This window comes from Drosophila innubila, assembly GCF_004354385.1.
Source record: "Drosophila innubila isolate TH190305 chromosome 3L unlocalized genomic scaffold, UK_Dinn_1.0 0_D_3L, whole genome shotgun sequence".
NCBI classification, from domain to species: Eukaryota; Metazoa; Arthropoda; class Insecta; order Diptera; family Drosophilidae; genus Drosophila; species Drosophila innubila.
The window spans coordinates 4,886,707-4,947,654 of record NW_022995376.1 but is presented as its reverse complement, the minus strand read 5'-3'; the positions used below and the strand labels follow the sequence as shown (position 1 = coordinate 4,947,654).

The following is a 60,948-nucleotide window of genomic DNA, read 5'->3' as shown; positions in this document are numbered from 1 at the left end:
ATATGCAAAGGCGTGCCCAAGTGAACAGATAATCTCTATATACGATGACGACGACGAAGGCAGCTTTAACTTTGACTTTTAATATATGATAATTAATTCATTATCAACGATGCTGTGACGTGGATAGACAGACAGACGGACAGACGGACAGACAGACAGACGGACAGACAGACAGACAGACTGAAAGGCGGACAGGACAACGCTGACAAGGATTTCACTTGCAATTAAAATGAACAAGACACAAAAATTGCAGCCAGAGTTGAGAACAGAGCACAACTTGAAGCTGGCCAACAGCCTAAGCCTTGGCCTTATATTCATTGATTAAAGCCCAAAAGCGCGCTTCCAACTGTGCAACGACATGGACTAAAAACTGATTATCTGCATAAAAGCGACTAAACGAAAGGAAGCAAAAAATAATTGCCCAGAACTGTTTAACATATCAGCTAAAACAGAGAGAGGGAGACACAGATAAAGATAGAGAGAGAGAGAAGGAGAGAGAAGAATGAAGAGTGCAGTGAGACTCGAGTGAGTCTTTTATAAAAATTCACAACATGTCATTGGCAACATCGTCGTGAGGCAAAAAGGCACCCTCTACAGTTGTGTGTGTGTGTGTATTGTGTTGTTTTGTGTGTTTTGTTGTGTCTGTGCGCCTTCCTGTGTGTGACTTTGACTGCACAGGACATGGACGTGGACATGTCAATGTCTGTCCAACTGTCCAACTGTCTCTCTCTCTCTCTCACTGTCTGCCACTGCCTGTGGCGACTTCTCTGATCCATATCGTTAAAAGTTAACGCTTTAGCGGCCTTAACATGGCTTTTAGCGTTAATTAACAACGTATTTTTGTTAACGAAAATGCAAAATGCAACAGCAACAACAACAAGTACACAGAATTTTAAGCGATAAGCTCACAGCAACAACAACAACAACCACCACTACAGACACGATAAGCCAAAGAGTTGAATTCAACGCAAAATTGCAATGAAAAACACCTAACAGCGCTGTTAACAAGCAAAAGCTAACAGCTATAGTAATTAGCAGCAATAACAGTGAAATGTTGTAGTAAGCAATTACAAGAATGTTAAATACGCACACAGAGCTTTAACAGCGGTGTTGTGAGAGTACACATTTCCCTAGAAATCATTTACATAAATCCAATCGGGAGTTTTAACTTTTTTTCATGAGTTCGCTTATTTTTCCCAAGCAAAACTAGAAATAAATATATATCCATTATTTTGAACACTTAAAATTCTGAATAAACTAATTGTTAAGCCTCAGAAAAATTGCTTAAGCTCAATATGTTTGATGAGTTTCGAAAAAAATTGCATATTAATAAAAGTGAATAAAAAAAAATTAGTACATTTTTCGAAATATTTTTATTTCAGATTATCTTTCCACTGAAAACTGAAATTTTCGCTGCTCAGAAGTTGGCAACATCGTTCAACTGTTAACAAGACTAAAATGTAAGTAGATCAATGTTTAGTTTAACAGTTGACAGCTTTAACAGTGTCAATCCCTCTCAAATGCAATCAATGTAAAGCTTAACAGCAATGTTAATAAGCTGAACATTTTCAATAAATTTGCATAACTCAGCGAGCTTGTTTTATTTTTGTATGATTTTTATTCAAGCAAATTAAAAGTTAACAAAAATTTTTTAAACATTGTTTAGCATTTAACTACAAGCTAAAATTACAGTTAAAATACATATAAATATAGAGCATATTTATTAATACATATTATTATATACACACAGTTTAGTTTTATATATGATATTGATATCATTGTTAATTAATTAAAACTGCAACTTAAACATAGACTAGACCATTAATTTAACTAAGGCTTAGCTTCAATGGAAGAGTGTGTCTCTTTGTGTGTAAATCTATAAAAAGGAAGCACTTGGAGAGTGTTGAAAATATTGGAATTGCAAATATCCTTAAGCAATAATATTTATAGTATAATCTTCGATGGTATTTGGAAGGCATGAAGAGAACTATCTATCAGTGTTTAAATCTCTAGGAAGCACAACGTTTGAGTTGAAATTCTATTATATAGTTATTATATACAAAAGAACCAATTGCTTAAATTTTAACATTTGTTTTTACCGATTACTTAATTCTTAAATCACAGTGGTGAGATTTGTTTTTTCCTTATTGGTTTTTTTATGTCCCTTTTATTTCGACGTTTGCCAAATTTGGTTCAGAACCGCGTACGCCTGCAACAGCCAAAACACCCCAAATACCCTAGCTTTATTTTATAAGGGCGGGCAGAAGCTGAAGTAGGGAAAGAGACGACAGTGCAGTGAATAGAATCTCTTGGGATCGGTCTGAAGATCAAAACCAGACACTTTGATAACATTCCATTGATTCTTCATGTGCGCATAGCTGAAGGACACTTGATCCTGGAAGGTCTCGGAGCGTATGAGTTCCATAGGCTCCAAATGTGAATGGAAATTGTCGACAACTGTGAGTGGCACCTTCAACAAATGCTCTGCAAAAGAAAAGAGCAAAAAGAGAAGAGAGTTAAAGAGTTAGTTGAGGATGCAAAAGTATCTTTTGATAGGAGTTGGGCACTCACCTATGATAAAACCCATTGTGACATCATCCGGAAAGCGTATCTTGTCGCCGATGCTAATAAACTTGCCACCACCTGCTATGGGCAGCATCTTGAGGGTCAGAGCACGACTGAGGCAGAAACCAGCGCCGCCTGTGGCAAACCAGAAGGTTATCTTCTTGTTCGTCGTCGCATTCTTCTGCAAAAAGGAGAGAACAGCAAGGAATCAGGTTAACGGAAGAACTGGCAAAGTATAAGACCCAAACTAAAATCAACTTTGGCAAGCAAAAAAAATTTAAGAAACTCTTGATTAATTGACCATGTAAATGGACATGTGCGTTGGGGGAAACTTGAAACCCAAAAACCCAATTTTAAACCACAACGAACCCAACCCAAAGGAGAACTTGTTTTTTTTTTTTTTTTTTTTTGTTTTGATTTTGGCTTGACTTAATGAAGCGTTAAGTTTGGACTTTCAATTAGGGATCAGACGAACTGATTCGCTACGAGTGTTGCGACTGCAACGGCGACTGGCAACACTGTGTGGCATGCCCCAAGAGTCAGCAAGCAAAGCCGACAAAACTGTTGCATGCACATTCATTACGGGATCAGCTGGCAATATTTCAAATGCCTCAACAGCAGCCCGATTGGAATTGGGAACGAGTTCAGAGAGTCGAAGCGAAAAAAGACAGAGCAGATACAGACTCTATAGAGTCTCTATAGAGTCTCTCGTCTGAGCCAGATCATATCGGTTATTAATGATAGCCTACGCTGGCAGCTGGAAGCCAAATGGCGGCATAGACAAATGGCCCAGACCAGGCGCATAAATAATGCAATGCAACAGCGAATCCACAAGGAGAAAGGCGATCGCAGCGTCCAACTGCATGTAATTACCAGTATTGGAAAATATGCAAAAAAAAAAAACCAAAAAAAAATCATAAATACAGGAAAGAAAATTTATCTTTGACAGACCAAAGATTTCATACCCTAGACTGACTAGTGCCGATAAAAAATGTTATTTATGGCAGTTTTTTTAATGTCTAGCACCAGTTTTATTATTTTTTAGATTTAGTGAAATTATCGTAAAAACAAAAATGTTTTTCATGCAAAAATTTAATTTTTGTTGGCTCGATATTCATAAAGTTTGGTCAGAACATATAGAATACTGTTAAAAAGAATTATTTCCAGAAAAACCAAAATTTGTGTAACACAAATTATTATCAAAAAAAAAAAATTTATTTTTTATTTTCACAATAAAAATATAGAAAAATAAACCAGTAAAATCATCATTTGAAAATTTATATTAAAAAAAAAATAAGTTCTATTTTCCGTTCCCTAATCTAAATAAACCCTGAAACTGATTTCTTAATAAATTTATTTCAAAAATAAAGTGCATATATATTTTTTAGATTTTATAATACCCTCTCTAAATAATACTTACATTGTCCAAGTGAATCTCGAGTGGCGATGAAATGCTCGGCTTGCCCAGATACCAATCCACAGTGGGACTGTACTCGTCCAGCAGTTTTACAAGGCGTGGCACATTGACATAGTTGTCATCATCAAAGTGACAGAACCATCTGAAAAATACGAAAATATAAAACAGAATTGTTTAGTTTACAACACAAATTCGACTTCAAAAGACGACAGTTACAATTGAATCTTTAAATAAAAATATTATTTATTATTAAAATATTGCATTTAATTGAAAAGATTTGATTTGTCAAGATGGAATTAACTCTGGAGGAATTAGCACGGATTGCACTCGGTGGACCGGAGTTGAATAATGTGAATGTTGCCGTGTTGCACAGTCTGTTGAATGTCTTGATGAAGAAACTGGATTGTGGCAAGGATCTGGTCACCATTGGAGGATTTGAGGGCAAGTGTTTGGAGCGTTTGTTGGAACGATCAAAGATCTCTCCATTACCCTTTGGTGTGGAGACCATTAAACCAATTTCCAGTGAACTGGAAAAAGTGGAGGCAATGGAGAAACGTATTGCCTGCCTGGAATGTAAATTGGATGCACATTTCCAGCAGATACGTGCTTGCAACAAGGTCAACAGCAAAAAGTATCAGAAACAGATCTGGGAGGAATACGCATCACCCTGTGAGGATCTGTGCACCGTGTGTGATGAGGACAATAAGATTGCCTGTAGTCTGCTGCAGAATATGGACTTTATGAAGAAACTATTGAGGCGTATAGCCTCGCCCATGATGGATCAGATCGAGGACATTCAAAAGGGACTCAATGCATTCTACGAGACATTGAAGAATTTCCTAAAAAAGACGGAGGCACTGTTTGAACGCCTTGAACTTGTCAAGCAGTGTGTCATTGAGATTGAGAACCTAAGGGAATTGGTCAAGGAATATAATCTCACGTTTATTGGCACCATGGAAGAGTTGCAGGATATGCTGGACAGCAAACTGGACAAGGTTCATATGCCGGCTCTTAAGAAATACATACGCGATCACTTTGAGGATATCGAGAATCGATTGGCCAAGATCGAGGACAAGGATACGTGTCCACGTGCCGCAGGATTTGTCAACTCTGGCATACGTTGCATCTCCTGTGGCAACACGCGCATTGGCGTCGATGTTGGCCCATTGAATGTGGGCCCAATGCCGGATGCCACGGCCAAGAATCTGCCACCAATTCTACAGGACAATTGCCACAAAACTTTTGTGTATCGCACCAACGAAAGGGAACCAACTTTGATGGTGCGAGTGAATAATCTGGATCTGGATGTGATAAAGCAACGCTTGAATCGACCCTCGGGCAAGGTATGCAAACTGCCCGATGCCAATGACGCCATTTATGGAGTTCGCAATTCCGTTTACAATGATTAAGTCTCTGCATTTTCCCCCCATTTTATTCAAAGTTGTTGGCACTTACAAAATCGTTTCGTTTACAGCAATAAACTCTTAAAAAAAAAAAGATGCATAAAAAATGCACTCATTTAAATAGTAATTACCAGGAGAGTAAGAGGGGCAAAGAGAGCGGTCGCTTCTCCCCCTCTTACTCTGGCTATCTCTCTCGGTCTGTGCAGCTGCTGCTTGGATTAGTCGCAGTGACAAACGATCAACCATATCCGGTAGCCAATGGCCAACGGCAGGGCCTAATGATGCCATTAAAATGCAGTCGAGGCTATCGAACGGGTTCCCCTCTCTTTCCCAGTCTCCCCTTCTCAATTTCCCCTTACTCTCTATCCCTGACATTGAGCAAGGGGAACCACAACTAGCTCATAAAGTTAAGCAGTCCCAAACGTAGTATCTTATAGATACTCTCGACTAGATCTATTACTACATTGATAAACTGCAACAGGAAACTTAGCTCGTAATAGAATTTAATTAGAATAGAAGCTAAGCCAACACTACCAAACTACAGTTTAGATACTTAAGTATCTAAGAGATAAGCAATTGTAGTTTTAGGCTAATGTATTAACTGCTTGAGTTGTAGATTAGAGAGAAGTACCATAAATACTAAGAAAGCATTGCCAAAGCCATAAAATAAATATAAAAATTAGATAAATAAAAAATATGAAATATAAAATATATTTAAATAAAATAATTAAAGTCTCAAGAATAGGTAAATAAAATCATACATAATCTGAATCTTCATAGAATGTATATTAGTATACTAAAGTTCAACAGTCTCAAGTTTAATACAGCTACTACTAGAAATAGCTTTAAAATCATTTGAAATTTAGATTTAATTTCTTTTATAGAAATATTGAATAACAAATCTTAAAAATATCATTGTCAACAGATGCTTAAGTATTTTTAAGCTTACTAACTTTGTCTCAATGTTGATTTTACGACAATCTATTGACTTTCTTTCTCATTAAATACTTTGCACCTCTTGTCAAGTATCTCACGCCGCTATTCTACAGTTCTACACATATCTGAAGAATCTATCTCGCTGTGCAATTAAATATCTAAGTTAAGGCGCTGAAAACGTATCTCAACAGTTTGAGCAACAACTGAAGACAGTTATCTGCTAAGTTGTTGCTCTATCATTTGCTAAGTCTCTTTCTCTGTACCACTCTGCCTCTCTCTGTCGCTCTCTCTGCCTCCCTGTTGCTGTCTCTATTGAGTATTGAGTTGAGTGCCCCTAACAAACTATTCAATAATATCGAAACGTTTGCCTGGCGTCTGCTGACCGTAATTTAATATTATTTTTATTGCATAAGCTTTAAATGGGCGTTAAGCAGCAGAAAGACTGAGAGAGGGGGACGGGGAGAGGGGTAGGAAGCGAGGCAGGGGCAGGGGGCAAGCAGATTGTTAGGAGGTAAGAGTCTTTTCTAGCCATATTCACAGTCAGAGTTGCAGCTAATCGCAGTTGTGGCATTCATAAATTGCATGTTGCTGCCGTTGTTGTTGTTGTTGTTGCTGTTGTTGCTGTTGTTGCTGTTGTTGTTGCTATTATTGCTGTGGCTGACACATGCGATACTTGTGCGAAACGGCAGCCAAGTTGTTGTTGTCGTTGTTGTTGCCTCTTTTGCCGCTTCGTGTCGCATAAAAATGCGCTTTTAATATCGCTTAATTATGCGTGCTCCCTCTCTCTCTCTCCCTCTCTCCCCCTCTCTCTCGCTGTCTCTGTCTCTTCTCCCTGTGGATTTTTACCAAATTGAAATCTAGCTGACATTTTATGTGCGCTGTCGCTTAATTAACGCGTTCTTGTTTTTCCCCCCATTTTGGCATTTATGAAAATGGAAATGTTTTCATTTTGGTTAGAGGCACAACTTTTAGTTGCTCTATCGTTCGATCGATCTGACTTGGGGATCACAGCTGCAGCTGCAGTTGTTGTTGTTGCTGTGGCAGCAACATGGTCAAGTTGCAGCATTGCTACGTTGGTGGCGCAGCTCAAATGTTGCCCAGTTTTGTTTGTTTGTTTGTTTGTTATATTTTTCATAATTTTTATTTTTCTTTTTTTGGGCTTTGCTGTTTATCTTGCATCGCATTTCTAGACAGTGTGTGTGTATATATATGTGTGCCTGTGTGTGTGTGTGTGTTTGGACATTTGGCCGCGAAAAACGAGACGCCAAAAACGAGTGCAAAACTTTATTTTTTTAGACTCTGTACTGACTAATGCAAAGGGTCCTTTAAGTTTGTTAGGTGCGAAATTCTTAAATAGATAAATATACCAAATGTACAAACATAAAATTTAAGTTATATTATGAGAACTAATTGTAATTGTTATTTGATAATTTTTACTTTGATCAACGAAACAAAATGTTTAAAAATTATTATATGCGACTTTTTTTCCATTATGATAATGATAAAATGATTATATAATGAGTCCGATTTTTTTACTCAAATATAATAAATAATTACAATAATAAAAATCCGGAAAAATCGACACTTTTAAAATCATGATTTAATTTTTTTTGTTTTTTCTTGTATAATCATAATATGTGAAAATAATCATTATATGTGATTCCTGAAATGAAATCATTTTACAAATAAGATTTTTTTCTTGTTTTTTTTAGAACTTTTGGCTGTTAAAGCATTATTTAAGAATTGTGAAAAGGACTATTTTTAAAGATTCGGATTTCAATTTCAAAATCGGTAATTTCAATATGGTAATGAAAAGCTCAGTTCATTTTGATGGCATAGTATTCCAATTCCATTTGAGTTCCATTGCAGAATAAAAAAGTTATTTCAAATAATATTTGCATAAATTTTGTATTTTTAATTTAATTTTTAATTTGGGTTTTTAAAAAATATCTACAGAGTCTGTAACAGTCGGGCTCGCTTGCCTGCAGCCTTTGCCGCTAGTTTAGTTTATTTTCATGGCAGTTTTCCAATTACTCTAGAGGCTGTTGTTGCTGCTGTTGCTGATGTGGGCAGATTTGAGGCCAGCAGCAACATCAGCAGCTGTTGCCTGGGCGTTGGCGTCTTTTAACTGGACTGCAGGCGAAATGAGTTTTTATGTCTGACGTCGCAATAAAAAATGATTGACGGGGCACTTTTCGAAGTTGAGTTAAACTCGAAGTCGAAGTCGAAGTGGAAGTCAAAGTCGAAAGGAGGCAAATGCAGGGCAATCTTAATAGATTTCGCATCAAGACTCAAAAAGCGAACAAACAGACAGTGTGTGTGGAACAGTCAGCGTTAAAAGTATTTTGACAGGCAGCCAGATAAGCGATCGCCAAGTGGCAACAACAAAAAAACACGAGAGAATAAAAAAATCAGGATGACGAACTGATTTTGTTTTCATTTCACAAATCGAAATGTTGTTGTTGTTGTTGTTGTTGCTGCTTTAGCAATTAGCAATAAGTCAGCTGTCAGCTGGGTAAAAAAGAGCTGAAATGGCATGTATCTGGCAGATACAGATACAAAATCAATGTGCCAAACAAGATATTTACATTAAGCTGGCACTGAAATCAACCACAACAAACAACAACATCAGCTCATTAACAACAACAACAACAACAACAGGAGTTGCAGTTGCAACTGCATGAGTCAGAGATTTATGAGCATTTCGATCGCCCGCTGTGTCTGTTGCCTTTGCACGTATCTTTGAGATACAAAAGCGCATTTTGCTTTGACACGCTCACTGAACAATTGCAACAGCGGCGACAATTGAAACGCATTTGTCAGGCAACAACAATAGCAACAGCAACAACAGCAACTACAGCAACTACAACAATTGTAGCTACAAGCAGCAGCAAGTGCAAATGTATCTTGTAGATACACGAATGTCAAATTGACGCCAATTGTTGTCGTTGTTGTTGTCGTGGGCGACTTTAATTGAGATGTAGAACAAGCGATTTGTGGCAAGCTGCAACAGCGACTGCTTTCCGCCGGATGTTGCTAGCAGCGCTACTTGCAACTTGCAACTTGCCACAACTTCATCTGCATATGCTCCATTCCAAAACTATCTCCAATTGTGCGTTTCCGCTTCAAGCGACAACTAAAAAAAATTAATAAAAAAAAAAAGTACGTAATTCTGACTGAAAGATTGCGACAGTATTTTTCTGCCTGCCCCCACCCCTCCTCCTCGCTACTTGCCACTGCCACTGCCACTCAGCATTGCATTCAATTGAATAATTGACATTATGCGCAGTTCTGTGGCTGTTGTTGTCGTTGTTGTTGTTGTTGTTGTTGTTGATGCCACAAGTGGCAAATAAATGAAATTGATGCGTTGCAAGTTGTTGTCTGTGTGTGTGTGTGCTTGTGTGTGTGTGTGCCACAGACTTTCCCCTAAACTACTAAGTGCAACAGACACATACACATACTTAAACAACTGTTGCTGCCGCTTCACACGACGACATGTTGCATGCCCCCGTCTCAAAGAAAATTTTCTCACACAAAGACAGCGACAACATCTGGTTTTTCACACACACACACACACACATAGACACATGTATGCGACAATTGCTTATGAGGTTTTCCTAGCCGCAAAAGAAAAGCAATGCTGCAACCACAACAACAGCAACAGCAACAGCAACTGCAACAGCAACAGCAACAACAACTGCAATTAAAATTGTCACAGCTCTCAGCCTTAGATGGATTTGTCGTTGTTGTTGTTGGCGTTGTGCATAATATGCTTGACGCTGGAAAATATCAAAACCTCCCCCCTCTTCCCTCTCTCACTCTCACACTCCCTTTTCCCTTGATGCATCTCAATGTGGCATTAGCTGCTATCAAAAGGGGGCAAAAGCGACACGCCTGGGAAATAATATTGATGGGGAGCGAATTACAAGTAATGTGCAACAAATTCCCACGCACTTTCACAGCGGCAACATACACTGCAACAACAGCATCACCCACCCAACATGCAACAGTTTGATGCCAAAATAAAAAATAATGATAATAATAATAAGAAAAGAAAATCAACAACATCATTAAGCATATGTAACAACATCATCAGGTAACAACAACAACTACTCATTGTTGTTGCTGTTGTTCCACATGATGTGAATCCTGTTTACTTCGAAGACTCGCTTTCTTTCTTACGTTCAGTTGATGCCGTGAATATTACGCATATTACGTGTTGTAATTACACGAAGAGATCTCCAAAAAAAAAAAAAAAAAAAACTACATAAAAAGGAGCAAAATGTGGGAAGAATGTGGCAAAGAGGTGGGCAAAAAAAAATGATATGTATGTGCCGTTATAACGTCAATAAATGTTGATTACGAAACGTGCCACAATATCAAAAATAAACACACACACAGTGTACTTATGCGTCATGACATCGACTCGCACTGTATTTATGAGATACAAAGATAAAAAGATACAAAGCACAAGTTCGCTATTTGGTTAGTTCGCTTGTTAGGTGTGGCACACAACAACACACAACACAGCACGACAGGCGAAAATCCAAAAACACACCCAAGACAACAAACACACACACAAAACTACAATAAACACACAGTCCAAGTCGAGAAATAAATTAGAACTTGAAACAAATAAATCGAGATATAACAAGAATTACAATTTATCTACGTCACGCTAAACATTTAATACTCTTACATTTTTAATGTAAATTTTAAAACATAAATTATTTATTAAATTTTCAATATTCAGTCAAGTGAGTTTTAAATTTAGTTTAACTAATTTTAGCCACAAGAAAAAATAATTTTTCCGTAAATTAAATTACAGAATTTCAATTTTTTTCAAACTTCTACGGGATGATAACAACAATTTTAAAATTTCCATGTTGTGAATGACTTTGAGATACATATCTCACAAACAACAAAAATGTTGATATAAGAAATATTTATTGATTTTTATCAATTTATAAAAAAGTTGTATTTATTTTCTCTAATTAAAATATAATTTAAGTATTTATTATTTTATTTATAAAAATTAAACCTGCTTAAAAAAAACCTTATTTTTATGATTTTTAAATAAAACTTATGAATATCAGACCTTATTTAACGGTTTAGATTTATCATAAAAAAATAATGCTACGCTTGCCACAAAATCAGAAATGTTGAAAAAGTGAAACAAGAAAATAATTTCAAAGCGTGGAATTTAAAGTGGAATACAAAAACTAATTTATAAAACAAAATGTCGCACAGAGGGAGGGCAACACGAGGGTTAGCAGGGGAGAGAGGAGAGAGGTTAAGACTGGGCTTAGTCTAATAGCAGCCGACACTTGGAGGCGCCTCCGTGTGGCATAGAAAATGCCTGGCAGTTGAATTTCCCTACAACTTCTAATTGATGATTGTTGCTTGTGTTGCTGCTGTTGTTGTTGCTGTTGCTGTTGGCGCTGAGACTGATGCTGGCGACGTCATGCATTAAGCGAGTGAAGGGGAGAAGAGAGGGGAAGAGGGGGAAGAAGGGGGAAATGAGGGATTGAAGTAGAGCTGACTGATTGACGTGCCAGGTCGACTCTAGTCAACAGTTGGCTTTATGACTTGCAATTGTTATTGCTGTTGCTGCTGCTGTTGTTGCTGTTGCTACAGCTACAATAGTATTACAAGCTGCTTTTGTTGTTGTTGTTGCTATTATTATTGTTGTAATTTTTTAATTAAATTGCACTAATTGTTCGGTTTTATAATAGACACTCAACTGCAACAACTGCAATTAGCCAAGCCAAAGCCAAAAGGCGTTGCCCGTCGACGTCGACGTCGCACAGTGGTGCACAAATGCAGCAATAATTTATGGAAATGTAATTAAAAATGTAGCAAAAGAAGAAGGAGAAGAAACAGAGAAGGGAAGAAGAAAAAATAAAGCATTTTCGAGTGCGATATAAACTTGATTTGCATTTAATAGAACGGACATCCCGCTGATGTGAGTTCATTTTTCCCAGCAGCAACATGTTGCTGCTGCAGTTGCTGCGTATCAAGGGGCAATAAATGCACAGCAGCAGCAACAACAACAACTACAGTGAGCGCCATAATTGCCAGTTTCAGTGCACGTTAATTAACCTCTTTCCATATTTTTGCCAGGAATTGTTGTTGTTGCTGTTGCTGCTGTTGTTGTTGCACTTATGCGCAAAAATTTAAGCGTTGCCAATCAGGACAGCAGGGAACAGGAAACTGGCTGTGCCACCTGATACCATTTTGTAGCTGCTTGCAACAACAGGCGGCAGCAGCAACCACAACAACAAAAGCAACAACAGACGGCAGTCGCCTCATCTTGATCATAACTGCACATTTAGCTTGCTGCTGCCATTTATTTTGTTTTATTTTTTATGGACTTGCAGCCGCAACAACAGCAACATGTTGCTGCCTGCCTGCCTGCCTGCCTGCAATTTGTTGGTGCTGCTGCTGCTGTTGTTGTTGTTATTGTTGTTTTTGTATTGATTGCATGCTCAGTGCTTTCATAATGACAGTTTCAAGTTCTAAGCCAAAACGGGCCAACAACAACAATAGCAGCAACACCAACAGCAACAACAACAGCAACATCCTCTGCCACATCATCTAAAGTGGCAGCATGTCCGAGTTGTTCTAGATATTCGCAACTTGCAACACAACAATTTGCTGCTGCTCTGGTTGTTGTTGCTGCTTTTGTTGCTGCTGCTGTTGTTGTTGTTGTTGCTGCTAGTGTAATTACAAACAAGCTCAAGAATTTGTAGGCTCTGCTCCTTTGGGCGCTAGTTGCTGCTGCTGTTGCTGTTGCTGTTGCTGCTGCTGTTGATGTTGCAGTTGCAGTTGAAGTGTCTTTTCAGCTTCAACTTGCACTCTTTTTTCTACTTTTTCTGCTACTTGCGGTTTGCCGGACAAGTTTTGAGTGGCTGCCACAACAACAACAACAACAACAGCAACAACAACAACAAGAGGCAGAGAAGTTGCTATGTTGCCACAGCGTCTTAATTGCGCAAATTAGAACGCATGTGGCAGCTGCAACCGAAGTCCAAACTGGGTGTTTGCCTTGCCACTGAGCTGTGAGGCACAAAGATGGATAGCTGCACCACAAGATGAACTGCAGTTGGGGATGGAAATGGAAATGGAAATGGGAGTTGTGGCATGTTGCTGTTGCTCCCAGCAGTTGCTTATTAAAAGCATTAAAGTCTACAATTACAACAGCAGCAGCAGCAACATCGACAACATCCACAGCGACAGCAATGGAAAGTCATTGCACTGGACACTGTAAACTCGAGCTGTGCCAAGAATTTGACCATTAAAATCTGAGCAAATATAACAGCAACAACAACCACATTTTAGCCACATAATGTTGCTATAAATTGTGAAATTCAAAATGTTTATTAAAGTTGAAAATGCGGCGACTTTGAGGCAAATATTTTATATTGAAAATACCTAACAATTGAGGCTTAATTACTTTAATTAAGATAATATTTAATATATTTAATGAATCATTAAATTATTTAACCACAATTTCAGATTTGAAAACAAAATATGAAATTAGTTGTTGAACTAGAAGAAGCAAAGAAAAAATTAAATTTACAAATTTTAAAATTTAACATTAATTTTAAGAATATATCCTGACTTGTGACCTATAAAACTTTTTAGTTTCACAACTGAGCTCGATTCCCACCAAAATATTATTATAATAAGATAAATTCAATTTTAAAGCAAAGTACTGAACACAGAAGAATCTAACGAAGTTCAGGCTTCACTTCTCGAACCTTTTTCTTTAATATTATAGTATTTTTTTTAAATTAAAATTTTTATAAATATTATAAAATATTAAGAGATATTTTGTTGACAATTTTACTCACTTTTTGCCGCTTTCCAGGAAGATATCCAGCTCTGCGGACATTTTGCAGCACAGAGCCTTGCGAAAATGGCCCTGTGAGCATTTTGTGTTTATAAGATGGCCCTCTGGGGAAGAGAAGAGTGTAGAAGGGAAGAGAATTTGATAAAGATTGGTAATTAAGCAAAATAACAACGCGTCAACAAGCAACTCAAAGGGATATGTAGTGCAGAAAAAGGAGCAGAGGACGAAGAAGAGGAGGTGAAAGGGAGGAGGGAAGCTCGACCACTTCTATGTTAATTAACTAAAAGGCCAAAACGAAGCCAGCTCATATCAGGGCCAAAAACAGTAGCTTGTTAGCCAAGAATGCCGCTCATATCCAGCGGATACGTTTTGTATCTCGTTTGACAGACGCCGCCGATAAAGATAGAAGAGCGCCAATGGAAGGAAGAGAGGGAGGGCAACAAGGGGAGGGAGTGTTGAAATAAAAAGCAGAGCAAAAACTTGTGCGCCTTAATTGGATGAAAATTGTTGAAATATTTAAAGCAAACACACAAAGAAACATGAGGGAGGGAGGGAGGGGAAGAGAGGAGTGTGTAAAGGGAGACAGACTTAAGATTGTTGTTGTTCTTCTTGTTGTTGTATTATCCTTTTGTGTTGCAGCGCAGACAACAACAACAACAACGACAACAACTCGCACATAACTCAAAAATGTTGTATGCGTGTTTGAAGCTAAAGAAGATGAAGAAATCCTTTTTGGTCCAGCCTAATCAAAATGCCTGCCTCATGTGGCAGCAACCAAAAATGCCACGAAACTTGAGACCCTAAAAGAAAGAGAGATAGACAGAGAGGGATCCCAAGAGCAAGGTCTCGAAGCGAGTTTATGCAAAAATGAAATACAAATTTTCGTTAAACTTAAATTGAAATTTGAACTTTTTTCCGTGCGCTTCAATATTGAGTATTTTTTTTTTTAATTAAAAGTCTTGCAGCTGCAACGCGAGGAGGCACGCAAAAATCGAAGTATAAATAAAAAGAAAAGAAAAGAAAAGGCTGCAATTCAATTAAAATGCGGGTGAGCAACAGCAGGTAAATACACACACTCCACACACACACACACACACACACACACACACAACTTATATAAACTTTAATCGGTTTTGTGCTCAGACAGTGGCCAAGATTAGGCGTTCAAATGGGCGTGGTCGGGTCGAAGTTGTGGCTGATGTGAAGCACAAATTGAAGCTGGCTATCAAAAGAGGGAAGAAAGGTAGAGAGGGCTGAAAAGAATTGATAGAGGCCCAGATACAAAGGGTAAGAGGTCGACAGGTAGTTTAACTTCAATTCCAGCTTCTTCTTCTTCATCTCCATCTCCTGTTTCTTCCAATTTTCAATTTGTTTTTTTTTTTTTTTGGGGCAGCGTTGCGAAATTTTAAGTTATGATTTTTCATTTCCTTTTTGGAAATACATTTCGAAATATTCCGAAATACTCAGTAATACTCACTTGTCTTCTCCTGATAATAATGATCGTCGGTGTCTGTGAAGAACCAGGTCTGTAAAAGCCAGAAAGAGACAAAGAATGCGATTAATCACCAAGTCAAAAAGAGAGAGAAAGTCTTAGATTTGCATACTATAAATTCGTTTAGGTTCAGGTCATGGGAACATACTTATAGACCTAGTTTTCTTCATTTCAACTGCTTCTTCTTCATTTAATTTGGTCATTTATTTAGGAGGCGTAGTCTAATCTACATATAAGAAGCGCCCATTCTTACAAGATTTCAAGACAATCAGATAAGAAAATTCCCACACACAACAAGCTGACAACCAACAAAAAAAAATTCATCAAAAGCAAAAGAAAACGAGACAAGAAACTGTAGAAACTGAGGTAAAAACTTAAGAAACAACTGAAGCAAAAAAAAACTTGGAAAGCTTAACTAGAAAATACCCTATAACTAATCCTATAATAATAATTATTACTCTTAAGTTAAGCACTATTCGTTATTTCAAAAGCAAGCAACTTGACATTTATTTATTTATATTTTCTGTATGTACGACTTAAAAAGTCGCTAGGTTGAGCCAACTTCAAACTTCCATAACTTTATTAAAAGTGAACCGATTTTAAAGCGGATTGTCATTTTGATCATGGTTTGGTCTCTAAATTCATTCCGCATTCAAATTTAATTCATTTTGTAAAAAAAATTATTTTCATCTGGATCATGGTTTTGATGCTAAGGGTCCCCCCTTTGATATTTTGAAAATTGAAAATTTTAAATCTCAAGTTTTCACTTTTAATCAACTCCTTATACCGTAATTAGTATAAAACAACCGTTTAAATTTGATTTTGACACCTTTTAATTTTCTGTAAAAAATCATGTGAAATCTAACCAAAATTTTGACTTGTAAAGTTGCTAGTTCAAAAGTTCGACCAACTTCAAGCTTCCATAACTTTGTTAAAACTCAACCGATTTTCAAGCGGAATGTCATTTTGATCATGGTTTGGCCTCTTAATGCATTCTGCATTCAAATATAATTAATTTTGTAAAAAAAATTATTTTTCTCTAGATCATGGGTTCGATGCTAAGGGTCCCCCCTTTGATATTTTGAAAATTGAAAATTTTAAATCTCAAGTTTTCACTTTTAATCAACTCCTTATACCGTAATTAGTATAAAACAACCGTTTAAATTTGATTCTGACACTTTTCATTTTTCTGTAAAAAATCATGGGAAATCGAACAAAATTTTTGACTTGTAAAGTTGCTAGTTCAAAGGTTCGACCAACTTCAAACTTCCATAACTTTGTTAAAACTCAACCGATTTTCAAGCGGAATGTCATTTTGATCATGGTTTGGCCTCTTAATTCAATCTGCATTCAAATTTTATTAAAGCCGTTAAGAAAATATTTTTGGGTTAATTGAAAATTTATATAATTTTCAAATTTTATTAAAGCCGTTAAGAAAATATTTTTGGTTTAATTGAAAATTTATATAATTTGTAGAGTATATAGCATTGCGAATATGTCCAAAATAAAAGCAGTCTACAGTTGGGTTACCAGAGTCTATAATATCTTAGGGTAAGTTATAACTGTTCCTGTTGTTTTTGATTCTTGTTGTATTTACTTTTGCTGTTGGTTCTTTTATGCATCGTTGACTGCGGTAGGGGCCTCTTCTTTTTCGTTCCAACTTACTCTACATGTTCTTTTGCTCTTCCTCAATCTTCCTCTATCTGTGTCTTTTATCTCACTCTTTCACTAACTATCTAACTGACATAACTGAAAACCTAATTGCCCAAATGACAGTTCCTGCGGCTATTTGAAAGTCTTTGGCTCTTTACACTTGTCCCATCTGCTTTCTGCTGCTTTTCTGCTGCTTTTACTATGCTTTTACGATGTCTTCTTCTCTTACATTTTGGCTTCCACAACAACTCAATTGGTTTTGCCTTTAATAACTATTTCTTCGCCTGTGTCAAATCAGGCGAAAATCGTTTTAAAGCATTGACAACAAACACGACAACCAGAAATGGCAAACTGTTGCTGTTGTTGTTGTTGCTGTTGCCCCATGTTGCAGCAACAACAATACAAGCACGCCCGCTCCGCAAGCACATTTTTATAGGGTGGCAGGGGGAAAGGAGAGGGCAGTAAAAACGACGCTTAAACAGTTAGAAAGTCAACGTAGCCAACGCTCGAGTTGTAGTTGTAGTTGTAGTTGTAGTTGCAGTGGTTGTTGTTATTGTTGTAGTTGGAGTCGACTTGACTCGAGTTCTTTATAACACACAACAACAGCAACAACAGCAACAACAACAACAACAACATCTGCAACCACAGCAACAACTGCTGCAACTACGACAACAACAACAACAACAACAGCAACTGTTGCTGCTGCTGCAGCTGAAAACTTTTCGTCGTCTGTTGAATTTTCATGGATTTTTACGAGATTTTTTCCGCTCTCTCTCCCTCTTTTCTTTCTTTCTCCCTTTCGCGCTCTGTCATTTTTGGGCTGCTGCGGGGCGAGAAATGTTAACACCATGTTGCAGCTTCATGTTATTATTGTTGTTGCTGTTGTTGTTGCTGTTGCTGCTGCTGCTGCTGCTTTTGTTGCAGTTGCAGTTGCCGAGTTGCGTCGAGTGCCGACACTTGACTAGCATTTAATTTATGTGACTGTTAAAACTGTTGACAAACAACATTACAACATGTTGCAGATTTATGAGGCAAGTTGAGCGCGCTGTTGCAACTGCCACATAAATAAGCATAGCCTACAATTCTAGCCAATGCACTGGCCCAGTTAATTGGTTTAGCTGCTGACCACCCTGAAAACAGGCCAACAAGCTGGTTACTTCCTCTTCCCTTTCATTCTCTCTTTCTCTTGCTGTCTTCCCTTTCGTTCTTTCTCTCTCTCTCTCCATCTCTTTTACACTCTCTTAGCCATTGGCACTGCAAATTTCACTGTAATTAGCTGGCCAAAGCAGCTTCATAACTGTCAAATGGCAAATTTCAAAGAATGTCAAGTTGTCTGTTGATAATAGAATTGAAGATACCCTGTTAAATACTTGGAATATTTTGAAAATATTTCAAACAAAGCCACTTCATCACTGTCAACTTACGCAAGATGCAAGAATATCATACAGCTTGTCAATGATCGACTAAAAGACACCCTGTAAAACAGTATTTATGTCTACATAATTCTTAAAAAAAGTTCTATAATAAAGTTTCACAATAACCAATTAACTAACTAAAAAATTCCATCGAATATGACAATTTGAGACTAAAAGATGCCCTATGAAATTTATTATGTGTTCCTATAATAATTAAAAAACTTTTATGTCAAAAAACTTTATAACTATCAACTACAAAAGCTGAAAAACAATGTCCCAGAGTTTTTCAAACCAATACTACAGATATCTTTTGAAATAATTTAAATTTATACACATAGCTAATGCTTTTTATAATTATACATAACCCTATTAATTAACTAGTTTGTTTTTAATGTGCAATTAAAAAATTCAGAATGTGAAAACAATACATTAAATGTGTTAAATCTGATTTCATACTGCGATGCAAAGCAGTTTATTAAAACACTTTTCAAATACCCGCTTGATAAATTGCAAAGAGCAATCGCTTTAACTAAAAAGGCTACAAATAATTCAAGTGCATTCCATGACAGATACAGAGAGCGAGAGAGGGCGAGAGAAAGAGGGGGACAAGTAACAGACGGCTAGAGAGAAAGAGAGTCTATAAATTTGGCCAACAATATTTCGCCTGGGTCAGCATTAAATGCAAAACAAATTTATCATGAAAAGGCAGCTGTAGTTGCAGTTTGTTGCTTTAGCTGCTTGTTGTTGTTGTTGTTGTTGGTTACGGATACGCGGATACTCGGATACGGATTCGGATTCGGATTCAGATACAGATTTGTGGCGAGTTGCGAGTTGCGAGTTGCAAGTTGCACGTTGCAAATGTTGAGGTGGCGGCATCGCATTTTGTGGCGCGGCATGCATTCAATTGGAACGAAGCGATTGCCACAACAATTCGTTATGTTTTCGGCGCCCAAACACAAAAAAAAAATAGCAACAAAAAAAAAAAACACTACAGCTGGCCTGGCCAACAAACTTACTGACTGTCGCCGGGCTAGACCAACAACAACAACAACAGTAACAGTAACAACAATAGCAACAACAACAACAAGCACAACATTTTCAATGGCGTCTCTAACTGCAGCTGCAGGCAGCATTTTAACTATGTTTTTTTTTTTGCATTTTGGCCTCTTTGCTGCATTTAAGGACCAGTCAGCCCCTCCCCACTGCTGCCCCTTGCCTTCTTCTGCACTCCGCTCCACACTCTACACTCAATTCAATAGCAAAAGCACGTGGGGTGCGGTCAGACTTAGATGGAGGCAGAGGCAGCGACAGAGGCAGCGACTGCAGCTGTGGTTTTCCTTACACATGGCACAAGCATTTGAGCCGCGGTTTTAGCTGGCTTTGTCTGCATTTTTCTGTGCATTTCGGCCAAAACCAAAAAAAAGGCACACAAAAATGCATAATCTATGAGGCGAGGCGTGTGCCAATGCGACAGGCTCTCTATACTCTATACTCTGCACTCTGGACATTGGCTTTCTAAATTTGATCAGCAGGCCAAAGCCAAAGCCAAGTGAAAGTTGGCTTAAATCAAAATGAAATTGAAACAAAATCATAATAAAAGTTTGAAGAAAAAATGCAGAAAACTAAGGCAGCGGGAATTGAAGCCCCAGACAGTTAAATCAAAAGAATAAATTGATAGCCAAACATTTGAATTTGAAGCAAGTTGAAAGTGTAAAAAAGAATGAATAATTGAAAAGCAAACATTTCATTTGACCAAATTAAAATTGTAGAGATTGAATAGAAACCAATTTGAAACATAGATTTGGAATTTAGATAGTCTAAGCTATTAAAGAACTATATTTTGTAAGCTAATCCCTTTATTTAAAATCCTATTACTCACTCACTTTTTGCATTTTACAACAAATGTCAATTTAAAAATTTTATTCAAGTTAAAATTTTTTATTTATAAATAAAATTTTGATTTTAATTTTTTGTTAACCTATTAGATATTTGAATTTTTAATCTTACATGCAGTTTAAAATTTCTTAAGAAAGTAAATACATGATAAAGTCAACAAATACAAAAATAAAATAAAAAAGTATTATTGAAAATTCATATAAACTGTAGTTTAAGATTCAGTTAGTTCGTTGTTAACCACACTATATGCCAATTGAGGGCGTGTCTCAATTTGCTTAATCGGAGTTCGGCTATTTTGAAGTCAACTTTCAAAAAAAAAAAAAAAAAACCACAAAAGGTTCACATTTTAATTATGGGGTTAAGCCTAAGCTCTGCTTCCCTTCACCTACCCTGACCTAAACTGCTTCAATCATTTGTCTTGCCAGCTGTTGCCACATTGCGTGTGCCCTCGAGGCAAAGACATGTTTTGGGGCGGGGCGTCAAAATTGTTCTCTCAAGATTTTCGTTAATGAGGCGCTGGCAAAGGAGCCAAAATGTATCAATTAACTGATTTAGAATTGATTGAATGCCAGAATTTACAGGCTGTAGATAGAATAAGCTGTTGTATCTTAAAGATACATATGGCAAAAGATACAACAGTTAAAGTTTGAGATACAATTTAGCAAGGAAAGTGAGTGAAATTGATTTTAAATTGATGAATTAAGCAAATAAAAATGTATCTTTAGCTTACATAAGTTGAAAGATACGCCCATTGCAGTTTGAGATACATTTTAGCAAGGTAAACAAATGAAATTGAGTTAGATTTGATCAAAGGCGCTGTAGTTGAAACTAGTTGTTGTATCTTAAAGATACATAGGACAACAGATACATCAGCTGCAGTTAAAGATACATATTAGCAATGTAATTGAATACAATTGTAAACTTAAAGTGAAACAACTCATGTTGTTGATATTGCTGTTTGTTGTTTGCTGTTTGCTGTTGTTGTAATTGAGAGCATACTTGACAATAATTGCTTGATGCGTTGACTATTTGCAGGCACTGTTTGGGTCAAACAGCATATGAAATGACGAAACATTAAGCAGGAAGTTGCATGCGGGCGACAGACGAGCAGAGCAGAGAGAAGAGCACAGAAGATAGAAGGAGAGGGGACGAGTGCGACGTGCTGTTGTTGCAACCCAAAAATTGTGTCGTTATACGTTGCGGGGCAACAATGGAAACAATTTCAATTTATTGCGAATTAAATTGAATTGAAGCGCATTGAAAAGGCCGCCAAAAAAAATAATACGAAATATAAGCAACAAAAGAAAAGAGGCCACAATCAAAAGCTGCAGCACAGGTCAGCAAGTGAGAGGGAAAAAGAGAGAGAGAGAGAAAGAGAGAGAGGGACAGCATTGGCGGCACACTTTGGACGTGCTGTCAATTGAGCATTAATTGCCCAGCGTCTCGTTGCGCATACGCCGCGTAAAGCACACAAACAAAAGGGGAGAAAGAGCAGAGCATAGAGAGAGAGAGAGAAAAAGAGTTGTTGTTGTTGTCAGTTGTGTGTATGACAACTGTCATATGCTTAACCATATTTATGTGCAGCTGACAGTTTAAACAGATGCGTCTACTCGTATCAAAGCCAGTCTGGGAATAGAATTTCCACTTGGACTTGGACTCGAGAGTAGATGTTGTAGTTGTAGTGATTGTTGTTGTTGTTGCTGTTGTTGCTCTTAGCCGGCTTGTCAACTTGCCACAAGTTGTGACTCAGCTTACAACGTGCTGACAAGCTCAGAAAAAGGGATAGAACAAGAAGAATGAGGAAGAGAGAGAGAGAGAGAGAAAGAGAGAGGAAAAGCGCTCGTTAAACGCAACTGGTCATTGCCAAGTTAACTAAGCCCAGTTAATGAGAACTAGCAGCAAAGTCTACAGGCGAGCTAAATCAACTTTGAGAATGCCTGTACTTATTATGTAAATAAACATATATTAATACAACAATAAAGAAATGGCTTTTAAAAACTAGAATATTTGACTTAAATATTATATTTTTTTAAATAATAAAAAATTTAAATTTAAAAAACAACAAAAATAAGTGATCTAAAAAACTCTATTAAGAAAATATTTGCATTTTTAAGACATTTTTTTTTTTAGTAATAATTATTTTTATGTTTTTCTGCAATTATATCTTTGCTATTATTTTAATGATATATATATTTAATTTAGTTTTCCAGTACTAAAAGCTGTAAGGAACTTATGATTATAGTCACTAGTCACAACCTTTATTTACCCTTTAAATTTTTCAAGTACAGGGTCTCATAAGAATTAAGCGGACGCATGATGAGTAAAAACCCAAATAGGCCAAGACACAGAGCTTGTTCAGCTGAATTTAACGACAACTGCTGTGCTTGTTGTTGTTCTGCTGACCACATAAAAATGTGTACCACCAGAAACACACACCCCACACACACACACACACACACACATCACACACAACAAGTAACAAGCAGCAACTGAAATGTTTTCCGGTTAAAAATTCAGCATTTAATGTTATTGATGGCAACAACTGCTCATTAAAAATAAACTAACTAAGCATCAAGGTAACTAGCCACCCACAATCCACCATCCACAATCCACCATCCACCATCCACATCAGCCACAACAACTGATCGCTTGCTGTCAATGTATCTTTGTATCTGTGTGTTGTCTATCGATTTATCTGCATAAATCTGCAATCCAACTGGCAACTTGCAACTGACATTTGACATGCGTTTGCTGCATGTTTGTGTGTGTAAGTGTGTGTTTTGTCCTTTTGGCCAAAAACAAATGAGAGGCAACCGCAGCGAGAGTTGCAGCTAAAACCACCTCTAAAAATTTATGCATGCAAATCTCTGATGGCAAACGAAACGTAGACTGACAAACCTGCCAGACTGACAGACGGACAGACGGACAGACAGACAGACTGACTTACTGACGGACTGAGAGACAGAGTTGAAAATGTAGACGAGGCTGCAACAGTAGCACAAACAATTCGCATGCTGCTTGCAACAGTTGCAGTTGCAGTTGCCGCAGTTGCAGCACAATTTAGCGTGTTGCATTTTTGGGAGAAAAGCGTTCAATCAAAGTCGCCAGTTGCAAATTCAGCGACAGTCGCGACGGTGGCAACTCTTGTCAGTAATTTATGCTCATTTGTTTGTGGCATGAATAATTTGAATGCCACTTGAAACATTATTCAACACTGCCACCGAGGAGTTATATTGTCTTATGGCCATAAACAAGATTAAACTAACAAATTATGCTGAAATTATGAAATGCAAAGTAATGAGAAACTGAATACGCTTACTTTAAATTAAATTCAAAATAGATGATTAAAAAAATGTGTTGTCTTTTTAATATTTCAATTTCTAATAAATAATACCATTTACTTATAACTATCTTTTTTTTCTTTTATTTTTTACAGTCTCTTATTAAACAGATACTAAGTGTGGAAAATGGATGGAAAACTATTACATACAAATTATTAGTTCTTCAATTCAACCAATTGCAAACCTATTTTAAAAAATATATCTAAAAACTTGACTTTTAAATTAAAGGATTTAGAAAAAAAATTTATTATGTATATTGTTATAACAAAAAAATGTATCCATCTTAATTAAGAAAATAATATATTAAGCATACGTGTATAACAAAATTTTCGTATAAAAAAAATATATATTTATACTTTCAATACAAGGAAATTAAAATTTGTGTCTGAATTTAAATCAGTATAAAACAGTAAGTACAATTTTTAATATACTTTTTTACAAAATAAGCATACCCTTTATCGATAGGGTATATAGACCACTGACCAGTCTATGGACTGGTTGTTGGCTGCCTTTTAAGGAGCACTGTCCGGGAATGGGCAACCAACGGAGAGGCACATTAATCAAGCGTTTATAATGTGCAACAGAAAAATAAATGAGGGAGGAAAAGAAGGAGAAGGGGCAGGAGGAGAAAGCAGCAAATAGTTTTCAAATGCGGCAACAGCAAACCAATCAAATTGAACGCATTTTGTGGCAGCTTGTTGTTGCCAGTGTTTCTATGCTCCAAATTGTTGTTGCTGCTGATGTTGTTGTTGTTGTTGTTATTGTGAGTCGCATCAAAATAATTGGCTGACTGACTACAACAACTCCAAGCAAATGAAACTTTCGAGGCTAGTGTTGCATGTTGCATGTGTTGCACGTTGCTGTTGATCAGCTCCTTGAACAGTGTGAAAATTTCAACTCAAAGTGGCATCAAAAATTCCCTAACTACCTTATGTGTTCCCTCTCTAACTGTCTCCCTTTACCCCCTCTTTTGTCACCCTCTCTCTCTCTCACTCTCTCTCTCTGCCTCTGCTCTTGTTGCAACGCGTTGCACGTCTGCCCCAATCCGTTGCAGCTTTACAGCCAAAGGCCTGAAACGTGCCTGTCAGGCTTTTTAACAATTTTGAATAGATTAAACATGCTCTCACACACACACACAAACACTTAAAACACACATAATATTTATTTATTTATGTTGTGTTTTTCATCTTTTTTTAGTTTTCTTTTTCAGTTTGTTGGTTGCAGTTCCATGTAAACAATAACAAAACACATTTGTGACGCGTGATTTTGCATAAGTTGGCACAAAACTCGAGGCAACAACAGCAACAACAACAAAAATAGCCATTACTCATTCACACAGATACACACACAGATTCACACACATAAAATGTCCTTTCACATGAATCGTAAACTGAAGTTGGACCAAAGTTTTACAAATAAAAAAAATTCAAGTTAAATAAGAAAACGAGTAAGTTGAGTTAAAAATTTCAAGTTGCAGACTAGCAGATACCCTATAGACAGACAGTTGGATCTATATCTTTTAGTTTGGCTCAAGGAACTGAAAAATCAATAGATTAAATTACTATATTCAATATTCCTCTATTTGGAAATAAAAATAAATAAATATAAAAGTGATTTAATGAGAATATCTAATAGTATTTTTTAGATTAGTTCATTTGGAGTCTACATACCAAATTTTGTAACTTTTACTTGTCAGATGGCTGAGTTCCTTGAGATAGCTACTTAATAATACTTTTTAGATACACTTTTAAAGTCACCAGCCTTCACTTCATACAGTTATACCCTGTTAACGAATTCAATTAACTACAGGGTAAGTCAATTTTATTATAATCGTTCAGATTATTGAGTTAAGCTCATATATATTCGCAAAATTTGGCTTATGAAGACATTTTAATGGCCAATTAAGCGACGGCCACAAAATCATAAGTCGCCAAATGAGCAACAAAAAAAAAATAAATAAATAAATAAAACAGAAATCAATTCAAACAGCTTAAAAACTCATTATGCAAATGCGCCAAGCCCCAATAAAAAAGAAGAAGAAGACGGAGGAGAAGAAACCGACAAAAAAGAGTTTAGAAAAAAAAAACAAAATAAAAACAAGTTAAAATGGCTGGAATAAAACTGATCTGAATCTGTGACAACCTTTGGGATTTGAATTTGTTTTTGTCGCCCACAACAGACGGCAAATTGGCCAAGTTAAGTGAAGTTCAGTTCAGTTAAGTTAAGTTAAGCTAACTAATCGAGCTGTTGAATCAAGCAAATTGGCCTGGCATTGTGGGGTTAAGTGGGGCACTAGGGAAACAAACACTTGGTAGACTTTAGACTTTAGACTCACCTGATCTCTGGCCAATTGGAACCAGGTCTTGATGATCAGCGCCAATCGCGTATCGTGATAGTTCTTTGTTGTCTTCACGCTGATGAAAATGTCATCCAGTTCCGTCGTCGGCGGCTGAGGCGTCGCTGTCACCGCCCGCTGCGACAGATCGTGCAACAGTTCGCCGTTGCGACTCCGACGTGCGAGTTCCGTTAGCAGCGTTGCCGTTGATCGCTCACTAACCTCAATGTCGCTAAAGTTGAAGCTGTGAATGTCCTTGCGTATGATCAGCGAGGGTGTAATCGGCGATGGTGAGGGGGAGGGGGATGCTGCACCTGCAACACCTGCGACCACATGCAACGGGGGCAACGGGGGCAACGATTGATCGCTGACATGCTGCTGTTGTTGTGTGGTCGTCTTCGTCGTTGTTGTTGTTGTTGTGGCAGCTTCAGTGCCATCCAAGAGGTTCGAGCTTATTTGTGGCTGCAACTGCAACAGAGATAGAGAGAGAGAGAGAGAGAGAGAGAGAAAAAGGAAGAGATTGTTAATATCGTGACCGTACACTCAAAGAAAAAATATAATATCACTCTCTACAATGGTATAATAGGTAATAAAAATAAAAAACATTTTAAAATTTAATTTAAAAAAATAGTTTAATTTAATATCGTAAAACAATATTAAAAAAAAATCCCTTACAATTTAAAATTCCACAACTATAAATCTAATTTATATTAAAAATTCTCAAAGTCTATTTTAGCAGTATTCAATTCAAATAATTATATTTTATATTATTCCTTAAATTATTTTATTCTGTTAAGGCTCTTATAGATATAATGAATATATTGTAATAATATGTAACAGTTCATACAATATGAAATACTAAAAAAAAAATTATTATTAATATCAAATGAAAATTAAAATTAATTAAAAAATACTTTGGTTTTAATATTAATATTAAATATAAGCAGAATTGAATGTTTACACAATTTTATATTAAAACTTTAAGTATTAAATTTAAAATATATTTTAATATGAAAAGCCTATTACTTTACATACTTAAGTTTCTTGAAGTTTGGTTTTTAATATCTATTTAAATTATTTATAATTAAAATGCTCACACTTAGAATACCTTATACTAAATTTAAGCTAAATTATAAGGAAAAATATGCTTTCTCTGGGTGTATAAGAGAGAGAGAGAGAGAGAGAGAGAGAGAGAGAGAGAGACTGAGTAACATGTAAATTTGTTGTGTAAATCGCGGCCTAGAGGCATTTTCACCTGGCAAACAAAAGGCGAACTTCAATTTGGTAAACAACAATGGCAAACAAATGAGTTGCAGCCACAGCAGGCAGCATTCAATACACACAAACAACAACAACAATCACAACATAAATGCTGAGTAAGTGCAAACACAACAATAACAACAACAACAACAACAGCAAAAGTAAAGAAAAGAACGTTGATCAGAAAGATCAGTAAGAGATTGGGAACTCCTCTACATTGCTTTCCTCTCTCTTGCCTCTCTTCCCCAGCTTCCCCTTCTTTCTTCTACTCTCCTCCGCTGTCTACCCCAACTCCTGCCTCATTTTGAGGCACTGTTGTGCGCACCTTTGATTAATTTCTTCTGATAACAGGTTCATTTGCTTTTGTTAAGCGCGGCAATTCTTCAATTGCTTTTAATGGTTCTTTCTCAGCTTCTTTTCACCCCTCTTACTCTCTGCTCCACCTCTCATGCCATCTCTCTTTTCTACTTTGAATGAACTGGGAAATTTTGTGAGCTCAGCTCGAGTTTTTTGATTGAAGTGAGCTGATAAAAAGGCGGCACTTGAATTTGGTTGTGGGTTTTTTGGGCTCTGTTTTTTTTTTTTGGTTTCTGTTGGCCAAGTGTTAATTTGTTCGACCTTTTTCGCTATGCAAATCAGCAGGCGCTTCTTCTGACCCCCTTTTCTTTGCTCTATACTTGAAAGTTTTATTCTAAATTTAAGAAAATTTAAAATTTTAACGATCTTTGATTTTAGAAACCCTTTAAAATATTTTTAAAAAAATGATTGCTAAATTTTTTAACAATATATATTATTTGTAGGTAGGTTTTTTACAGAGTATTACAAAAAACTTTTAAAAACTTGAGACAATTTGCACAATCTATAAAAAAAAAAAATACTTTTTAAATAAAAAACAAATTTCTAAAGTTCAGGGCTAATTTTTTAAGTGTTGTGGTGATTCTCATAGCTTTAAGCGACTTTTTCAGGATGACTTCAGGGTAAGAAATTCTTTGAGTGTACTTTCTACACCCTCTCTCCCCTCTCTATGTTTCTTCCCTTGAATAGTAGCCCACACATTGCACAATTCCCAGTTTTATAGCTCATTCGCAGCGCGTTTTCTCAAACTGAAAATGGAAACATTTCTTTGCCACAATCTTTCCCAATCCCCCGCTCTCTACACCTTCTCTCTACACTCTTTGTCTACATCTACCGTTGATCTTTTTATTACACGGTAAACGGGTCTTTCCGACTGCTGCTTGCTGCTTCACACGATGTTGAACGTTTGATAGACTAAAGACTAAAGACTTGGCTCAATACAATTTTATTGCGGCACGATCGACAAAAAAAAACGGTGTTCACTATAATGGGGCAAGAAAGAGATGGAGTGAGAGAGATAGAGGGAGAGAGGGGGATGATGATGAGATGGCAACAGCTACCGCCTAATGAGCCGCTGTCTGGGACAACGTTGACAGGTGGCAGCTTGAGGCAAGTTCAATGCGAGCGTTGGAAATATTAATTAATTCCGCGATAAGCAGTCAGAGCCAATAAAAAAAACGGGGCTAACAAATCGTGAGCTAAAACAGTGAAAGCGACTTGGCCAACAAACCGATTCCGGTTAACAACAAAGCTGCAAATGCGGGCTAAAATACAATTGAGTTAACAACAAGTTGGTATCAAAAAGGCCTTGCATAGATTAGAATGTGCACCAGTTGCATGCAACGGCTGTGGTAATATATGCAGCATATGAGGGGAGAACGAGAGAGAGAGAGAGACAGGAGGGGAGTGGCATAAGAGAGGGCAAGAGGGGGAAGTGGAGGGCAACAAGTTACTTGGCGAATTACGCGAACGTGATTCAAGTTAAGCCAAAGCAATTGCAAAAGATACAAAGTGAAAAGGTAGGAGATGCAGAGGGAGAGGGAGGAAGAGGGAGCAAGAGGGAAAGAGAGGCAGGGAAAATCCTAGAGACACGTGTGCCCATATAAGAGCTTTTGCAGCAAACTGTCAAGCACGCCTGCGCATACAAGATACAAGATACAATATGCCAGATACAAGATACAGCCAACACACAACAAAAGATACACAAAACCCACACACACCAACACACACACACATACACACACAGAGGCGTTTGTCTAGTCGAAATTGAACACGCTTCGTGTCGGCCAATTGTGTAATGCTTCATTATGCACATGATTAATATGTTTATAAACAATTTTCATGTCAATTAATAACAGGCAACAACAACAACAAGAGTTACAACAACAACAATAGATACATATTCAAAAAAGGGCGCTAGATTAATGAAGTTCCCAGCTCCATAAACTCTATTCTCTCATTCCTTTCAATCAACCGACTTCCAGCTGTTTTCAGACAAGAGCAAAAGGAAGAGACCAGGAGGGAAAGAGAGCGTGAGAGAGAGCAGGCAAGACAGCGAGAAAAGCTGGTAAAATCTTCATTAAATGCTGTTTTAACAATATTAAACCAAAGATACAAATCTACGATAAGATACAGGCACAATCAAAGTCAAATATCAGAAACTGAGAGACAGAGGAGACGAGAGACAAGAGACGCGAGAACTGAGACACAACCTGAAGACTGAGACTGAGACGCAGCCTGGAACGAAGACTGAGCCTCAATTAAGTAAACTGCCGACCACCAAAAGACAAAAAAGACCAGCAGCTGAGTGGACTACACTGAGCAAAAAGCGGCTAAATTATTGCTGTAGTTTAAAAATACTTATAATGAAATTGACTAGAAATTTGATTGACGATATTAAAACTAAAATAATATACATTAATGTTAGATAACAATAATAATTTATAATATTACTTAACGCTTTTTTCAACAATCTTTTCTAATGGAAAAGAAAGAAATTCTTTAGATTTCGATTCTGTCCAGCCAAAAACATAATAAATATGCTAAGCTTCATTAGGGGATTATTTTGAATGCAAAGTAAAGAAATATTTTTTAAAATTATCTAATAAATGCAAATAATATTATAAATTCGTATCTGTAGCTGTAATTATGTATTCTAAGTTAAAATCTAAAGAAAATCTATATATTTTACTCAAAATCAGTACAAATCATGCAGCTACAATAAAGAAACATGCACAAAAGTTTTAGATAATTTAGTTTAGTTTCTGGAAGTGTGCTGCAGATACAAAGATACTCAGCGGCTGAGAGACAGAGATGCTCAGATACATTTCAAGTTGCAAGTTTTATCAGTTGCAGCTTAGTGTCGTCAACTTTTCGGTAGTTGTTGGAGTTGCTGCTGGCAACCAACTGATTAAGTGGCAGGAGCTGAAGTTGAGTTGAGTGGGGAGAGAGGGAGGGGGGAAAGACAGACAGCTGCTACTGGACTCGATGCGGCATGCAACAAGCGGCACCTGCGCGTAGCAACAACAGCAATACAGCAACAGGAACAACGACAGCGAAAAGTTTTCAACAAGATTCTTTGACTTTGTTTCGTTGCTCTTTTTATTTTTTTATATATGTGGTTGCCTTGAAAACTTTGAAGTTGATTTGCATGCAAGACACTCGCTTTGATTGTTGCTGTTGTTGTTCAAGTTGTTGTTTTGTATGCACATTGCACACTACACGGAATCAATCAAACAACAAGCGAAACTCATTCTGCGCGCCACTTTAAACAAATTCGCATAAACAAATTCATTTATCGATTATAATTTTTATTTTATTTTTTCATTTATGATTTATGCGTCAGCAACACGCGACAAACAAACTCAACGACTTAGGAGTGGTCGAGGAAGGCTAAGAAGGAGGAAAGGAACGAGGGGAGGTAGAGGAGTGGACAGTGGTCATACAATCAGACAATTGACAGGCTTTATGAAGTTTATACCCAAAGTCTTCGTCAGCTGCAAAAATACCAAGAAAAACACAGCAAAAGCAAATAAAATTTGCGCAACATTTGGCGGAAAAAAATAAAATAAAAATAAAAAAAAATATTTTCTACATTGCATTGCATTTTATGTGGTCATACAACAAAAACAACAACAACAATGGCAATAGCTACAAATGAACTGACACAAGTCACAGACCTCTACGTGAAGCGACTTCAATTGAAAGCAACAACAACATTAACAATTCAGCATTTAGTTTCATCATTTTATGCTGAGAACTCTATAACATACCACTAATTTCTGGCAGGTTTCCGGTTAACCAGCAACCTCAGCAACAACAACAACAACAACTTGGTCTAAATTAAAATGGCATAAAGTTTTAATGATTGCCAAAGCAAACATCAAGTCAAGTCAAAAGAAGAGCAACAATTTCAGCAGAAATAAACATTTACAGCTCTAATTAAAACTGTCCAACTAATGCACTATTAATGCATTAGAATACACCACAAATGGCATTAGCATATTTCGAAATATCTGGCTAATGAAATCGCCAACACGACAACAACTTCCGATTCGCTAAATAGAACAACAACAACTGAAATCTCTAAATGGAATCTCTTAATAAAATGTTGTCGAAAGATTAACAATTTATTTAAGTCATAGTATTGAGTTTTAGATGTGCCGCTAATTGAATTAAAATATCAAAGTTTAAGAGCTCATAAAAAAGAATGAACAACTTACAAATCTTCTTTTTTCGAGATATCTTGAGATATGAATTTATAGATACTTCAGTTAATTATTTATTTAAGATTTGAAATGCTTAAGAAATAAATAAAATTGCATATTAATTAATAATTGCATATTTCAATTTTTAAAAAAATGGTTATTTTATGGATTTGGAGAATTTGATTATAAATTTCGCAAATTTGAAACTGTAATCATATACATTTATAATTTTTTAAGTAAAAGATTTGATTATGATATTATAACACGACTTTTACGAAACGATCTCTCGACCTGCTCAAGGTCTTATAAATTTTGTAAGGTAGGTAATTCCTACTCTATGTTTTTGATAAGAATTCCATATATTTTTGAGCTGTTGATTTTTCTGCATTCTACTTTACTAAAGAAACTATAGAAACTCGTTCGCTTAATTAACTAAATGATATAGTAATCCAATCCAGCCGGTTTGCACTACAGTTGTATTTGTAAGATATGTACATATCTGTATCTGTATCTGGGGAATGAACACTCGTCTGACAATTAGCATAGTATGAAGCAGTGAGAGTGCAAAGGGGTATTTCAGCTATGTGGTTGACTATGATCCCACACTCGGGGACAACAGCAACAACACCAATAACAACAATTGAATAGACGGGCGGTCAGCCAACTTTCAGCTGGAGTTGCTCTTATAATTTTAGCAGGGGGAATATTTTATTACACACTGAAATTTATGCAAAGCAAAAAACAGCAACAACAACAACAACGCAGAGAGGAAGAAGGAGCAGGAGGAACTGGCGGAGCGGGGAACTGCAGCACTCTGAAAGCTTTGGCGACGCGCTGCCGACGGCAATGAAACGCAACGAAAACAAAAAAATAAGAAAAAAAAATTGCTAAAAACTGAAACTGTTTTATATGCAAGGCAAAAGGCGAAGGCAAAAGCAGAGGCGGCAGCAGAGACAGCGGCAGCGACAGAGTTAAACTTGAAGATATTGGCAAGGGCGCATAAAGGTTCCAGTGGAAGCAGAGAAAGAGAGAGAGAGCGCGCAGGAGAAGAGGGGAGCAAAGGAGCGACCTGACTGAGACGGACAGACGCATGCGCGCAGCTGCAAACGTCGCCAGCGTTGATTTATGAAAGTGCACGAAATGTTGGCAGAGACGAAAAGGGAGCGCATGTGGAGCCGGCAGGGGGAAGAGGGAGACGCATATATATGCACATGCAAATTTACGAGAATCAACAGGCAGGCAGGAGTGGGGGAACACCCACGCACTTGCAGACAACGATCTCTGACAAATACAAGAAATAGAAATAAAGAGAGATTTACTCACTTGCATGCCCGGATATCCGTAGGCGCTCTGATAGAGCAGGAGCGTCATATAGACGACGGCGACGGCGAGAGACATGGCTTGCAGGAGGCGTTTGTAACGTTGCGGCAAGGAGAGCACAGTCAGGCTCATCATATGTTGTCCGTCCACTACGCGAACATCGATCGATCGATGGATTTGTCAATTAGATGAACCAATCTATCAAACAAATCAAACCAATCGATTTTACAACACTGTCACACACTCGCGCACTTTAGCTCTGATTAAAACTGTTTATTAAATGCACTTGTCTTCCTATTCATATATTTTATCTGCGTATTTACGTTACGTTTCTTGCTTGTCTTTCGTATTGCACGTATTTCGTATTTGAGAGAGCGCGCGCGCGTACGTCTTGCTTCGGGCAAGTTAGTTGGGCAACTGACGAAGCGCGCCGAACAGCCGCGCTGAGTTCACCTTTCCAGCGTACAAATTTTTGTAAACAAAAAACCACATGAAGAGCGAGCGCCAGAGAGTGAGAGAGAGAGAGAGAGAGCTGTGCGTGTGCTCCAATTGGAAGCGAGGCGCGCAGTCAGCAGTGCGACAGCGATAGCAACAAATGCTGCCAACTGAGCGCACTGAGCAGAGAGCGCAATTGCAGTATTCCAATCGGAGCATAAATGTGCATGCTCTCTCCGTGTATGTGCTGTTGTTGTTGTTGCGCCAACTTGTTCTTGACTGTGCTCTCTGCTTGGCTTTGCTTGTGCTCGTTCGTGGGTTGCTCTCGTTGACTGGTTAGTTCCGCCTCGGCATGTGCCACAGTAGCTGCCGAAGGCGATGATCGGTTTTGAGCAACTCTCGTGGGCGTTAGTTCGCTCTGCCGCTGCCTCTGCCGCTGCCTCTATCTCTGCACTCGTTTACTCGTTCTCTCGCCTTGGTTAGCGGTTATCCTGCTGGCACGTCCTTGCACGCGACTTGTGCTCGTAAACAACATGTAGTGCCGCCTCTTCTCTCCGTGCTGCTCCCTCTGTCGCTGTCGCTGCTCGCTGCCCGCTGCTGCTGCTCAGCGTCAGCCGACGACAATTCCATTAAAAGTTGTACGTTGTCACTTTGCGTTAACTTATCTGTGTGGCATGTTGTGCGATCGCATTTTTATTGTCGCCATTGTTTCGCTGCTCTGTCGCTGCCCACTCACACTCACACACATACACACGCAGACACACACACAGTTATACGTTTCGTTTTTGTCGCTTGCATTTTCTTCACTTGACAATGCTTTGCATGTCTCAACCTCCGCTCTCCTGCTGCTCTCTCTCCTGCTCTCTGCTCAGTCGGCTGCTCTGAGCCTGTCATATTCCATGTTTGTATGGCGGCAACAAAAGCTCAGACGCTGACGCTGACGTTGACGTTGACTGCGCTGCTCGCACAATCAGCAACTCGGCATCTTGTTCGCTGTCCCTTTGTGCGCCTTTCGCCTGAATTGCATTTAAAAGAGGCCCGAACCGGGTAAACCAACAACAACAACAGCAACAACAACAGCAACAACTACAACAATATCAACTCCAACTTGAGCTTCGGGGCGTGCAACCTTGTTCTGCCACAGAGCAAAAAAGACATCGTCTAACCCGCTTTCCCCTTGCCCCTTCCCTCTTCCCCTTACTCCATCCCCTTGCCACAGTCGCTGCTGCTCCTCATGCCTCATTTTTAATGTGCAACTGCAACGGCAGCTCTATGTGTGTGTGTGTTTGTATGTGTGTGTGTGTTTGCATAGGTTGCACTGGTTAGGCATGTGCCACTGCCTCAAGTCCACTGACTCTCCACACTCCCCACTCCACACTCCACTCGTAGTGCCACAGCGTTGCAAGCTGTTGTTGCAGCTACGTTTATCGCTAGCCTAACCTTGTTAGGATTGTAAAATGTAAACCGAAGGCGTTGGTAGGTAACTTTGCAACGTCCCGAGACGTCTCCAAACGCTGCAATGCACAGTGGTGTCAATAAAGTTCCTAGCGAGGAGAAGATTAGTTAATAAATTATAAACAATGCAGTCAATCATTTAATCCATTTATTGGTATAGTTTTTAAAAATACCTAAAATTAAATTTTTTATTTAAAAAAAAAGTTATTAAAATAAAATTAAATAACTATATTAATATTTAAATTATATTAATTTATATCATATTAAATTATGTTATATTATACTACATTTTTTACTTAAAAAAAACGATTAAAATAAAATTAAATAACTATATTAATATTTAGTTTTCAAATAGTAATTATTATTAATAAATATAAAATTTTAGGGTTATTAAAAAAAGAACAGTACAAAAAGGAAATTTCAGAGTATAGTAAAATTACTATTTTTATTATTATGTTTTTGAAGACCATTTCTCGAAAGCCTAGATCTTCGAATAAAATAAAGCTTTTTTTATTGTAAGAAATATCTTACTGAATTATTATTTTCAAGTTTTCTTTTTCTTAAAAGTTTCTCAGACAATATTTTTGATTTAAAAAAAAATGTATTAATTTTATTTTATTAAAATAATTTCTGACGAGCTTTTAGCGAGATTTTTAAATCTACCAAAAAATCTACCAAGGTATTATTTATATTAAAATTTGACTTGATCCGCGCTAGGATCTGCATTAGCACCACTGTGCAGCGTCTCCCAAAGTTGCAACGTTTGCTGGTCAGAGGCAGATCGGGGACAGATCGGAGGCAGCTTCAGCTTCAGCTTGAGGCCCTAACTCGACTGGCACACGCTGAAGTTGGAGTCGGAGTCGAAGTCTGTCTCCCGACGTGGCTTTAATCGAAAACGGGCGCGCAGTCGCCCTGCGGTTAGCTGTGGCAAGCAGCGGAGGCAAGGGGGCAGAGACAGAGAGGGGCAACTGTGGCAACAACTGTGCGCGTGCGCATTCAACGTGTTCATTTCGTTGGCTCCACATTTTGGAGCATATTTCGCGTGGCTGGCAAAAATTGATGCCCGGTAGTCATGCCACACAAAGGGGCAGGGGCAGGGGCAGCAACGATTTGACTGACAGACTGGAGAGTGACTGACTGACTGATTGACTGACTGACTGACGGACTGACTGGACTGCTTGACGCGCAACTTGATTGCGTCGCTTGTCTACGAGTTGCAGGCAAATTCAAGAGAGACAGCGAGACATCCAACCGTGCTGCAACATGCCGTACATTCATCATGCCACATACCACATGCAGCACACACTCACACACACACACACACACACACACACCTCACACACCTTGAAATTCGTTGCTCATTTTGATTTTTGATGCGTATTGATGGCACAACTTGACACTAAGCAGCTATGAGATTAATGACTCGAAATTAGTCAGTGTCACTTATTAGAACACTTGCTGTGACTAGCAGGAGGAATGGAGGAGGGGGAGCAATCATTAGCCCATCGCTTTAAGTCAAAATATAGCTAAATACAAGATTGCCCCAATATTGAAGCTGCAACAACCTCCGCTCATTGAAGTCTCTCTAAAAATAAGCGACGAATCAAAAATTAATTTCAACATTTGTGTTGCCTCGATATCATCGATCAATAACTGTCAACACAGCATTCGCTGCAATACCCTCGGAACAGGGTATTTCTATTTAGACAAGACATTTGTCCAGCTAATTACTTCAGCTAAGAGAAGAGCTTAAAATGTATGTTTTGTTTAAAGCTTCACTTGAGCGCTTGTGCGTCTATCTGGCGCCAATTATCAAAGGTTTGTCCAACACTGCTTTAAACATTTAAAAAACTAGAAAAACATTTACATTAGTCAAGAATTGAGATTGAAAACAAATTTTCAAGCTGTCTTTAAGGAGTGTCAAATATTAATGAGTATTCCATTTTTGGATCTACTTTTAATATAGTTAGTTAAAATCTCTTGATTCAAATTTATTAAAGCTCAAAGACTTTTACTAATTCCTTTTAATCGTATTGAAGACGAAAGAAAAAACTCGACTGCAAATAAAGTTAGTCCAAAAAAATTAGAAAAGACCTTGGAAAGAGACCTGAGCTCAACTTAACCTCACTTTTGGATTTTACCAACACAAAAAGCGCATTTGTAATTCGACTTAGGAACAATTCCTGACTTTAAACTCCTCTTTTATTTAGGTGCTGCTCCCAAAAACTGTAATACCAAATTCGTTTCTCATTTTTACAGATTTTCGATTTGAGATTTCAGCGAGAGAGTGAGAGGCAGAAAGAGAGAAGAAGAGAGGGGTAGAGACCACCTGGCGTCTGCAGAGGCTAATTGCATTGAAGGTACGTGGAGGAGACAAAGAAATGTTGCCCAGGTGATGATATCAGCATGATCAAGCACTTAAATAAGTACAAATAATGAATGTTACCCCCTGACTCTCTACTCCCTACTCCCTTCCCCTCTGCCTCTTCTTGCTCCCTTGAAAACTTTACAAATTTGTTGATTCAACGCGGCATGAAATCGCTTTTCAACTTTGTTAAACTTTAATTAACCGATTTTTTTCGTTGGGTATGAGAAATTATAGTGACGCCCCCCCGCTGCCCCGCTGCCCTACCTTAAACATAAGTTAAATTAAATATAAGCTGATTAAATTTAAGGTTATTTTAGCTCCGATTTCTATTTTTTTGGCAAGCAATTCGTTTTGTCTAGTTGCAGTACGAGACGGCTTTCAAAAAGTCATTAAAGTGGACCAAGCTAATCAATTGGACAAATACTGAACTCGGAGTCGGAATCAGAGTTGAAGTTGGAGTTGAACTTGAGGACCCGGAATACGCATAGTTGTGTGATGATGTTTCCCAAAACCTAATTTTCAATTTACCAAAGCAATTAACAACAAATTTTATTGGCTTTTAAGTTGTGCAAACACAGCCACGATGCATAATAAAATGTATCTGTGGGATACAAAACACACACACCGCCGCTATTGATCAAGTGTTTGACGACTCGTCAGATTTGTTGTTGTTGTTGTTGTTCTTGTTATTGTTGTTGTTGTTTACCTGAAGCACTGCAAGTATTTCTATTTCTTTAGAAACCCCGCCAGATACTCATACCGAACCAGTTCCAGTTCCCTCCCCAAACTCCATTCCTCATTTCCCATTCCTCGGACTATGTGTTTCATTAATTAACAACAGCTCTGTGCTGAGAACAGAATAAAGCAACTAACTGAAGTAACTAGCATCGCATAGAGCATCCGATTCGATATGTCTGATTGTCGGGTTACGACAGTTGCGAGAGTATCTGAACCTCACAGCAGCGTTTCCAAAGACCTCAAAGCAATCTCGTAAGCAACTGTTGTTACATATCAACATTTTATACCCTGTAAACTAAGCAACAGTGACAGGGTTATGCAATACTTATAAAGCAGCATACCGAATTGAGCTATATTTACATTTGTATCACATAATCGCTGTAGACGCTAGTGACGAAAGCAAATACTTTTCTATGAATCTTTTTCTTTTAAGAATAATTCATTTATTAAATTTAATATCTATCGTCACAATAATCAATATCAGTAATCTTGGGACATGGAAATGCTTTCGTTACTAGACTTTTACCTCGTAGAGAGGTTAACGAGGTAACATCCTTTAAGAATGAAAGCAATCTTTTTTTTAAGGATTAATTTATATATTAAAATTAATATCTTTCGTCACAAAAATTGATATCAGTAATCTTGGGGCATGAAAGTGTTTTTGTCACTAGACTTTTACCTCATTGAAAGGTATACCATTAACAAGGTAACATCCTTCAAGAACGAAAGCATATATTCAACTTCAATCCAAAATTTTTTATATTTATTTGGTGAAGAAACTTTTTGAGTTGATAGTTATATATAGTAGTCTTATATCCTTTCGTTACAAAAATAATATGAGAACTTTAGGGAGTTGAATATTTGTTTATTTATGTAGTATCATTCCCATAATTTGATGTGAAGTTTTGAACCAATTTGCTATTGAAAGAGGCTCTTAAAAAGTCTTAAATAATTATATTTTATGTTGCCTTATTTTATATGCTCTTTTAAACTTACCATTACAGGCTATCTGCTAGTCAAACACACTCTTAACTAGATTATTTTGTGTAGTATTTTACCATGCTCCAAAAAGTCATCTCTGTAAATCTCTGGATTGACGCTGTAGGTGCCAGCTTGCATGTTGTTCCGACTACCGAAATCCTGTTGCTGTTGCTGCTGCCTCGAGGGGAGTCACATAGAGGGGTGAACAGAGGGGAGGACCCCTCCTGGGCTCTGCTGTGGGCAATGCTTGCCAGGGGTCTGCTCTCTCCTGGGTCTCCTGGCCTGGTCTCTGACTTGGGGTCTCTGGTCGGGATGCCACGTTATGGTCGCTACAATGTGCCATAAATTTATGATACTAGTAAAAATGCTCGCAGTATCTGCTGTAAATGGTAGTCATACTATCTGTGGTAACCAAGTAGCCCCCCTCCCCCTCCCCCTCCATTCCTACAGTCCTCCCCTCTTTGCGGCTGTTACATTATGTTGCCTTTGTTTCTGGTGCGCATTACATGACACCGAGAGTTATATGCAAGCCAGGCGAAGATGCCATTTAAAAGCAGATAAATAAACTTAATGCCAACCAAATGATAGCGAAAGAGAGAAACGGAAAGAGGCATAGGAAGAGCAAGAGGGGGACCAGGAAGAGCAGAAGGTAACTCTGTGAGGTGACATACGCAGCCTGCCAAGTGTCGTCTTCCCATATTTATGTTGTTGCAAACACATTCAACTTTGGGGCGCTACAAAATCTCCTGCTTTGCCTCCATTGCCTTGCCACCTGAGTTCCCGCTGCGAAGTTGGCACTTTGTGGCAGTTCCAAGCGAAATTCTATTAATATTTCTAGATATTTGCAAGGAAATATATTACAAATCGCAGCTATCCTTTTCCTTTAAAATTCCACTGCGTTCTCCTCTAGTTCCTCTTTTGTTCTAAATATTTATAGAATATTTATAGAAAAATTCCACTCGATTTTTCCAATGTATTTCTTCGTATCCTTCTCTCTCATTCCCTGCCTTCCTCTAGCATTCGCTGAATCCCTCAATATCCTCCTGGTTTCCTCTGAGATCCTCTATGTTCTCCTCTTAAATTTTCAGTCCCAAATCTTCTGTGTCCTTATGAATGTTTTATCTTCTCTCTAATTCAGGCTGTCTTCATTTTGTGTTTATCTTTGTTCCTTGCTGTCTGGGTCTCCCTTAAATTTTCCTCATTATTCAGTCTTCCTCTGTGACATCCCATTTATTTCTCATCTTTCATCATCCAGTTCATTTTTGTTCTCCTGTGCTCTCCTAGGTTACGTTAGCTAGTCTCTCTCTCTTCTGATCCTCTACGCTCTACTATGTCTGCCTAAAATCTTCTTACTCCTCTCCCCGTCGTCCTTTTTGTAAGGTGTTTTCTCTTCAGCCTTTGAAATAAAAGTCATTTCTTAGTCCTATTGGCTTAACTGTTGGTATAACCCAACATTATGCCAAAGTATTTCAACTAAAAAACAGTTAAGAACTGTCTGGAAATTGGCTTTGCGTGCAGCTGGAATTCATCATTTAGCCATGAGAGCAGATTGTTGGGACTACCCTCGCTATAGAGCGCTAAATACAACGTTTGCGAACCAAAAGGAAGCTATAAATAACAATTAATAGTATTATTAAACTAATTTGAATTCGAGAAGCGAAAGCAAAAGACGAAAGGCCGTCAGTCATGCAATGATTTTTCGACCACATAAATTTTGATACGATTCTTCTTTTAGTTCTGAGACAGTGCCTCCCTTCTCTTCTCTCTATTCCTCTCTCCCTCTCTCTCTCTCGGTCTTTGTCTTCGCATTTGATCGAGGGCAGCTAATTTACATTTTGATGCAGCAAAAGTAAAAGTTCGTCGATCCGTTGTTTCTAAAATTGCTCCCTCGGGGCAATCTCTGAAGGTCCAGGACAAGAATCGAGCGCTTGGTTTCAGCACAATCAATTACTGGAATCGGTCAATGATCAGGAGGCAAGGAGTTTGGAGCTGCCGCAACACGCAATGTCTAAAAGTGGCACGAAAGTCAAACTAAGAAAATGATGCAAATAATGTCAACAATTAAGGCACAAAATAATGTCGCAACATGCAGGTAGATTAAAGAAGGAGTTGACATTCCTTTCTGAGATACTCAGATATTCTGTAAAAAAAATTAAGTTTTTTATACGAAGAAATAGTGTCAAAATACATTAAATATCAACAATTGTATCATTTGTCCTTTATTTGGTCTCTTAATTATGTATCAAAATTTTGTTCATCAAAAAATGAAAAAATTCATTTTTTTAGTTGCTTCTGTTTACTTTTCCGTACTATTCCCTAGGCACTTTTCATAAACTTCAAATGTTCATACCTTTGCCAAAACTTGACCAATTTTCATGGGAAATATAATTTTGATCATTATTTGGGCTCTTTTTCAAGTCTGCATTAAAATTTTATACACTTAAAAAATTTGATTTTTTGGTCATCACTGTGAATTTTTTCCCTTGACACTTCATCTAAAACTTCAAACAGTCATAACTTTGCCAAATCTTAACCGATTTTCATGTGGAATATCATTTTCATCATAATTTGGACTCTAAATTGATACTGCATCAAAATTTTACTAACTTAAAAAATTTGATTTTTTGGTCATCACTGTCTAATTTTTACATACTTGACACTTGACACTTTTTCTAAAATTTCAAACAGTCATAACTTTGCCAAAACTTAACCGATTTTCATGCGGAATATCGTTTTCATCAAATTTTGGACTCTAAATTGATACTGCATCAAAATTTTACTAACTTAAAAAATTTGATTTTTTGGTCATCACTGTGAATTTTTCCCATACCTACCCCTTGACACTTTATCTAAAACTTCGAACAGCCATAAATTTGCCAAAACTTAACCGATTTTCATGCGGAGTATCATTTTGATCATTATTTGGCCTCTATTTTGATGCTGCATCAAAATTTTACTAACTTAAAAAATTTGATTTTTTGGTCATCACTGTGAATTTTTCCCATACCTACCCCTTGACACTTTTTTTAAAGCTTCGAACAGCCATAACTTTGCCAAATCTGAACCGATTTTCATGCGGAATATCATTTTCATCATTATTTGAACTCTAAATTGATACTGCATCAAAATTTTACTAACTTAAAAAATTTGATTTTTTGGTCATCACTGTGAATTTTTTCCATACCTACCCCTTGACACTTTATCTAAAACTTCGAACAGGCATAACTTTGCCAAAACTTAACCGATTTTCATGCGGAGTACCATTCTGATCATTATTTGGCCTCTATTTTGATGCAGCATCAAAATTTTACTAACTTAAAAAATTTGATTTTTTGGTCATCACTGTGAATTTTTTCCATACCTACCCCTTGACACTTTATCTAAAACTTCGAACAGGCATAACTTTGCCAAAACTTAACCGATTTTCATGCAGAGTACCATTTTGATCATTATTTGGCCTCTATTTCGATTCTGCATCAAAATATAATTCACTTAAAATATTTAGTTTTTTGGTCACCATTGTCCATTGTTCCCGCACTTTCTTCTTGACACTTTCAAAAATTTCAAATTTCCATAGCCTTGCCAAAGTCTAAAATATATAAAAATATATCGTTATTATTCGCTGATTTATCGACAACTTGATTTTTTTAACTGCCAATTTTTTAATTTAAGATTTGTAACTCTATTCACAGTAACGTCACTAATCCAAAGTCTTTTTATAATAAAACATTCAATCTGCTATATTCTTTACTATTTTTAGATACTACATAAGGGATTTTCTGAAAACATCAATAGACATCTGAATAAAGGGCTTTACATAGTTGACGTTCGTGTAGACACCTGCATATTTGGGACTGGCACAACCGATGCCAAAGGAGACAATGCCACAGAGTTCTTTGTGTCCTGTATTAATATCATCATAGATTAAGGGACCTCCCGAATCGAAGGTGCAAGCATCCTTGGTGCCCAGGACTCCAGCACAGAACATACTGTTAGATAATGTCACTGCGATTGGAATGAGTAAATAATCTAAAAAGAATAGGTTGAATAATCGCTGAACTTACTTGCTTTTTTATAGGTCTGACGGCATTGGCTCATATTAACAACGGGAACAGTTACGGTGCGAATGCTCTGAGTTGGACCGGTTGACTTTGGATCGATTAGACCCCAGCCGGATACAGTGAGATGCAATCCCTCTGTGAGACTTCTGGAGCAGAGTGAAACTGTGTCAATATTCCTGCCCATCAAAGGAGTTTCCAAAAGTATAACAGCGACATCCATATGCATATCCGAATCCGAAAAGACAGCGGGCACCATATAGTCCTTTAGTTTCACTAGAACACCCGAATCTGTCAGTCTCGAGATGCCACCTTCAACTGTCCAGGCCGATTTATTTGGACGACCCAGAAAACAATGTGCCGCTGAGACAACAAATCGTGCCTCGATCAAAGTTCCACCACAGATGAAATCTTGTTTATAGCGCAGAGCTACAAGATATCCGCCCAACTTCTCAATGGTTGTCACTTCACCACCGATGACACGAGATTGCACGCCTTGAGATTTCATAATATCCACCAATTGTTGATCTCTCATTGAGGGAGTCAGAAGCCTTGACCTAGCAATATCCATAGGTGGATTGAGCCTCGGGGAAGAGGTCTCTCCAAGGCCCAGCTGCAGCAACGAAACGATCAGTATTAATAAAACATCCATTGCAGACTAATCAGCAATAGTCTTATCAAATAACTAATATGATCCAACATTATATAAGCGAGTCGAAATAGCTTGGATACACTTTTTAACCTTAAGATCAAGTGGAAAGTTACTTACAATTACCTTCAATTGATGCCAATTGATGTAGCGAATGCATTTTCATCACACAGCGTTGGAGCGTAGGAGACTAGGAGTAACTCAAGGGTCTGACCTCTTTGAAGAGTGTGCGTATATAGTGTATCAATTTGGGATCCCGATTGCGCACATCTGTTGCCTGTGGATACATCGAAGTGATCAGCTGATGCAGATCCGAGTAGGTCTAAAAAGAGTAGTCTTATTTTAGTAATATTTATGATTAATAGATGGACTTACGCCAATGTTACGCCAGGTGAGCTGATAAGCCAGCTTAACCTCAGTCAGATCAAGGGTGCATGGTTCGGAGACCTCCACAAATGTTGAGCTATCGGGTGTTACCCGTACGGTAACATCATTCCAATCCTTTGGATTGCGTAGACACAAAATAATATCGCGTCGTGGCGCCAATCGATTCCAATCACAGCGATAGAATTTCATCAGCTTGCAGTGCACGGCAAAAGCATCATAGATATGCAGCTCCGTCGACAGATGCTTCTCCGAGAAGTAACCATTCTCAATATAATAGCAGGCATCGGACTTTGCAAATATATTGATGTTCTTCTCCAAGAAGCGCTGCAAAGAAATATATTTAATTAAGAAAGAAAGCAAATAAAATTACTACAGTTGAGCGAGCTCGACAGTTTAAGCTCGGTACCCGTATTTTCGCAGCAGAGGAAATTAAACTAAAACAAATATGTATTTTTCCAAGATTTGAATCCGAGTTTACAGCACCATTTACACTGTGCTACCTAGCAGCAAGTCTTATAAAAATTTAAACTTTTGTTGAAATAATTTTGAAATTTCAATTATTAAATATTCTATCATAAGAACTCTCAGAATTCATCGAGTAAAAAATTTAAATTTAATATCTTTAGCTGCCTAGTATAAATAACTTTTTTATAGATGCTGTCTAATAGTTTACCCTGCGCAGTTCCCGATAGTCGGAAATGGGCTCCTTGATTTCCATATGCTTGACAGGATTTGCCACATACTCATCATTGGAATCGGTCACATAACCGCGTATACCAGCATTTGTTATAAACAGGATTATACGCACATGGAATGTATCCAAGGTAAAGATGATTTCGTCGGGTCTAGAGCATAAATAAGTAAACTACAGTAAACTAAAGTGATCCTGAACTTACTGATCCTCATTCAGCTGCAGTTTCCAGTCGCGAAATGGAAAATGCTCGTAACGCTTGTAGGCAAATCCGAATAAACCTAAACGATCCGTCTTGATGGTAACTGTTAAGTCCTCCCTATTGAATTTCGCTTCTACAATATGCTTTGTTGTCCAGTGTTTGACATTAACCTGTTTATAAGTTTTCTTGGAGGGTTCTCTGTCGATGTCATTGTAATTCTTAGTGCCATGTCGAAAATTTACACTGGCAATTGATCCGATACTGGGAGGTGTTCCACTGCTATCAAAGGAGCCTAAATCGATGTTCGATTGGCGTGAATTTCCCCGTGAATATCTGGGTATATGGACGAGCTTACTGCCGATTGTCGATATGCGAACCGTGCTCTTTGACTTGGCGGATGTCAGCAACGGGGAACCCAAATGGGAACGGCTTTTATAACCAAAACTCGGCTGTTGTGTTAGCTTTGCGGCACGTTCTCTGTATTTTCTTTGAATATCATCGAGAGCATTTAGCACACTGTACATGGTCTGGTCTTTTATATCGTCCGTCTGTACGGCTTCCGAGATCTGATCGATTTTCAATACTTTAATATGTATCTCGGACATGGAGGATGAATTCTCTAGGGAACTTTCCTGTTCCTGATCCTGGTCCTGTTCGTAAATCACTTTCTCCCGCCAGTCGAACAGGGGATAAAGTCGCTCGGGAGCCTCCTGTTTCTCGTAACTCAAGTATTCCGGCTCATCTTTGTATATTTCAGCTTCTACTTTCGGATTACGCCGTAGAATCTTATTTCCCTTCTGACGCTGGGTAAATGCCTCAAATTTTTCCGATTTAAACTCCTGCGGAAACTTAAACGAAGACAGCATGCGGGGTAGACAGTGTTTTCTCAGTTCGCTAATCTGCGTGGTGTCCAGGAGCTCATCGGTCAGCTTAAAGTTACGGAGTCTAATGCCGGAAAAAAGACTCTGACGCAATGCGAACGCTCGCAGGGAAGTGTGATAAGAGGTTCGATAAATATTACTGGCAACTGAAGACTTTGGCGTTATAATTGATGGTTTCGGTCTATTAAATTCCCATCTAGGCTCATCATCTTCACTCTGCATTTCTTTGAAGATTTTCATTGGTAAACTTGCTGCTCTTGTATTCGTACTAGCATCTACTCTTTTTGTTTGTCTCTTTTTCCTTTTCTTGCGTCGACGCTCTTCTGGCTCTAGAGAAGCCACATCTTCTTCGACTTCCTCTTCTACAAACTCATCGATATATTGACATGCCAAAGGTTCGCCATAGCGACAGAGTTGTTCCGGCACTTTAATAGTCACAAAGAAATACTCGACTTCATCTCCCTCCAGATGAAGATTCTTAAAGTTTTCCTCATCCAATGTCTGTGCTATCTGCAATCGTGGCCGAATGTTATCATCCATATTTGATTTCCGATCCGATTTCCTTTCAATGTTCCGTTCACTTTTTCTTTTTCGTGAGGCAAATGGATTATTATTTGTATTATTATCATCGTTATTATCTTCTTTGGCCTGTGCAGCAAAGGCGTGCAGATTATCTATAGTATAAAGCAAACGCTTATCATCATGAATTGTCTGATTGTGCTCAATAAAGTCCGTATGCTTGGGCTTATGTACAAAAGACATTGAAAAGATACCGCCCAGTATTGTATAACACCTCAAATTGATCTAGAAAATTGCAAAGACATTTTTTTTTATTATTTTTTATATTTTTTTTTTTATGTTAATCCTTCACTTACCTCATCTGGTTGCAATTGCAGATTCTGTGGACTAAGAAACTGTTCACAAAACTCATCCAATTCTAGCTGTTCGTGCTCTAAAAATGCTTTATATGGATCGGGAAACATGCCCTCTGTTAATTTTTGTGGTTCCTTGGGTAATTTGAACAGTTTTGAAGCTCTCGGATTAGCCTTAGTTAGTTGAGCTAATTTCGGCTCAAGTTCTCTAACAATTTCAGTTAATTATTAATGAGTTGAGTTAAGTTATTGCAACTACCTCATGTTCTCCGCATAGATGATCATCTTTTGTTCCATTCGTGTGATCATCTGATTCATAATGGACAACTGCATGAGCCATTCATTGATCAGACAATCCTCTATATCAGTCATGCCAGCATTAAGTTCACTTGTCGACTTGTCAATTATCTGTATGTTACTCTTGGCATTCTCCGAGTAGGGATCGAAAAAAGTGTGAATACAACGCAGAGTTAGATTATCGCAAAGCACTCTCAATGGTATTTGGACATCGACGCCCACACAATCCAACTTGGCCACCATCAAGGGCAGTCTGAGAAATTATCAAGTTTTTATTAAAATGTAATGGGAAAAATTAGATATCGATTTTACTCCATATATTTAAATCTAATGGGCACATCCCTCAACCACCAGATTTCAAGGTTAAAATTCGAACTTTTATAGCAATAGCTCCCTGTGATAGCCTCAAATGAGCTGAAAGTGAAAAAGGTGTGTGTATGAAGAAGCTGAACGACTTCAAATACCCTGTACGCTTACGTCTTATATGAGCTTGGGGCACATAAAATGCGATAGGTTAATTTATCGAAAAGCGCATCAATTGCTTGATTTAATTCAAATCGAATCTGTGAAAAAATTGTGAATTCTTTTTCTTTTTTAAAGTCTATACTCCACTCACTAGGCTTATTTCCAGGCCCCGATCCGGAGGTATATCGACCATCGCATATTCAGAACTCAGCAGCAACTCGATTCGATTTAAAATAATCAGTATACGATGTATAGCATCATCGTATAGCTTACCCAGGTCTGGACATAGATTCTCTTTAAGAGCTTTGTATGTAAGATCTTTAGCTTCAAAGTCCTGTGTAAGGATACTGCACTCATTCACCGCCAGGGCCCAATTCACCTCTTCTTGCTTATTCTCTTCCTCGACGTGATATATCTCCGCTAAAAATCGACGTAATTCGGGAGGATCCTGAACACGCGGAAGACCATCGCAATGTAAGAACCGTTCCCACTGCTCATTTTTACTCTGCAATTTCAGCAATGTCTTATAATCCTCAATAGACTCTACAATGGTTGAATTCAACTCGATACCAATTAGATTACAATTTCAATATAAAATACAATTTTTCAGTCTAGTAAGCATTTCAAAAGTAGTGAAAATTTCAAATTTTATAAATGCTTTTGCGATATAAGTAATTTGAGTCAGTGTATTTGGTCAAACATTTTTATTTCACAAATTTTGGCAACAAGGAAAAATTACTTGCTTACCACTTATAAAAGCCAGACAGATCTTAACATCCTGAATACGCTGATGATGACGTTGCTCCCTTGCCAACCATTCCTCCTCGGTTATTAGTTTCATAATACCCGTTTCTATGACAGATGGTTCTTCCTCTGAAATTCTCAACATTTTGGAATTTGTTGTATCTTTTGATTTGCCTCTAACCATTTTTATTTATTATGTTTATTTTTTTTTTTTTTGTCTTTTTTTACATTTATTTGTGTGTTGGTTTGTGTGTAAGTGTATGTTGAATGCAAGTTTAAAGACTGAAAAAGTAGGAAAACTGACAGTTTTTACTTGATAAAAATCAAAAAAAAAAAATTGGGTATAGAAAAAAGTAAGAGAGCATCCTTGTTCCCCATATTAATGTCGTTGAGATGCAGCGAGTTATCCAACCGTACCATCAGCCAGTACATTTCTCATTGGGGGCGGCAGAATCTCAGCATACTGTGGTATAGAGGCGATTCTATCACGATACCAATCATCATTGCCACCACCACCATTATTCATCATATCATCATCGCATCCCCAGCACGGTCCGGCACGGCACAGCTGCAGTAACGAGCATAATAATATTAGTACTTGTAGAAGATCCATGGCAAACTAAACCACTTTAGGATACTCCACTTACTTATAAAATCCATCATTATATAAGCGAATCGAATTATCTTCGATACAGTCACATATGGTCAAGTGGAAAGCTATTTTTTAAATTGCCCCTAATTGTTGTCAATTGCTAAAACGAATTCATTTCAATCACAGAAAAGAAATATCAGGAAAAAACTTGTCTTTCGATTTTCGTTGGTCATTTTTGTTGACCATATATTTTTTTTACTTTTTCTACACTTATCTGAATGTGTGAAAAAATTTCAAATGAAAAACTGACAGATTTTTCATTATAGAAATCAAATAAAATAAATTCTATGAATAACTCATCAGGTGAATTTCGCTCAACATGCGTTTGATACGGAAAAGTAGAAGAGCATCCTTGTTCCTCACATCGGTTGCATGCGGATTCATCGAGTTGATTGTCTGATGCAGATCCGTATAATGCTAAGAGAGATCGATAAGTTATCGATATTGAGGAATACTCATTGACTTACACTCATATTGCGCCATGTGTTCTTAAAGTCCAACTTGATAATATCTAGATCATCAGAGCAGAGCTCCGATACCTCCACAAAAGTTGCCGTATCCGGCGTAATACGTACGGTTACCTCCGTATAATCCGACTGATCCTTGGCATTCTTCATGCAGAGTAGTATATTGCGACGGGAGGCTAAACGATTCCAGCTCGAGCGATAGAACTTCATTAATTTACAGTGCAGAGCCATTGCATCATAGGTGTGATCCTCAGTGGCAACATGTTTAACCGAAAAATAGCCATTGTCAATATAATAGCTGGCATCATGTTCCGCAAATATGTTGATGCACTTGTCATAGAATCTCTGTAAATTAGTTGATCATAATAAATGACTTTTACAAACAGACTAGCCGGCTCAGTCAGTCAGTCAGGACAAACAGTTTTATATATTTAGATATATTTAAAAGTATATTTCTACCTTACGCAGCACTCGAAAATCGGCAATGGGAGTTGGAATATCCAAGTATTTAACCGGATGCGCCACATAACCCTTGACTATGTCCGTAACATAACCTCTCACCCCTTGAGCTGATATATAAAGCACAATTCGAGCATGAAACGTATCCACAGTCAGTACAATCTCATCGGGACTACAAAAGGGAAATAGAACAGAAAATTAATAATGGTTTTTGATAGAGTTCGATGCTTTCAAAACGGTGTATTCAGTTTTCGACTAATGGATATATGATGTAGTAGTCCGATTCTAATAAGAAATGTTCAGTATCTATAGAAATATATAAAATTCATATTCTGAGAGTGTAGTTGAGAAACAACAACATTTTACATACTAAAGGTTAATTTACGATCGACCGTTTCTACAGTGTTTCGATCCGATCCGAAAACACAAGGAAAGGCGGATCTGATGAATATATAAATTCTACATGAGTCAAAATTTTAATACCCTCTACAAGTGTATAATCAGCTGGCAATAAAACGTGTATAGTTTTTTTAAAAAAGTATCTTACTTCTCCTCATTGGGTTGCATACTCCAGTCGCGAAATGGGAAATGTTCGTAGCGCTTGAAGGCCAATCCAAAGACACCTAGACGATCAGTCTTTATGGTCATTGTGCGTTCGTTTCTATTAAACTTGGTGGATAAAATGTGCTTTGTTGTCCAGTGTACGACCTTAACCTTTGGTTTCTCCTCCTTTTCCTCATGCTCTGAGGACATATGACTGATGCTCATATCATCGATGGGTGAATTCTCGTCCATGTGAAATGAGCTGCCGGTTCTTGAGCCGGAACTAGAGATAGTTAAACCAAGATGGCTGCCACGAATCGATGAGTGTCTGCTGCCAACCCTATTGATTTGAGATTTCTGCCTGCCATCCTTCGAGGGCAAACGAGCTTCTGGCACGGGTACAACCGTCTTTTTGACTTTATCTAGTTTTTTTGTTTGAAAATCGGACTGATTCATGATGCTCTCGTATTGGGTATGATAATCCATTCGGATGTTGTCAAACAATTTCAGAAGGCTATACATTGTCTTCTCCTCAATATAATCATCATAATCAACTAATGATTGTTCCCGATACTGGACAGTCTCAACGTCGGTGAAAACCGGATAGACGCGTTCCGGAGCATGTTGGTCTTTGAAATTGAAATCGATATAACCAAAATCGACGTTATCCTCAATGTCGGTACTGCGACGTCTGATTAACATATTCTTTGTTTTTGGTCTCTGATCGTGTTCCAGCTCTTCCCTGACCTCCAGCGGGAATTTGAAGGAGGATATTACACGCGGTATACCGAAACGCTCCAATTGTCGAATCTCCATGTGTGTCAGCTGTTTATTCAATGGAAAATTCCGAACTGGAGCAACCCATACTCCAGGTACTTGATGCTTACTATGACGCAACAATGATATCAAAGTGGGTCGAAACACATTCACCAATGTGTCCTTGCGAACGACCTTGTTGAACATCGATTGTCGATCCGCTTCCATTGAGTGCTTTACTGAACCAATTTTTGATTTCTTCTTTTTGACAAATGTCGATTCCTTTTTCTCCTCGACCAGCGAAGTCTCGGATACCACATCCTGCATGGTTGTCATATAATGACAGACAACAGGCTCGCCCCACATGCACAGCTCCTTGGGCAGATGAAGCGTCACAAAAAAGTATGGCAACTCATCATCCTCCAGCATTGTTGTCTTCCTCTTCTGCTGATCCATTTTCAGATGCATACGCGACTTGGAGCGATTGGAAACGTTGGAGGCTCTCTGAGAAATCTTTGATCCCCGTCGACTCATGTCATCCCCTTTTGGTCGCAAATCGGCAACTACATTCTCCATGGTATGCAAAACTCGCCCATCCTCATGTAATATTATGTTGAACTTCTCGAAATGCGTATTCGCAGGTCGGCGCACAAACATTACAGAATATAAACCGCCCAGGAATATGTATTGTCGTAGATTGATCTAAGTTAATTAAATAGTCGCAGCATTATTAAGATTTTATATTGTAGGTAAATAAAAAAAAAATAATAATCATTATAAATGAGTAAACAAATAAATAAATAAATAAATAAATAAATAAATAAATAAATAAATAAATAAATAAATAAAATAAATAAATAAATAAATAAATAAATAAATAAATAAATAAATAAATAAATAAATAAATTAATAAATAAATAAATAAATAAATAAATAAATAAATAAATAAATAAATAAATAAATAAATTGTAATTTTTTTAATAAAACTTTTACTGAATTTATATAGTCCTGATCTCTTACCTCGTCTAGCATTAGTTTTAGATTTCGTGGATTGTATAGTTGATCCAGCAAATCTACATACTCTTGTTGTTCCCGTTCCAGAAATGTGGAATATGCATCGGGTAGCATTCCGGGCGGTACCAAAGGTGCTTCCTTGGGTGGTTTCGGTATTACAACGGCCTTTACCTTTTTACCCTCATTGGCCTTTTTGTCCTTCGCTGCCCGCTCGGTTTTCTCGGCAATAATGCGCATTGCCTCCTCGTATGCCTCACGCTTTTGCAACATACTCTCGAGCAGCTCTTCCTGAATGTCCAACTGCATCAGCCACTCATTGGCCAGACAATCCTCAATGTCAATTATGCCCGCATTCAGATCTTTTATCGATTCCGGTATTATCGCATCGAAACTCTTTGCATACTGCGAATAGTTGTCAAAAAGTGTGTGGATGCAACGCAACGTGAGGCAATCGTGGAGTACGCTAAGTGGCATCTGAACACTGACGCCAACATTTGACAGTTCAGCCACCATCAGAGGAGCACTGAGGAGCGTTGATTCAATGATTAAAATCGATGAGAAAAACAAAATTACAGTCTAGTGTTCAAATATTCTTAAAAAAAAATACCATCATTCCAAATCGTGTTGAATAGGTTGTCAAGCTCATGACTCGAATTTTGCTAAATTTGCTAAATATACATACACAGTACTTCCTTTTTTGCTGTACACCCTGTTCCTTTTTTGGTACGTCTAGCTCTTTTAATTTTTTTTAATTTGTTATACAAAAGAAAATAGCAGCCACCCTTTGCCTGTTATAAATCGCTGTACACCCTATAAAAAAAGTTGCCACCAAATTTGGTACGTCTAGCTCTTTTAATTTTGTATATAAAAGAATATAGCAACAACGCCTTGCCTTTTATAAATCGCTGAACACACTATGAAAGAATTGTCTCCAAATTTGGTACGTCTAGCTCTTTTGATTTTAATATATTTAGCTACTGCTATAAACAGCTAAAATATAGCTACATCCCCCTGCCTGATATAAATGTTTTTTAAGATTAATAATGCTCTTTACTGTCTTGAAGTACCGGGTATAGTTAGTTGCAAGACTTACAGCAATTCATTGAAGCGTATGGGAACATTGCGCAATCCCCAGATATCGATGGCAAATCGATCACATGTATGACCCCAAGTTGCCACAATGGCATCGTTTGAACTGCGCTGGAACAGTGTGAAAGTATCAATGGGAAGATTCAAATGGAACAAGAACTTACTTCATATAAACACTATCCATGCGTATTATGCGATAAGTCAAACGATCAAATGTGGCATCGATCTCCATCTCCAACTCTTTGCGCACCTGTTTATTTTATTTATATCATATCTTCTTAAATTTTTAGACTTTTCACCTACTTCCATGATTTCCATTTGCCTTTCGAAGCTCACTCGCGACATCTCCGCATTGTTATCCAGCATGCACTCGATCTTCATCAGAGTATCCAAGAACATAAAGACATCACGCTGAAAACGATCCCCGATATGATCATCCAGTGTCTCCCTCATCGCATTTCGCGTTTTGTCCGTGCGAAAGATGTTCTGGGTGAGAATGGAACGTTCATCCACCGACAAAGTCCAATCCACACTATGATTGTAATCGAACAGTTGATAATGACGCTTCTCGGCGAGAAAAGTGCGCATCTCTGGTGGCAAATATGTTCTTGGCAATCCATCGCAACGTATGTAATGCTCCCAATGATCCTCACGCGCCTGTTCTGCCTCCAATTTCTCATATTCCGTGGTGGCATCTAATAGAAAATATAAAATATTATTGAACATTGATATTAAAGGATCATTGGAAATGTTGTGCTTACCCTTGATGAAGCCACAGCTCACACTGACATCCTGCATACGCTGTAAATATTTATTCTCACGATCCAACATCTCCTTTACGCTGATCAATACGGATCCTGCATCCTTCTCTGGTACTTTGGCCTTTACCATCTTGTATATTCCTAGTTCCTTTATTTGTATTGCCTTTATTTGTTTTTTTGTGTATCATATGACAGCAAAGTCAAGTTTACAGGGTATTAATAACGTCTATCTTTGTTGTTTCTTCAACTACTTTCCGTTGGTTTAAGTTAAAACTTTATTATGGGCAACGTGCCAAAAACTTGCAACTTTATTTATGCCTGTGGTGCGATTTATAAAGAGAAAGTGTAGTTGTCTAAGCTGGGGGATAAGCCAAAAATCTTAAAAGCAGCCCAAGACCAAGACCAAGTGGAAAAGACAATGCCTCGTTGCCAATAAATTGATTAAATTTGATGTTGCATTGTTGCAATCGAGGCCATTTACATACGGCTCTTACACGACTCGAATGGGGCATCAGATCGATCGATAACATTGATGAATGAAATTCAAACAAGCCATCACTATTGAAGACTCCTACACAGACAAACAGGGAGACAGAGAGACAGAGGGAACTGAGTCTGAATTCCAATTCAATCTTATAGGCTACGTTGTCTCCATTTATCTACAAGATACTTGTATCCATCTGTGTGCGCCATGCTGTGGTTACAATACTCTTGAAATTTATTTGTTGCTAGTTGTCTTTTAAATAAATTTCTTGTCAAACGTTCACGTCCACATTCACAGTCACATTCACAGTCACATCCAAGTTGGCATCAACATTCACGTCCTCGTTTGAGTCATTCATTCGTTGTCGTTTTGGCCATTACATTCGTCAGTTGTTTAGGCTCTGGACTGCGTCTGTAATAAGTCACATGGCTTGACACAGACAAAACATTTTAAATAATTTAATGAACTTGACAGACATCTTGGCCATTTAACCATTTGGCCATTTGTTCAAATATTTTGCAATTTTCAAGCCAAATGAATACTGAAAATGCTCCAATTGAGTGTGATCCATCAAAAAAATACCAATTAAATGTTTTACTGTTTTTTTTTACCTCTCCATATTATGCAAGACAATTGACAGACAGTTTTGGGATATTATGAGAATACTATGTCGATAGTTTAAATGTCGTTTATTTGGTGAGAGCTTAACAATAGTAAAAAACAATAAGTTAAAAAGTATATATTCTGGTGATAGCATTTTGAAAGTGACAATATTTTTTTATTACATGAATAATATGGGAAAACAAATTTTGAAATCAAAACGATAGTTTCATGATATTAAGGTGACAATAAAGCGATAATATGAAAACATTGAAATGTCAAGAAAATATTAATATTTGAGTAATAGTAAAATAACAATACATAGCTAAAATGCTTAAAAATTATAAAAATTTCATACATCAAGATTGAATTGTTTTAAAATAATAATAAAATGTATTTATTTATTGAAAAGTCAGTACAATTATTTGCATAAGTATTTTTAACATAAAATAAAAAAAATTCTTTAAAATCATAAATATAAATTTAAAATAAGATTCAAAATCTACTATCAAAACTTAATAATAAAATTTAAAGTACAGATTAAAACAATAATAATAAAGCTATAGCTAGACGTTAGTTATAAAAGAAAAATATCAGAATTAATATTACAAAGACTATTTTGTACAAATAAAAATTTCAAAGTATTCAAAAATATTTGTGTAATAGAAATATACAACTTTTGAACAAAGTACTATCTATTGACTCTACTATTATTGGTAGCCTCCGAAAGACCTCTTAAATTGGAAACAGGGTATAATAATGAGTGCTCAGCGAATAGTTTTGACACCTTCAGAGAGATGGGGGCCAAGCAATCAATTGATCAATTGATGCTCATAACAAGCAGCTGAGACCTGAAACCTGAGAGTTGGGAGCTGGGAGCTGAGAGTGAAGAACTGAGTATTGAATGAGAGAAAATGACGTGCAAATCATTTGGCAGTCCATGCAATCATTCAATTATTATTTGCTGGCCGGTGTACGAGATATAGATAGATCTGTGAGCTACAAGTCAGGCCTGGTTGAGTGCCATGTCCATGTCCATGTCGTTGTCGTTGTCCATGTTTTATGGGCAAAGCCAAAGCAATTTCCGAAGCCAACAATTGGATGACTCGATGACTCGCGGACTGGATGAATTTTGCAACAAGAGGCAGCAACAGCAGCAACAACAACAACAACAACAACAAGAGGCTGCAGCAGCTGCCTCACGTAGTTGACGCTGGAATTGTGTTTGCCATGTGGAAAACCAAACCGATAACGAGTTCAGCCTGCGATTTGGAGCTGCAATTTAGTCAGCCAAGTTGCAAGTTGCAAGTTGCAAGCCAAAATTGCAGGCGAAAATAATTGACATGTGTATAAGTTTTGCTTAGGTGGTTAGTTGGTTAGTTGATTCAATGGATTGTTGCCTTTTGCTTTTTTTTATCGGATAACAAGTGCAGCCGTAGTTGTCCAGTCTGTTCACCTGTCTATTTTTCACCTGCATTTCAATTGGAAATCTCTAAATAGAGAAAAATTACGCCAAAATGCATTGCTAGTTATTCGATTGCCATATAAAAATATAGCATACAAAAAACTGCAGACAGTTGATGTGCTTTTTATAACAATTATCTTTTTATCTTATTCACCTGTGGGCTGTGGCTACCTTATCGGGTAGAGCGTTTAGAAAGCGCCACTGCCTCAAAAATGTTGCCATGTTGCAGCATGTTGACAGCAACATGTTTACCGTTTTCACCGTGTTCAAACAATGCTTGAAACTTTTGGCATTTACATGAGAATTGTATACAAAAAAGACCTTAACACAATATGAGCAAAGAATCTGTTCAGTAGTTAAAGCCAAAAACTGTAGAAAAAGCAGTGGTAGTGTGAGGGGAAGGGGTAGTTGCAACTACCACATATTGAGTCTAATTAATTTTCAGCAAACTGCTATGGGCAACTTCCTATACTCTGCTGAGAGAGAGACTCTAGCTAATTTAGTAACTCAGGCAGTAAAGAAGAGTGTAATTTTTAAGTTCAAAAATAAAATAAAATTAAAATACCACAAACTTAGTGACTTTGGAGGACAGGAGTTACGAAGAATCTATTTTTAACATAAAAAAGAAGTTATACTCTTAAGTTAAAAGTATTTGAAAATCATATACAGCACAATTTTGTAGTAAAGTGAACATGGAAGACACAAAAATTTAAATTTTTAAGATCAAAATTTATTATTTTAAAGTATAAACCATCTGACAAACACAAAAAGCAGTATAATTAAGTTCAAAGCATGAGAGACTGGCTCAAAGCTATAACACCATGCACAAAGTGACCATGGAGGACAAAAAAAAACGCTTGTTATTTATATAAAGCACAGTTTATTGAAATTATGTTTAGCCATTAGTATGTTATATGAGAGTTGAATTAGTCACAGTTAAAGTAGGTGCTGTCAAGTGACCATGGAGGACAGTCAAAATCATATTATAACATTTATAGCTAAATTCCTTTAATTATTTTGGGTTATTGGACTCTAACTGATTGAATGTTAGTATGTTACATGAGAGTTAAAGTAGGTCCTGTCAAGTGACCATGGAGGACAGTCAAAATCATATTATAACATTTATAGCTCAATTCGCTTAATTCTTTTGGGTTATTGGACTCTAACTGATTGGAAACATTTTTAAGGTGTTAAAATTTTAAGCATAAAATGAACATGGAGGACAGAAAACTTATACAATTGATAACTAATGAAGTGTATTGCTCTGTCGACTAGAACTGCTTTTTAATGTATTGATGCTTCACTTTGACAAAGTTACAACTTTTTCTCTTGTTGCTCTTAACGGTAGATGCATGTTTATGCTTAAACAATGCAACAGCAGCAGCAACAGCAACAACAACAACATCAAACAACAAAAATTTGTTTAGTCTGAAAATCTATGCAAAGTAAGTTGAAAAGTCGAATGAGGAGCGAGCATTCAACTAATGCCTTAGATATGCAAATTAGAAAATTCTTTTGCCCAGTTGCCAGTTGATTGGCTCTGACCAAGTTCCCCCCTTCCCCGCTCTGTCCCCCTGCCCCTGCTTAATTGTTGGTGAAATTTACATACATTAAAAAGCTACCGTTGATGAAAAGTGAGCGCTAGTGGAAAGTTCAAAAAATGAGAGGAAAAAAAAATCAAAACTAATTTCCAATTTGGTATTTTCAATTCCAATTTATTTGTGAACTGACCAACTTTAGATTTTTGTTGATTTGTGGCTTGCTGGGAAATTGTGCTTGGAGCCACACCCAAAAGCGTGAGGCAGCTGCTTGTGGCATGCAACGTTGCGACGCTTCGCTGGTGGCAAAGCAACTCAACGCCTTGCGGCGGCCTCTTATCAATTGACAGCGGACAGTTGCAACAATTTGCATGGCAGTTGCCGCACACACACAGCTTGCCACAAGTTGCAAGCAGCCTTCTACTTACTTATCGCTGGCATCCCGAGCACTCACAGTGCTCATTACGAATGCAACTGCAACTGCAACTGCAACTGAGTGCGACTTGGCTGTCGTGCAACAAGTGGCAGGCAGACTTCGCTGCCTCGGCGGCAAATTGTGCTGCCACTTTTAATTGGCAACTTTTGGCACGCTCAGCAACGTTTCCTTTATCGATTTATGATGACGAACAGTCCAGAGACAGAGACAGAGAGAGAGGGAGAGGGAGAGGGAAACAATCAAGTTAGTCGCTGGCATATTTCAGTTTTCTAGTTTTTTTTCTTTCTCAGTTAACCAAGCTCTGATTCTGTTGCTGCTATTGTTGTTGTTGCAGCTGCCGCTCATTCAAAATCAAAAATGCAAATTTAAGTGGCAAATCGACAACTAAAACTGGAACTGCAACTGCAACTGGAACTGGAACTATATCGAGTCCACTTCCATTAGCTTGTGTCCCAGCTGCAGTTGTGCAAATAAATGTGATTTCAATATCGCTGCTCGATTGCTGTGCCCACATTTCATTATGCCACAGCGACAACCAGAGCAATAAGCAAAGACTATAATCAAATGATACCCTGTAATTTAGCAACTCTCTTGCCTTAACTTTGGTGTTTATTAATTTGGCAACAGTTGAAGAATATTTTGCAATATGCGTATGTTAAAAATTTTAAATCTCAACTTTTGAATAAAACAACAATTTTGACTTGTAAAATTGCTAGCTCAACAGTTTGACCAACTTGAAACACTCATAACTTTGTTAAAACTCAACCGATTTTCAAACGGAATGTCATTTTGATCTTGGTTTGGCACCTTAATTCATTCCGCATTCAAATTTAATAAATTTTGTAAAAAAAAATTATTTTCATCTAGATCATGGGGTTGATGCTAAGGGTCCCCCCTTTGATATTTTGAAAATTGAAAATTTTAAACCTCAAGTTTTAACTTTTGATCAACTCCTTATTTCGCAATTAGTATAAAACATAACTTTAAATTCGTTTCTGAGACCTTTCATTTTTCTGTAAAAAATCCCGTGAAATTGAACAAAAATTTTGACTTGTAAAGTTGTTGTTTCAAAGGTTCGACCAACTTCAAACTTCCATAACTTTGTTTAAACTCAACCTATTTTCATGCGAAATATCATTTTGAGCATTATTTGGCACCTCAATTCATTCTGCATTCAAATTTAATTAATTTCGAATAAAAAAATTTCCCTCTAAATCTTTTCATTTATACATTTATTGTTACATATAAAATATAATAAAGATATAAAAAAAATGTATAAATCGAAAGAGCTAACAAGATTCATATATGAAGAGACAAAAAAATTATGTACAATTTACTAAATAATAAACTGTCACTGCCTGTGGCATACCCTATTTACTTTATATTATAATTGCAGGGAATGTAGTATGTAAAAGGCAAACACAGAGTAATAATAATAAAATATCGTGTCTAGTTTTAGTGAACAATTTTAGCACGCTGTAAATAAGCAATTGTAGTGCAGTTGTTTTAGGCTAAAACTGTTGGCAAAAACACGTACAAATAGAAAAGCAAAAAGTGATTTGAAATTTGAAATTCACAACCAGTTCGTTTCCATCAACAGTCGAAGTCAACTAGGCGTTGGCTTTGTTGATATTTCTAGTTAAGTTTCTGTTTCTGTCTGCAGTTTCTGACTCAGACTCTGGCTTGAACGATCTTGGCCTGTCCGGAGCAACTCTTATTGGTTATAAGTGCGAGCTAGCAGTTATGGTTTTTTGCTTTGGCTTTGCAACACGCCCAAAAGCGGCAAAATATCAGCAGCTGCAACAGTTTGCTGCCTGCTTGTTAGACAAGTTACCAAAAATAGACCAGAGACTGGGACAGAGACAGAGACAGAGATCTGAACTTGGCTTAAACTGGCTTACAGCCGCTCTGGTCGTGTAATTGCCTTTAGATAAACTGAGGCGTAATTCATATTCGACATTTATGGAAAGTTGCAAGGCGATTTGCATGCGAGTACTTGCCACATGCAGTT

General features: G+C 37.4%; 5 protein-coding genes across 6 annotated transcripts; 1 reads left to right on the top strand and 4 right to left on the bottom strand.

Moving 5' to 3' along the window:
• Positions 1 to 2,151: 2,151 nt before the first annotated feature.
• LOC117787744 (fringe glycosyltransferase) lies at positions 2,152 to 33,905 on the bottom strand. 2 transcript variants are annotated; one of them, XM_034626347.1, is made up of 7 exons: positions 33,454 to 33,905; positions 26,309 to 26,776; positions 15,654 to 15,702; positions 14,178 to 14,280; positions 3,986 to 4,124; positions 2,572 to 2,746; positions 2,152 to 2,484 (listed from the first exon to the last, which is right to left on the bottom strand). In XM_034626347.1, exons 1-7 carry the CDS (start codon positions 33,583 to 33,585, stop codon positions 2,249 to 2,251), a joined length of 1,302 nt encoding a protein of 433 aa, XP_034482238.1. In that variant the 5' UTR covers positions 33,586 to 33,905; the 3' UTR covers positions 2,152 to 2,248. The 2 variants fall into 2 exon arrangements, with proteins under 2 accessions (XP_034482238.1, XP_034482239.1); XM_034626348.1 differs by lacking the exons at positions 2,152 to 2,484; positions 2,572 to 2,746 and having other exon boundaries at positions 4,110 to 4,124; positions 14,174 to 14,280.
• On the top strand, positions 4,249 to 5,492 carry LOC117787745. The gene has a single exon (XM_034626350.1). The coding sequence runs from the start codon at positions 4,273 to 4,275 to the stop codon at positions 5,389 to 5,391; it is 1,119 nt and encodes a 372-aa protein (XP_034482241.1). The 5' UTR covers positions 4,249 to 4,272; the 3' UTR covers positions 5,392 to 5,492.
• A 9,235-nt stretch (positions 33,906 to 43,140) lies between the features above and the next one.
• Positions 43,141 to 44,097, bottom strand: LOC117788129 (seminase). Its single transcript, XM_034626796.1, has 2 exons — positions 43,492 to 44,097; positions 43,141 to 43,432 (listed from the first exon to the last, which is right to left on the bottom strand). The coding sequence occupies exons 1-2, from the start codon at positions 44,054 to 44,056 to the stop codon at positions 43,191 to 43,193; spliced, it is 807 nt and encodes a 268-aa protein (XP_034482687.1). The 5' UTR covers positions 44,057 to 44,097; the 3' UTR covers positions 43,141 to 43,190.
• LOC117786904 lies at positions 43,905 to 49,303 on the bottom strand. The gene is made up of 11 exons (XM_034625321.1): positions 48,677 to 49,303; positions 48,081 to 48,472; positions 47,942 to 48,027; positions 47,777 to 47,878; positions 47,427 to 47,717; positions 47,171 to 47,375; positions 45,418 to 47,099; positions 45,195 to 45,366; positions 44,510 to 44,845; positions 44,255 to 44,456; positions 43,905 to 44,098 (listed from the first exon to the last, which is right to left on the bottom strand). The coding sequence occupies exons 1-10, from the start codon at positions 48,855 to 48,857 to the stop codon at positions 44,325 to 44,327; spliced, it is 3,579 nt and encodes a 1,192-aa protein (XP_034481212.1). The 5' UTR covers positions 48,858 to 49,303; the 3' UTR covers positions 43,905 to 44,098; positions 44,255 to 44,324.
• A 252-nt stretch (positions 49,304 to 49,555) lies between these two features.
• Positions 49,556 to 54,636, bottom strand: LOC117787357. Its single transcript, XM_034625860.1, has 9 exons — positions 54,415 to 54,636; positions 53,957 to 54,348; positions 53,818 to 53,903; positions 53,658 to 53,759; positions 52,571 to 53,087; positions 50,799 to 52,252; positions 50,252 to 50,423; positions 49,793 to 50,137; positions 49,556 to 49,742 (listed from the first exon to the last, which is right to left on the bottom strand). The coding sequence occupies exons 1-9, from the start codon at positions 54,542 to 54,544 to the stop codon at positions 49,611 to 49,613; spliced, it is 3,330 nt and encodes a 1,109-aa protein (XP_034481751.1). The 5' UTR covers positions 54,545 to 54,636; the 3' UTR covers positions 49,556 to 49,610.
• Positions 54,637 to 60,948: the final 6,312 nt, after the last annotated feature.

Excerpts from the sequence above, each read along its gene's own strand:
- LOC117787745 (XM_034626350.1), top strand. The coding sequence starts at position 4,273 with ATGGAATTAACTCTGGAGGAATTAGCACGGATTGCACTCGGTGGACCG.
- LOC117787744 (XM_034626347.1), bottom strand. The coding sequence starts at position 33,585 with ATGATGAGCCTGACTGTGCTCTCCTTGCCGCAACGTTACAAACGCCTC. Across the intron at positions 15,703-26,308 it reads TCCAATTGGCCAGAGATCAG|ACCTGGTTCTTCACAGACAC; the intron begins GTGAGTCTAAAG and ends TGGCTTTTACAG. Across the intron at positions 4,125-14,177 it reads TTCCTGGAAAGCGGCAAAAA|ATGGTTCTGTCACTTTGATG; the intron begins GTGAGTAAAATT and ends CGTATTTTTCAG.
- LOC117788129 (XM_034626796.1), bottom strand. The coding sequence starts at position 44,056 with ATGGATATTGCTAGGTCAAGGCTTCTGACTCCCTCAATGAGAGATCAA. Across the intron at positions 43,433-43,491 it reads TCAGACCTATAAAAAAGCAA|TGACATTATCTAACAGTATG; the intron begins GTAAGTTCAGCG and ends TTCCAATCGCAG.
- LOC117786904 (XM_034625321.1), bottom strand. The coding sequence starts at position 48,857 with ATGGTTAGAGGCAAATCAAAAGATACAACAAATTCCAAAATGTTGAGA. Across the intron at positions 48,028-48,080 it reads GGGGCCTGGAAATAAGCCTA|ATTCGATTTGAATTAAATCA; the intron begins GTGAGTGGAGTA and ends ATTTTTTCACAG. Across the intron at positions 44,457-44,509 it reads TCACCTGGCGTAACATTGGC|ACCTACTCGGATCTGCATCA; the intron begins GTAAGTCCATCT and ends TACTCTTTTTAG.
- LOC117787357 (XM_034625860.1), bottom strand. The coding sequence starts at position 54,544 with ATGGTAAAGGCCAAAGTACCAGAGAAGGATGCAGGATCCGTATTGATC. Across the intron at positions 54,349-54,414 it reads GAGCTGTGGCTTCATCAAGG|ATGCCACCACGGAATATGAG; the intron begins GTAAGCACAACA and ends ATTTTCTATTAG. Across the intron at positions 52,253-52,570 it reads TAAAACTAATGCTAGACGAG|ATCAATCTACGACAATACAT; the intron begins GTAAGAGATCAG and ends TAATTAACTTAG.